General features: G+C 41.0%; 2 protein-coding genes and 1 pseudogene across 4 annotated transcripts; all 3 read right to left on the bottom strand.

Annotated features, from left to right (window-relative positions):
* Positions 1-15925: 15925 nt before the first annotated feature.
* Positions 15926-16526, bottom strand: LOC149024185 (NDR1/HIN1-like protein 6 pseudogene; annotated as a pseudogene).
* LOC149024184 (uncharacterized) lies at positions 16428-19449 on the bottom strand. 3 transcript variants are annotated; one of them, XM_089144502.1, is made up of 5 exons: positions 18722-19449; positions 18183-18337; positions 17945-18002; positions 16955-17068; positions 16428-16841 (listed from the first exon to the last, which is right to left on the bottom strand). In XM_089144502.1, the coding sequence occupies exons 2-5, from the start codon at positions 18291-18293 to the stop codon at positions 16681-16683; spliced, it is 444 nt and encodes a 147-aa protein (XP_089000628.1). In that variant the 5' UTR covers positions 18294-18337; positions 18722-19449; the 3' UTR covers positions 16428-16680. The 3 variants fall into 3 exon arrangements, with proteins under 3 accessions (XP_089000628.1, XP_089000627.1, XP_089000629.1); XM_089144501.1 differs by having other exon boundaries at positions 18183-18268; XM_089144503.1 differs by having other exon boundaries at positions 18183-18263.
* A 5110-nt stretch (positions 19450-24559) lies between these two features.
* LOC149024183 (serine/threonine-protein kinase D6PK-like) lies at positions 24560-46887 on the bottom strand. Its single transcript, XM_089144500.1, has 3 exons — positions 46598-46887; positions 43917-45800; positions 24560-25566 (listed from the first exon to the last, which is right to left on the bottom strand). Exons 2-3 carry the CDS (start codon positions 45701-45703, stop codon positions 24720-24722), a joined length of 2634 nt encoding a protein of 877 aa, XP_089000626.1. The 5' UTR covers positions 45704-45800; positions 46598-46887; the 3' UTR covers positions 24560-24719.
* Positions 46888-72089: the final 25202 nt, after the last annotated feature.

Below are 72089 nucleotides of genomic sequence, written 5' to 3'. Positions count from 1 at the left end.
CAACCGCCCCCTAGTACATTGCTACACTTGGGTGCTTTGCTCAAGGGGTTGACTCCCAACCTCAACCTAACCCTAAACCACACATGGGGGTGGTCTTACCTTCATTCCGGACATCTCCAAACACCTCTTGCCTTCTACCAGAGATCCAACTTCCCAGCAAGGCAGGTTCTTCTTCAAGAGAATCCAGATCCATAGGTTCAGGGTATCAATCATGGACTTCTATCCGGACACTCCACAACTTAATCCGACTTGACCTTCAAGTTATCGGACCTGCAATACGGATTCCGGGTTTAGAATTACGGGGTTGTTACAGGAAGTCTCAATAACTCTCCGTCAACAATCTCTATCTATTGGGTTCTCCGCGGAAATTGGGTCAAGGCATCCTTCTCAGACTTTCCATGATTAGGGTTTAGGTCATACCATAGGATGGAATCAAACAACTTTGCAGGTTTAGTCATCCTGTTTCTCTAGGTGTGTACTTTAATGCCAACTGACCTTTGCAAGAATTTGCAATATCGTAAGAGAATGATTTGCAATATCATAAGATAATGGGGAACCTTTCCATCTCCCTACATCAAAACAAGTTGTTATGATAGATTGAATAATTAAGAAACCAGGTAAAAGTAAATACCTGACAAGTTTCGATTGACAAGTTGCTTAAAGAAGCTGTAGCTTGAATTGAGTTACTAAATCCACTTGGCATCTTCCCAGTTTCCTAGTTTTCAACCACCACCATTATTTTATTTTATTTTCTTTGTAATAGTTGACTTTCATAAATTAGAAAAAAAAATTAAAAGGCTATAAGGGCATTTTGATTATAAAAATTATCGTATTAAAAGAAACTGTTGGACTATTAAGTATTAACGATGTGTCTTTAGCTGGTTTTTTTTACACACAGGGGAGGCAATTTTCTCTACAAGAATATGTTGATATAACAAGAAACATCAATCATTTTCAAAGCAAGTTTTGTAAAAATACAAATATTTTTTCCCTCCATTTGTTGTATTAACTTATTATATATCTTTGTTCATTTGGAATTGCTGGTGATTCATGTACTTCATAGGTCAACTGTAACAACTTTTCATTGTACCTGATATGGAGAGATTATGATCAGACCGGGTTCATACCTGGTCCGACCCTCGACCCCAGTCGAGACGGAGAGATCCGACTAGCTCCCGAGCGAACCGGATCTGGAAGATGGCTTGCTGAAGAAGAAAGCTTATTCGGCTGCAAGCATGCCCTAATCCTACTTATGGATTAGGGTAATCACCCTAATGATGGCAGACTCGAATTGACGGCTGCGGATAATCATTATCGAAGGGATAATCATCGCATAACCTAAAGGTTATCTCAGGAGTCCTCTACTAGCCCAAACTAGTAGAAGTCTATTGCTCAACGGATCTAACTGATAAGATCCAACGACTACCCGAAGAAGGCTCAAGTGCATCCAACGAAGGAGATTCGAAGGTACACTCTATATAAACCTCACTACCATACAAGGTGAGGAGAGGAAAAAGAATACTATCTGAGACTCAGGTTCAGATACATACTGATAGACCTAAACTATCAGCGATCTGCTATCTAGACCACCTTTCCCGCTTCTTCATTCCTTAGCTCGCGCTTCTAGCAAAGCCGTTTGTGATTAAGTTCATCAATTGACTTAGCCTTCAGAGGTGGACTCCCGACCCCAGCGGTCGGGCCACATCTGACGCTTTCGTTTTGTAGGACATCACGAGGAGATCTAAGGGCTGAGCAGATTTTGGACGCATCAATTGGCGCCGTCTGTGGGAAACAACTTGAAAAGCCATGGTGACTAGATCAGCAGCCACTGCACAACGCAATTCCGGTGTTCAGATCCTTGGAGTGAATAATCCAGATATTCCCCAGGAAAGCCAAAATCCTATCGAGGTAGATGGAGGCCAGGGAGGACGTAATCCTCCTCCTGATACAATCCAAGATCAATTGGATCAGGTAAAGATTCAACTCTTGGAGGTGAGCCAAGCACTCCGCATGCTCACTCGCACGAGTGGTTTTACCACAAGAGCCCGATCGGCGCGATTCAAGGAGACGTGCATTGCCACGTGACCAGAGACTGGCTGAAGACCGGAATATCGATCAGAATTTCCGTGAAGGAGACCGAGGACTTAGGAGGATCGATGATCAACCAAGGCGAGACGATCGGTTCAACAGACCACAAGAGAGTACAACTGATTCAAACACAAGGTTGGATACAAGAACTCACTCACCCACTGTCAGAAGAACCGTTCGTGATGATCGAGCAGTTCGTGACGAGAGGAATGCTCGGGAAGGACGGGCTGTTCGTGATGATCAAGTAGCACGGGATGATCATGTTAATCGAGGTCGTGATCATATTGCTGAAGATCACCCGACCCAGATTGGTCAGGAATTGGCCAACATCAATGAGAAATTAGGGCAGTTGGCTAAGGGAAGAATAACTGAGGATATTTACTCAGTCATTCGGAAGACTCCCTTTGCCGAGCCAATTGCGGGATATCGGTTTCCCCATAACTTCCGTTTGCCTACCTTCTCAAGATTCGATGGCTTCGGAGATCCAACAGCTCACATCGGCTATTACCAACAGACCATGGCAGTTTCAGGTAATTCTGATGAAATTTTATGCAGGGTTTTTGGTTCATCACTTACTGGAGCAGCACAAAAGTGGTTTTCGAACCTCCCCTCTAGGAGAATCGTAAACTTTGACGAATTGGCGCGCCAATTCATAGGGGGATTCCAGAGTGGAACACAGGTCAAGAAAACGGAAGAAACCTTGTTTACTGTCAAACAAGGAAAGAACGAATCAATCAGAGAGTTTCTGAAAAGATTCAACAAAGTGACGATGGAGATAGAAAATTTGGATGAACAAGTAGCCGGAATCGCTCTATTCATGGGACTCACTAATTGGAAACTCCTGGAGTTATTACTACAGGATATGCCTGCGACTTATGCTGAGTTGGTACAGAGATGCCAGAAGCAGGCTGAAGTCATGGAGATTCTAGATGCACGCCAAGGAGATAATTAAGTCTCAAATAAGGAATGGAAGGCTCTGAGCGACGAGCAAGCCAAAGAAAAATGTTCGTGAACGGGTTGGAAAATCTCAGCCTTGGCGCCAAAGGTTCCCCGGTAAAAGTGAGTACACTCCATTGAATGCTCCTCGGGCTGATATTTTGAATATCCTCAAAAGAAAAAATATTTTAAAGTGGCCGCCTAAAATTCTTTTGAAACCCGGAGAGCAGCAGGATCGGGAAAAGTATTGCCGATTCCACAAGGACTATGGTCATTATACTAATGATCGTCGTCATCTCAAGGCAGATATTGAGAGATTGATATCTCGGGACATCTGTCCAGGCCAAGTTAGCGTAAGAAGGGAGGAGCCACGTGAGCCACGTGCGGCTGCTCCGAAAAGGGATCGTTCGGTTAGTTCGGAACGATCAAGGGAGGCCCCGAAATCTAAGAAAGGCAAGGAGGTGATTGAAGCTACTCGGTCATCGATCCTTAACATCTTCAGGGGACCAGAGCCCGAATCACTCCAGAGTCTGAAAACAAAATCCAAATTTGTTGGAACCGGAGAGACGCAGAAGTGGAAGAAGCTGAATGGTGAAGATTCTATCACCTTTAGCGAGGAAGACGAAAGAGATGTTTGTTTACCTCATGATGATGCTATAGTCATCAAGGTAGAGATTGCACAACGGGAAGTGCATAGAGTTTTGATTGATACAAGGTCTCAGAATGACCTAATTTCCTACGAAGTGTATCAAAAATTGAAGGTGGATCAGGACTTGATGAAACCTTCATCCACACATCTATATGGCTTTGCAGGGTCATCTGCAGTGGCGGAAGGATCGGTCCAGTTGGATTTATCCATTGGAAGTTTTCCTAAGGAAACAACTGTCCGAATCAATTTTTTGGTGGTTCGGGGACTGCCAGCTTATAATATGATCCTCGGGCGACCATCTTTATCCAAGATAGGTGCTATTGTTTCGACAAAGCACCTGAAGATAAAATTCCCGATCGATATGGGAATTGGTCAAGTCTCCTCCGACCGGAAGATCTCTCGGCAGTGTTATGTTGCCTATTTAAAGGACAAGGAGGGCCCGAGGAAGGTAACTGCCCTGCCTATAGAAGTTCGAGATGATCGGGAAGAGACAGAGATGCAAAGACCCGAACCAATGGAGAAGCTGGAGCAAATCCAGCTGTGTACCGAGGATGAGAAAAAGATTACTTATATCGGGTCCGAACAACTGGAAGAGTTTAAAGATGAGTTGAAGTTATTTCTTCAACGGAATAAAGATGTATTCGCATGGTCCGCTGAGGACATGCCCGGAATCGATCGGGCCATTGCAGAGCACAAACTCTAGATAGACCCTAAGGCGAAACCAAAGGATACGTAAAAGAAGAAATTTCTCCATTGAAAAGTATGAAGCCGTTCGAAGCGAAGTTGAAAAACTTAAGAATTCTGGTTTCATAGAACCAATTGAGTGCCCAACTTGGTTGGCCAACGTGGTAATGGTAAAAAAGGCGAATGGGAAGTGGAGGATGTGTACAGACTACACAGATCTTAACAAAGCTTGCCCAAAAGATTGCTACCCGTTGCCTCGGATCGACCTCTTGATAGATGCGATCGCAGGATATGAAACTTTAAGTTTCATGGATGCCTACTCAGTGGTATAATCAGATCCTTATGAATAAGGAGGATGAGAAGTATACGGCTTTCATGACTGATCGTGAAAGCTATTATTACAAGGTCATGCCTTTTGGCCTGAAGAATGCAGGAGCAACATATCAGAGGGCCGTCAACAAGATTTTCAAAGAGCTGATAGGAAAGAATGTTGAAGCTTATGTTGATGACATGCTAGTGAAAAGCTTTACAAAAGCAAATCATATTGCAGATTTGACTGAGGTTTTCTCAGTACTTCGGAAACATCAAATGAAGCTAAACCCAAAAAAATGTGCCTTTGGAGTCTCCTCGGGCAAATTTTTGGGCTTCATGGTATCACAGAGGGGAATTGAGGCTAATCCTGCCAAAATACAAGCTCTGATTGATATGGAGGCTCCCAAAACCGTTCGGGATGTACAGTGTTTAACAGGGAGAGTTGCTGCTTTAAATCGATTTATCTCCAAGTCTGGAGAAAAATGTTTGCCTTTCTTCAAGGCACTTAAGGACCTGAAGGGCAGTAAGGAAGCAAAGTGGACTGAAGAGTGCCAAATAGTAAACGGGAAGCTCTCACGTCCTCTCACGGATTGGTTACCGGTCTTGAGCACCCGTGAGCCCAAGTCTAGCTATTTGCAACCCTACCAATAAATGGCCGGGTATCCGTAGCATGGTTTATGTCCCCTACCGGGTTGGTTACCGGTCTTGAGCGCCCATCAAACCATACACTACCACGAGTTGTTCAGTCTAAATGCCCTTCCGAATCGGGTCTGACACGACAAGGACAATCCTAGCCACACAACTAGACAATCCTATGTATGTCATCCAATAACTCGGGAAAGTGTCGATAGGCACCTTCGGAGAACATCCCATACTATTCCCTTTGATGCCCAAGGACAGAAGTGTCAATAGGACACTCCCCAATCCCAAGTTATACGTAAGCAATCACATATTCAAGTTCATCATTTCTCTTGCATTCAATACATATTCATGATAAAAGTTAAATCATAATATTGAAATGATTCATCATAGACACAAGTAATCAAGAATAATAAATTAATATGACAAGAGTATATGAATCGCAATACTACTGTCCTAACTCATGTATAATAGTCTTATAATAATTAAAAGCAATCAAGAGATTATATTCCTGAAGTATGAGCACGAATCACAAGTTTATGGCCTATATGTTTATCGAGATAACCATCCTTACCTTAGGTTGAGTTATTGAGAATTACCAAGAAATGTTCCAAAAGAAATGTTAAGACCCTAAACAAACATCAATAATAAATTAGAAAAGAAATCAGGAAGATCGGATGTTAAACGGGTCAAAACTGGCTAAGGTTGCTGTCAGCAACAACTTTGGTCGATGGTCTTTGGTCGATGGCATCGACCAAAGAGGATCGACCAAAACTTCTTCGGGACAAAATAGTGGATTTTGATCCGAAATTGGTTTTCCAGGGTTCGGATCAATCCGGAACTTGGAGGAATGCTTAAGAACAGTATGAGGACACTACAAATCAAGGAATTAACATAATCCAATGGTCTAAATAGAAAGCCCCAAATTGAGCTACCAAGTTCAAGAGACAAGCATCATAGCATGAATTGAAATTGATTGCATTGACATTGAAAAGGCATGCATTAGCTAAGGGAACTTATAGAAATTTGATTAGAATCATATGCTAGTGATAAACATGTACATAGCATACTATACAACTCAGTTTTGTACAAAATGGCATGATATTAAGAAGAAAATCAAAGAACGTGTATGCTAGGCTTGAAATGGGGGCATAGCATCAATAGATAGCTAAGAGGATCATAGGTTAAGCAAGAGTGGACACTTGGAGTGATGGTTGCAAGGTTGCAGCACCATCTCCAAGGTCTCAACAGCAAAAGAGGGATAGAAAAGAATAGAAAAAGATAGAATAGAGAGTGGAATGATGAATCATACCTTGTAGTTGTAGATGGAGACAAGAAACAATGATTAACAATGAGTTTTGGTGGAGTATCCTTCACAAATGCCTAGGAGTTGTTTTGTGAAGCTCCCCCCACGTTCTCAGGAGTGAAAATGATTGAAATAGGGCTCAAAACATGAGGCTAATATAAATAGAGTAGGGAATACCAAAGAATCATTAACTTGGCTGACTGGGAAACTTTGGTCGATGGTCCTTGGTCGATGGCATCGACCAAAGAGGATCGACCAAAATATATATCAACAGAAAAGTCAGGTTTAGTTCAGCAACTTCACACAGGGTTTTGAAGGGCTATACAAGGTCAAATTGAGTGGGGTTTTCTTCTACAATTCAATCAAGAAGTCTAGTTTCGGGGAATACTTCAGATTGTGTACGGGAGGTCATTAGGTACTTCAACTAAATCATTCTTCTCCGATGCGCAGACTTTCATTAAACACCGACAATGTACTCAAGCAAGGGGCATCATTATCAATGTCCATGGGCTCGGTCTCCGACTCGTAATTATCAATCACCATAAGTCTCTTCTACCACCGCTTCGGGTCTTTGGACCTAAATACAACAGTGGATCCGGGTTAGGGTCAGGGTTAGAATAGGGCTGGATATTACATGAGTAGCAGTCTTTCAGGCAAGCTTTGTTGAGGTCTGTGTAATCGATGCACATCCTCCACTTCCATTTGCCTTCTTGACCATTACCACGTTAGCTAGCCAAGTCGGGCACTCAATCGGCTCAATGAAACCCGATCGCTCTAGTTTATCCACTTCTACTCTGATTGCTTCGTGTTTTTCCAATGAAAAGTTCCATCATTTTTGGATGACCGGGATTGCATCTTTCTAAATCCATAGATTGTGTTCAGCTACCCTCCTATCAATCTTGGGCATGTCTCTGCCAACCAAGTGAAGACGTCTAATTTGTCCTATAAGAATTTAGTCAACTCTTTCTTGAAGGGTTCGGGTTGTTCCGACCCAATCATTGTCCCGTGCTCCAGGTGGTCCAAGTGTTGTTGGATTCTCTCGAGCTTCTCCACCAGTTCAGCCCTTTGCATGTTTTCCTCGTCCCAATTGTCTCGGATTTCGACGATGAGTGCACTTCCCGATCTTTCGAACCTTCGTTTTTGTTTCAAGTAATTTATGTAACATTTTCAGGACATGGACTGGTTGGATTTATTCTCCCCTACTCCTGCCTCGATCAAGAATTTGAGCTTCATGTGTCTAAGCGAGACCACTGCTTCCAACATGTTGAGGGTTGGTCGCTCGAGTATCACGTTGTATGCCAATAAGTCCCGAACCACCTTGAAGTTTGCCTAAACAAGCATGTCCCTGGGCGAGGTCCCGAGCTGGATTGTTCCTTCGGCTATGGCTGAAGACCCTGCGAAACCGTATAAGGGGTTGCGCACAGGGTCATCATATCATCTTCCAGCTTCAATCTTTTGAAGGCTTTATACTATAGTAGATCAACTGAGGAACCGGGGTCGACTAGGACCCGATGAACCTCCCAATTGGCTAGATTCACTTTTATGACGATTGCGTCATCATGAGGAGTGGTTGTCCCATCTAAGTCTTCATCGGTGAAGGTGATTGGCTCGAGACAGGATTGGTTTCTCCTTTTCCTTGGCATGTGTATGACTCCTATGAATTGGGCCTTTTGCTTTGCTTTCCTAATCGACTCAATGGCCAGTCCTCCTAATCTGACATATATGGGAGTTTCTCTCGTTCTTTACCTTTTTCCATCCTCTTCACAGCTTCTCCCAGGCTAGTTGATCGGGGCTTCTTTCGATTGTCAAGCGATTTGTCCCATTCACGTCTCGATCCTCTCACTAATTGACCTAGTTTGCCTTGTATTAATTTTTCAATTTTTGACTTGAGGCTGCAACAGTCATCCGTGTTGTGACCGTAGTCTTTGTGGAAATTATAGTACTTATTCATGTCTCGATTTTCCGGCTGAGAGTGCATCTTCCCGAGCCACTTTAGGGATTTCTTATCCCTGATTTGCATGAGGATTTTCGAAGGTTTGGCATTGAGAGGGGTGTTGCCTTCCCGGACAAATCTCGAGTCTCTTCTCCACCTTCCTTTGGTTCCTTTTTCCAGGGCATGGGATTGCCCGTCTCTCTCCCCGTCCGACTTGCTTTCCTTATCATCCTTTACTCAGGCGTCTATCACTTCGTACACACTGGCTTGTTTCTGGCACTTACGTAGAAGGGCTCCGTAAGTCTTTGGTTTGTCTGATAGTAGGACCTCCAAGAGCCTTTTGTGGGTGATGCCATTCCACAAAGCGTTGTATGCCACCTGATCGTGTAGCTCTTCGATTTCGATGGCCACTTCATCAAAATGCTTCAAGTAGTCTCAAATGGACTCATTCCTTCCTTGCATGATGGCGAACAGGCTATCAGAGGTCTTCTTGCTCCTGATCGCACTCCTGAACCATGCTATGAACTTCCTAGCCAGTTCTCTAAAGTTGTTGATGTAGCCCGGCTTCAGGCTGTTGAACCATTTATTGCGGTCACTTTAGAGATGCTGGGAAAGTGTGGTAGAGCAGCTCGTCCTCCTGACCCAAGACAGCCATTACAGATTTGAAGTAACTAATATGTTCCTTTGGGTTCGTCTTCCCTTCGAATAGGGTGAAGGTCAGCACGATGAAGTTGACCGAGAGGGGCATGTTAATTATTTCGTTCGAGAAGGGTTCCCGATCCGCCACATCGAAGTCTTCATCATGATCCCGATCGTCCAGCTTCTCCTCAACCTTTGCTACCCTCCTTTGTAGTTGATTTTGTCTTGATTGATTCCTCCCTAAAGACATGGTGCTTGTTCGGACCGATCATGACCGGGAGGTTGATATTCTTGATCGGGATATGTTCAAACGTCCTTGAGGATGACTTTCTCCTTCTTGGTCATTCTCGCCAGGTCGACTTCTTTGGGGGAGATCTCGGGTTTGTCTATGTCACATCCACCTAGCCGGTACCCTACCTGGCATACCCGAGTGTGTGATCCACAGCCTCGAAGACCAAGTACCGAGTAATCAACCTCCCATATAGACAATAACATAATCATGAACAATAATAATCAATGTACAGAAGATAAACCAAAGATCCAAATAAGGAAAGAATAAACCATATATAATCAGAGTATGAAAGACAATCAAAATGTCAAATCAATAACGTAAAGTGAGGCGAAATCCCACTCTACAACCAGCGGAAATGTAGTACTAAAAGAAAAGGAAAGGAATGAAAACTAATCCCAATAGCAGGTACAATAGGTAACTAAATTGTTCTCAATCTTATAGACAACATCTCTATAAGTATAAATCTCAAAAATGGCACAAGGGCGCTTCCACTCTATGGTCGGACTAAGCATCGTACGCAACATAACCACCCGCGGAATCTTCAGTGTAATTGTCGTAACCGCAATCACCTTCCTGGAGATATGCCTCTTCTCCTTGCGCTTCATCATACGAGCAGTCATGATACTCAGAACCTGTAGAGTAGTCTAACAAAACATTGTACAAAAGGAATGAGTTTCAAAGAAACTCAGTTAGGCAGTTAATCCATAACAACATAAATGGCAGGATTTCAAAGCAAAGTAAAAGGCTATATGATATGAAACATATGATGCAATATGATTCTAACTCTATGTATGCTGGTCTCTATTGGCAGACATACTTTAAGTCATAGCACCGTACTTCTTTAGGAAGGTCTCATCACTCAATGCCTTTTGGTAGTGGGTCCGGCATCCCTCGGGACATTCCATGGCTGGGGGTATAGGTCACCACTCTCTCACATCACCATTGGTCTAAGTACCGGCCCATGTCAGGGTCAAAGCCTAGCCAAATGCAAGTCTCCTACTCAGTTACATCAAGTCAGATTCAGATACGTCCATTTCTCGCTCCTGGCGATCCTTTCCAGCATCCTTCACACTAGAGTCCTCATAGTCCCTGACTACAGACTCATCAACCCTATAGGTCATCCACATATGGTAAACGGGAAGCTCTCACGTCCCCTCACGGGTTGGTACCGGTCTTGAGCACCCGTGAGCCCAAGTCTATCCATATGCAACTCTATCGATAAATGGCCTCTTTCGAGTATCCACAATGTGATTCCTGTCCTCTCACGGATTGGTTACCGGTCTTGAGAGCCCATGAATCCCCATTGCTACCATGGGTCGTTCGGTCTCAATACCCCTCCGATTAGGGTCTGACATAACGGGACATCCTAGCCAAACACTACTAGACAATCCTAAATATGTCATCCAACAGTTTAGGAAGGTGTCCAAAGGGCATCTCCGGAAACATCCCATAATATTCCCGTAGTAGTCCTGGGACAGAAGTGTCAAAAGGGCACCTCTCCTTTCCAAACCATACTTAAGCATACACAAGCATCAATCCATAACATCACATATATGGTAACTTCATATATGGAAAGAAATCAATAATAACACCCAACTTGTATACATTTGGTAAGTAAATAATACATGAGCCAATTTAATATAAACAAGTAATGCTACTGATATCAAGATAGTACAACAGTAGTATAACATTGTAAGAATCTAATTAAAGAAATAAACTAACAAGATTCAAATATAGAAACTAAGATATGAAATCTACGTAGTTAAGGAAGTAACCATCCTTACCTTTTATAACTTGCAAAGGAATCTTAAGAAATCATGTAAGATCTTGACAAAACTTGAGAAGAAGGTCCTAAACAAGTGTATACAACATATTAGGAAAGATATCAAAACATCCAAAACAGACCAAATATGTAGTTGCTATACTCATTGGTCGATTAGATTGGTCTACTGTCTCAGTCGATCAATGAGTCGACCAACCGAGACAGTGGCCTTCAAAAATCAGAATTTTGAGAATAAAGAACCGAATTTGGTGGTTCAAAAGGGTACTAAACAAGGGGTAAACTACAATGGCAACATCCTAGTATATAGAGGACTTCAAAACACTAATCGAATCAAGTTTTCAAGTTACAAATTAGGAAACGAAAGTTACCGTAATTAGATCAATCATGGTTCTTGAAGAATTCATAGTAAAAATCATGGACAAGAACAATAGGATGATGGATCATTGATTGTGATAAGAAATCATGAAAGGCAAGCATAGATCTTCAAGAAAATAGATCTAAGACTGAAGAACATGAATCTAAATAAGGAAACAAAACTTACCATAGATGTATCAGTCATGATTCTTGAAGAAAACATGGTATGATAAAGGAAAAATAACTAGAGATTGATAGGTTATAGATCTTGTAAAGAAAACACAGCAATTGACTACTAATATGATCAATAAAATAGATCTAAGAATATCATAACTTAAATCAAAGATGAACGAAGACAAGATCATGATTTAGATCATGATTCCTTCAAAAGCTTGCAATGATCATGATTAAGATCATTGCTTTAGCCATTAATCCTTAGGAAATCATGAGGGATAAGTAAAGAGATGTTTGCAACAACGAATGCAGCATCTTCTCTACTGTCTCTGTGAGATCCCACCTATTCCTAACCTTGCTGTTGTACCAAATACATATATACCATATGCATTGTTCGATTTATTCCCTGCTGTACGAATTGCCTAGTTTCGTTTGGTAGAAGTTTATCCCAAAGCTGATCTATTCTCTCCAGGATTTCTTCTTGTGCCTTACATTCCCTGTGATAGGAGGATGATCTTAAATCATTCCCTTGACTGATCCTTCTATCCCTGCTGTTCTAGAGTGGATCTCCATACACTCTATAACCTTGTGAATTCTCCACATGATGATTTCGAAGAGAAATCAAGTGTGATCTTCATGATTTGTTATTCCTTCTAATTGTTCAAGACTTCAAGCTTTTCATCTTCTATTCTTCAATCAAAGATTTGTAATCTCTCTTGTGTTGTATTGATCTACTCTTGCTATGATTTATTCTTTGAGATTGAGATTATGAAGTAGATGTTGCATCCTTGTAACATATTGATCCTTGCAACCATCTCCTCTACAATCTCGTTTCATTCTTAAAGTTTTATGATCTTCATATTAATCTTCACCATGATCCTTGTGAAATCTTCATGAAGCCATGATTATACTTTCGATTTGATTTCAAAGCATGTCAGATTTACTCCTTGTTTTATTATAAAAGACTTATTGTTATTTGTTTTCCGTGGACTTTGGGAGAAGGAAGCCAAGATAATAGGAAAGTACCCATGCCTTTTTGAAACCAAGTTCTCTCCCAATTTCGAGGACGAAATTATTTTAAGGGGGGGAGAATGTGAAATCCAGCCCAAACCTAGCCAGGGCACCCTATCTATTTTGGGTAAAGAAGGGTTAGTTTAAATGTTGACTTTAAAGTTGGACCGTGATTTCAGTTTTGTTTAATGTTAACTTTGAAGTTTGACCGTGATTTCAGTTTTACTATCTTTGAACATCTTAGGAAGCCATGTCAGACCTTTCTCTTAGGGTTGATCCAATGTCCCAAAATGAGGGATGATGTCTTTGTGGGCCATCTCAGTAGAAGATATGGTGTTTGACCCAAAACCCATGGATATTGATGATGGTGTTTCCTTATGGAAACTTTAATTGATTTGGTGTTGGACTACTCATTGGTGAAGAACTTGGTTGACGGACCTAAAGCTTAATTGGACCTGGTTTGAAGACATCTCTCCATACTAGGTAAGTAGTATGATGTGTTGAAAGAAGCCCATCCAAAAATATTGAAGTTTGGCCCATTAAATCCCTATTTTTGAACAAGCTGTCTAGGCAGTGGCATTTTGGTAATTTTCTATTTTGAAGGTTTTTAAAAGCTTTATTTCTTTTAATTTCGTGGTAAACAATCCCACTAGGTTTCTAACTCTCTAGAGAACGTGGAAAGGACCTTAGAACTTCCTCTTTTGCAACCAATCAATCAACAGGGTCAGTTTGGTCAGTTTGGTGAAATCCTAGTAATTCTTGGACTCTGTGTGCTATTTAAAGAGGGGGAACTCCATGTTTTTCAATCCCAATCTGTTCTAAACCTTTGGAGAAGGTGGGAAGAGCCCTAGATCCTCTCCTTCGAAGCCAAGAAAGACCCTCAAACATCTGTTCAGATTTCTTCATCGGTTTCTCTTCTAAAAGGTTAGTATTCAATTCGTTTCTTCTTTAATTCATTCTTTCTTCTCTACTTCTGATATTCTGATTATGAGAAGGGTATTACACTGCTGTAATGACCTCTTCTCTAATTCTTTTAGCCCTAGAGTGAATTCCCCAATTCACTCTATGTTCTTGAAGCCATATGGCGATGATTCTTGAATTTGATTCCACCAACAATCTTGATGATACTTTCCCTGAATTTTATACCTACCTTTATGATTGTGGGGAAGGTCTTATACTATTACCATGACCTTCCCTTGTGTCCTCATGATTGAGGAGTTGATCCTTGTTTTTCCTTGGACCAATTGGCAACCTTTCTATTTTCTATTAATTCATTGGATCCTCCCCAAGACTTTCTTTATTATGATTTCTTTATCTTTATTCCCTAGGGTGAATCTTTATTCTCCCTAGTCTTCCCATGGGATATTAGGATTTCTTTCCTTTGAATTTATTTACATTCTTTTCTCTCATTAGTACATACTTCCTATTTCCATTCTTGATTTTGAAATATTAATGAGATGTTCCTTTATCTATCTTGGGTTGTTTTTTTTGAGAGTTTATTATGGGTAACTCTCATGGGATGTAACCAACTCTTATGAGAGGTAACCATATCTGAGACCCTAATGTTCTTTTATCTGTTGGAAACTTCCCAACACCTTTTCAGATTGTGCATTCTTTGTTTCTCTTTTCCTAGGGTGAATCTTGATTACCCCTAGCCTTTCCATGAGAGCCATCAGCTTTGTTCTGAATCTGCGCACCGAAGAGAGGTGAATTAGTTGAAATACCTAATGAACTCCTGTGCTCAATTCGAATATATTTCCCAAAACTAGACTTCTTAATGGACTTCCAGGAGAAAACCCCACTCAATTTGACCCCATATAACCTTTCAAATCCCTGTCCGAAGTTGCTGAACTATGTCTGTCGAATCATGCTTGCGCATCAAGAAGATGAGCTTAGTTGGTGGACCTAATGAACTTTAATTCTTGATCTGAAAGTATTTCTAGAAACTAGACTTCTTGATTGAATCGTAGAAGAAAACCTCACTCAATTTGACCCTGTATAGCCCTCCGAATCCCTGTTTGAACCTTGCTGTCCTGATTGGTCGATTCATTGGTCGATTGGACCAACAGACCAATCAATCGACCAATGGTGTCTGAATTTACCAATTTGGTCCTGTCTCTTCTATTTAAGTCTAATCTCGGGAATACTCCGCCTCCTATGCCTCCTAAGCCTCTGGAATGAGTTAGAACCCTAAGGTGGCGTTTGGTTCCGCAATTCTGTTGAATCGGGTTCAGAATCATGTTTCTAGGGAATCATGAGTCTGTGGAAGTAGGTTCTGTAGAGTCAAATTCCTAAAAAAAATCATGTTTGGTTACCCTGATTCTGAAAGTGAATCTGTCAGAATTAGCATTTGGTTACCCTGATTCTGAAATTGAATCTGTCAGAATTAGCATTTGGTTACCTGATTCTGAAAGTGAATCTGTCTGAATTAGCATTTGGTTACCCTGATTCTGAAAGTAAATCTGTTTGTTATTTTATTTGATTAACCAAATACCATAACAATAATTTGTCAAAATTCAATACATCAACCATGAAATTATTGAGCCACATTTATAAAATCCCTCTCTCTTATCTCCATTTGTATCTGAGCATGGTTGACTCCATTGAATGCAATTAGTATTTAAAAAGTTATCTCAGTCTGAACGAAAACTACAATAAACTGGAAAGCCTCAATTACCACCAGTCAAATAAAAAGTTGTGAATGGTGAGGTCATTTACATTGAATTGTTCATCAATACATTTAGTACTTATCATCCCTTCCCACTGAATTCTTGGTATATGAAAATTTAACCACCAGAAGGGTGAAACAGAGGGCACTGTTGGAGTTTCTTGCAAGTGTGGTAGATATTTATTGTCCTTGTGGGATATGGATCTCATATAATGCAGCATAGAAAAATTGTTCTTGTGTGAGTCCAAAATTGACTTTAAATTTTTTTCTTAGGCCTGGCACAACACAGAGGTCACTCAATTGCAAGATGGGTTTGGATCTGAAAGCATTTGTATATATTATTCACTAAAAAGATACAAATGAAGTAGAAAGATACTTAATTCCTACATTGGGAAAATATGAGTCCCTCTAATATGAAAGGCCACAAAGTGACAACATAAGATGAAAAAAATAACAATAATAATAAACTAAAAATTAACAATAAGAGAAAAGAATATATCTTAAGCTTATTTCATCCCAAAAAAGGAGAAATAATCTAAAGCTTAAGCTTCAATTTACAGTCACTAGTTTTAATGCTAATCAAATTATTTTGACTCAAGCTATCCACCATCAAATTGCACCTGACATTGGGCTTCACCTTTATAAGTTTCAGTCTTCCAAGCTTCAAACTCACTGGTACTTTAGCATTAAGAATCAATGGAATATTTCCTGTCTGTTGTTGTTGAGATAATGCTTGAAGAACAACATTTCCATTGGGAATCTGACCTGTTAATTGAACATCAAGAACAGTTGTGTTCTGGTGACCCTGATAGAATTGTGGTAAAGACCCTTCACATAACTTAGTGTTTGTGTACCAAGCACTAATGTTGCTTCCATCTTCATAGTAAATTCCTATTTTCTTGTTTGGGTTTGTTGCTGTAAGCCTGACTACAAATGCAGCAGAAAGGGTCATTTCTGTGTTGATCATGAACTGATTGATTCTCAGACGATCTATGGAGTATGAAGGGACCTTTGAAGGGTTATGGTTGTGAAGTTGAGGAATGATACACCTCTCCATCAACCACCAGAAATGTCAGCAAGAGAGAGAGAGGAAACAAAGCTCCCTTGTAGACAAACCAGTGGAACACCAGTCTCTCTTAATGTGTAAGGGAAGAAGAGGAGTTAGTTACTTGTCATCTTACTCCATGCACCACCATCCATCCAAAGTAGAACTCAAGGAGTACCTAATTCCCATCCCTCATCTTGCTCTTTCCTCTCCAAGACAAGCACTGCCACTCTACTGCTGTGATAATCTGGATGCCACTGTTTCTGATCCACTCGCCCAACAATAAACTCCTCCATTGCAGCATCCAAAAAATATTGAAGAACAACATCTGCCAGAGAAAATTCATTTAGATGAAGAAAAAAATCCCCACCTGTTGGGGGGGGGGGGGAAAGAATAAAAATGCTCTCAAGCCTAAAAAAACAGAGAAAGATTCTAACAGACCATTTCGTAGTTCACCAGCCAATATGATTGTTGTCTGAGTTCCACATAATTTCTTTAGTGTTGCCAACAGATCTGTTACTGCCCCTTCACTGTAGATGACATCAGATCCGAGTACTGAAACATAGAAATACTAACAGAATTATACTCCAACAGCAATCACTTTCAATTTAAACCTGGAGCAGAAAGCAAGAATCACAAATCATTTGAACTTTCAAATAAGCTTTCCTAAACTTTGAAAATTTTCTCTTCCTAACTGCATAGTCAAGTTTAACAATCTCAATGGTTTTGAAGTTGAGCAATAATGAAGATGCTCACCGTACTCCCAATGCAACAAACATCATAGTGGCGAGATCACCCCCAGCCCTTTTTTTCTTCTTTCTTGGTCCAGCAAGGGGATCAACCAATCCAGGAACTAACCTGATTTGGAAGTCTCATTTTATTACAATCTTTTCAATTACCAGATAAGGCACCGCACTGCAGTTGTGAACCATAGTGACAGGAAAACTTTGAAGTAGGATGTAACAATTTGTAGGTTCCTATAGTGAGAACCTAGCTAATTCCAATTAATTCCTCTGGCTTTGAGCATCCCTAATTCATGTTTTAAATCTTTGTAGAACTCTACTATGAAACAAAATTTCCTTTTGAATAAAAGAATGATAATGGTATTTTTTAGGGCGAAATGAATGTTCAAAAAATTATTGCATTAAAAATAAGAAATATCAGAAAACAGAAAAACCTACAAGACTTGATATTGAAATTTCCTATTTTCCCATTAGAGTTTTCAAATAATCATAACTCTTCAGGATTTCAATAGTTATAATGTCAAAAAGCATTACATGAAATCCCAGTCCTATTGCAGCCACCAAGAGCAAACAGAATATGTTATTGTAACCATCCAACATTTGATATCAAAATCACTACCCTTTGTGAAAATTTGATACTAGAATAATTAATATATACAGTTTGCAATATAAGTAGGACAAGGATTACCATAATCAGGAAGAGGATCAGTTAAATCTGAGTCAAGATCATCGCCCCATATGAGCTCCTTCACAGTTGCAGAGAAGAACCATTAGTCTTTAAAACTAGACAAGAAGACATCGGTTAAGCGAGATAGAAAGAGAAATTAGAAAACTAATATCCTTCTTGAACAGAGGAATACTCTGATACAGATTGCTCATTATTATTAGACATTAAAAGTTGAAGAAATTAGATTATAATACCCTACTAGTCCACAGCCGGCACCCAATTCAATAACCTTCTTGCCTTGAAGAACAAGCTTCCCTGAGTCCACAGCTTGCTCCAAGAACTTCCCTACAACAATGCCACTGTCCCACATCACTGCTCCAGTTACCCCTGGTGTGCTCTACAAGTTCATAACCACTAAAAAGAAGAGAAACTTAAGAAATTTCAAATTTTGTAAATAGATTCAATGAAGACTTTATTACATCAATCACATACAGGTAAAATATCCCAAAAAATACCACCAACAACAGCAACACTAGAGACGCACAGAACTACCCATTAAAAGACTATTATCATCTTCATCAGAGTTAAGCTAATTATCTGAATTTGGCCCAATGAATCCATCTGGTATTATTGGGTTTTTACAATGGTTCACGGGTATATAACCTCCTTCAATAGTAATCATTTTCAGGTTCCTAAACTCAGAAAGCTGTCAGGGTTACATCACAAGAAAGTAGTAGAGCCAAGGTAGCAAAAATATTGGAAAAAAAAAGGACTAAAGTGTTCGATTTCAAAGCATACCATGGACGAAGGCGACTGAGAAATAGTGAGACGATGCCCACAAGCCACCAATGATGCCCACAAGCCTCCAATTCAAGTTTAAGAGAAGATTGGCATACAAAGGCATTTTGCTTAGATAGGGTTGGTTGCTGAATCGCCCACAACACAAAGATCTCCTCTGACGAGTCCTGAACGAGTCGAACTGGGTCTCCATAGGAACCTATCTTGACCAGAGTCTCAATTTCTTCTTCTCCATCGGAGACCACCATCACTGAATCCATTATGCTGCGAACTTCTCAGTCCAGGGTCTCAACCAGGTGCCGTGACACCGATTTGGCTTCGGTAAGAACAAATTACGCAGAACCAAACGGATGAAAAACCTTCACGGAACTGCAAGCAAGAGAGGAACGCGAACCAGATGGAAGAGATGAGCGAGTTCAGTAGCTGCGAGAGCGAGTTCAGTAGTTGCGATGGAAGAGAGGAACCTAGCTGCGACGGAACAAACTTCGCGAACGAGAACGAGAAAATGATTCACGATGGTTTCCAACCCCTATTTATACGTGGGTTCCAAAAGGTGAGTCTATTTGGAAACCACCTCAGGAGGTGGTTTCCAAGTGATCCTAAATTTGTGTGTTAAAAGTGGATCCTAGCTGAAGCTAGGTTCCGACACAACTTTCAACCAAACACAATTTTTTCTCAAATTTCATGATTCCCTGGAATCTAATTCCAGGGAAACGCAGAACCAAACGCCACCTAATCTAATCAATTCCCTTGCATTCCTTGGTGATCTCTCACAAGACTTGAAGTAATCTTCTTCCTCTCGCATCAAAGGTATGTCTACTCTCTTTTCTTTCTTCTCCATCTCTGATTTTCTTTCTTTAATCTGTTCTTGGCTGAGATCAGGAAGAAGATGATGCACTCTTGCAACCATCCACTCCATGATCTCATCTTGTTCCTTGAGATCTATGATCATCATCATGATCTCAACCCCAGCCAGTTGAATTCTTGAAACCCTAATCTTGAAACCCTAACCTTTGAAACCCTAACCTTGTGTGGTCATCCAGAGAACCTTTGGTAACCTCCCATGTGAGGGTAACCTCTTGGGTAAAAGTTATGTGAACCTAAACTTTATCATTGAATGATTCTTCTTGTTATTTTTGACTAACAATTTACTTCCCTTCATCCGGTGCTCTCAACCTTTTCATGGGAGCCAAAAAAAGGGTGAAACCCTAACCTCTTGGATCAAACCAAGAACCCTTTGTTTGATCTTGTTAACATCCAATTAATGTGTTTTCCTTACTAGAATTGTAACCTATCATTCTCTAATTCTTTATCCTTGATCACACTATATTTTCTTCATGATCCATGTTTAACCTAATTAGGATTTCCAATTATTCTTTCTTCGTTCTTGTTTTTGATTGAGATCAGGAAAAAGATGATGCATCTTTGCAACCATCTATTCCATGATCTAATTCTATTCTTTGAGATCTATGATCATCATCATGATCTTAACCCTAGCCAATAGATTCTTGAAACCTTAACCCTAACCCTTGTATGATCTTTCTGGAAACCTTTTGTAACCTCCCATGTGAGGGAAACCTCATGGGCAATGTTTCTATTAACCTAAACTAGATTTCCTATGATTTCTTGCTATTATCTTGATAACAATCATTCCCTCTCATTCCGTGATCATAACCTTATTATGGGAACCATAAGGTTGAAACCCCAGTTTCTTGGGTCAAATCAAGAACCCATATTTTGACCATGACTTGATGATTTTATCTTCCCATATGATTCTAATACATCCTAGGAAGTTCCCCTTCGAATTTCGGATCAATCCGACTTCAAACGAAGAAGTTATGGCCAAAACAGTTTTCACTGTCCCATACTGACTCGATTGGTCGACTGATTGGTCGACTGGGTCAGTAGACCAATCAATCGACCAATGAAAACAGTAGCTTCAATTTTTGCTCAGTTTGATTCGTTTGCTCTTCAATCTTTTAGGCATCTTTCCTAATGTTATATCTATGATTGTTAGGGGTTTATTTGCTAAGTTTGGAGCCTCTCTCTTTGATCTTTGGATTATCTTCGGCGATAATCAAGGTAAGGACAGTTAATTCCTTAACTGCATAGATTACTTGTTCTCTGGTTTCTACTTTATGAAACTATGAGATTACCTACTGTTATTGTATTTTAATTCTGATCTCCTACTGTGGGAACAGTAGCACTTGTTTATATCATCTTTTTCATTATTTATGTTATATGAAATACCTATTACTGCTTAATCTGATGTTGCTTTTACAGTCTCTTTTATATGATGAACTACTGGTTGTGTATGTCATGACTGATCTGAGAATGTGTTTGATTAAGTTTGGTTTGGGATTGGGAGGTGTCCTTTTGACACTTCTGTCCTTGGACATTATCGGAAATAGTATGGGATGTTTCCGGGGCTGCCCATCGACACTTTCCCGGATGAATGGTTGTTATACCTAGGGATGTCTAGTAGTGTTTGGCTAGGATACACCCCTGTTATATCAGACCCGATTTGGAAGGGTATTGAGACTAAACGACCCGTGGTAGCAATGGGGATTCACAGGCGCTCAAGACCAGTGAAATGATCCGTGAGAGGACGGGAATCACATTGTGGGGGCCATTTATTGGAGGGTTGCATATGGCTAGACTTGGGCTCATGGGCGCTCAAGACCGGTGAAATGATCTGTGAGGGGACATGAGAGCTTCCCGTTTACCATATGTGGATAACCAATAGGGTTGATGAGTCCGGTGAGTAATATCCGTGACTCTAGTGGAAAGGAAACCAGAAAGGATCGCCCGGGGCGAGGAATGGAAGTATCTGGATCTAAGTTGATGTAACTGAGTAGATGACTTGCATTGGGCTAGGCTTTTCCCTGACATGTGCCGGTACTTATGCCAAATGGTTGTGAGAGAGTGTGTTGACTTAACCCCTTGCCATGGTTTGTCCTGAGGGATGCAGGACCCATTACCAACCGGCTGCCCGAGATACCTTAAATGGTTGAGGGAACCCAAGATATCTTATATGGTTGAGGGTGTGAGCGGACCTTCCCAAAGAAGTACGGTGCTATGACTTAAAGCATGTCTGCCATAGAGACCAACATACATAGAGTTTAGATGCATACATACATTACTTGTTTCATATTGCATTGCATCTTGTTATGGTTTGCTTCCATGTTATTTATGTTGTTATGAATTAACTTGCCTTACTGAGTTTCTTTCGAAACTCATTCCTTTTTTTGTACAATTTGTTGTTAGACTTCTCTACAGGTTCGGATTTCTTTGACGATCCGTACGAGGAGGCGCAAGGTGAAGAAGATAAGACTGAAGAGCAAGAAGAGCTGACTGAAGATGTGGATTAGATTTCTTTTGTTTCTTCTAGACTTATCTTTTACTTTACTTGTATTAGCTTAGAACTTTACTTAGATTTCGATCTACCTTCTGCATGTGTTTGTAGGGTATATTTCCGCTATACTCTACAGTTGTCTTTTGATTTGGTATCTTGTTATTCCGCACTCTAATAATCTATAGTGATCCTTTTGAGATCCTTTCTTGACTTTTATTATAAATTACTTAAACATTATGATTTGTTCTTGCTTTTGATTATGTTATTGTGCGAAATGGATATGATCGTTCCTAAACTTGATCTTTAGGGCTGTGGATCACACTCTCGGGTATGCCAGTTAGGGTATCGGCTGGGAGGATGTGACAGTCTCAACCCAAAAAGGAAAGAAAACAAAGATGATGTAGAAGAAGAGAGTGTAGACATACCTTTTTGTGTAAGAACACGAGTTTTGACGAAGATCCGTCAAGATAAACACCAAGGACGCAAGGGAGATGTCTTGCAAAGGTCTCTAGTACGTTCCAAAGAGTTTAGAGGCAGCAAATATGAAGTAGACTCGAGATTGAACTTAAATAGAGCAAGCAAGACCTAATTAGCAAAAACAGAACCCATTGGTCGACCAATGAGTCGACCAATCAGAACTGCAAGACCAAAACAGGGAAATGAAGGCTCAGATCAATTCCAAACATCAAGGGGTTTTGCACACACACCAAGTGACTTACCTAATAGGTAGAAATGCCTTCGAACCATGATAGAGAGCACTCCAAGTTCATCAACAAATCCGATCTTCATCAGGATACAGTTTCCATAAATGGAACACTGTCATCAACATTCATGGATTCAAAGCCAGTCACCAAGTCTTCCACTGGGATGGCCCATAGCTGACTTCTTGCTTTACTTCGGGTTGTCGGACCTACAAATAACAGGGTTTCCGGGTCGAGGTTAGGGCTGGGTTTCACAGTCTAGGTCTCGAGAGTCGATTGAAGGCACTGACCCTAGTACCGTCCCGGGGCCTTTTCTCTGTTTGGGTCCTGAGCCGCACCTCCCATCGGTCGTTGGCCTGGTTTACGCTTGGTGGCCAAGTACCCCTTGCCGTTCAGGTAGCTTGCTGTAATCTTCCCACTTGAGTGTTGCGTGGAGGTCCCTGTTGAATTCCTACCTGGTGAACCAGTCCCCGTAACACTCCCTGCAGCTCGAGCATTCCTTTCTAAATCTCGTCCAGATCTACAGCGGTAATAGGTCCCTAGGGTCCTGCCGATGTACCTTCCCCGAGAGGGTTTTGGGCAACTCGAGTTTCATCCCAATCGCCCTCCTAGTTTGAATGTTTGCCTCCCTCTTTCCAAAGGTTTTGATCGTCTGGGTTTTGGTCCCCAGTTATAGTATTTTGTCGGGTAGTTCGTCCAGTATTGTTCATTTGTCTTGTCATGACTTGTTATCGTTCCCAGAGACAGCGCTTGTTTCTTAGATCTAACCCTAGTCCCCACATAAGTGAATTGACTCCCGATTGAGTTCCCATCTATGACAAAGATAAGACTTGCAAAAGAAGTTAGACGCGGGCCAGCTTGGATGCCAAGCAACCACCTCCGATGGCTAAGTTAGTCGAGGATCATATTAGAATCTCGAGCGAGTGCTGCTCAAGGATTAACCAAAAAATGTTCGTCTCCTTACCTAAGGATTGAGACCTTGTTAAATAGTGTGTAGGTTACCTTTCTTAAAACCGACAGGGTCCCGAGCACTTGCCCACCTAGCAGTTTCTAGGGTGGACATTTTGTTTATGTTGGTATTTCCTTCTGTCTTAGCGTGAATGGGGCATTTCATATTGGCTACATTTGACCGAGGTATGTCCCAACCACATAATTAAATGGAAACCCAAGTATCAAGATGATCTTACACATGTGCATGTCTACACGTGTGCATCTTTTCTGTAACTCTCATTTGCTCTATGAATTCTCCAAAGAGAGAAGCTCATTCTGAACCTCCATCACTTTGGTTCGTCGATTTGAAAGCGTAGAAATAATCTAAAGAGTACGCAAGGCAAATCAAGTGAAAGTGAACGCAAATAGACACCTCATATGTCTAGATCCATTGTAGTTAAGATCACTAAAGTGTAACCTTCTACAACTCATCCTCTTATGATTTTAATTTACCAAAATTTAAGTTTTTTTCTGCAAAATTTTAAAGAACAACCAAAACTGAACTTCTTTGTACCCCAAGAGATGATTCGCCATAATCCATCTAGTATCTTTGGTGGGGACAAATTACGTCTTGAGGACGGCAAAACCATAGCTACCCTGGAAGTGCCAACTTTCACACACTGCTTTCTTCTTAGACAATTTTCTTTGACAAAAGCAACCTGAAACATTGCTAGCTATGTACTTATTCGCTGTCACTGCAAACTAATTCAAAATGCTAATCAAACCATCCTAAAAGAAGCTCCATAGAACACCAGCCATGAATCATGATTTTCAGAAAAAGGATCACCCTTTCTTTTTCATTTCATACCCATACACAACTTCTCGCCAATTTTTACCATCTATATTTACAATATTAGCTCAACATTATCATTTTTGTGGGAAGCCACCTAATGGAGATTCTGCTTTGTAATTACATCAAACAACTTGACTGTAGACAAACCTTGCTATAAGCCTAGAACAAATTGAATTCCAAATGCGCTTCCGTAACCCCAATTTCTACACTCTTACTGTTGTTATATGACTCCGTTTCTGGAGCCACAAGATCTGGGAACCTGGGAATCTCCGGAGGGACTTCACATCGTATAAGTGCCCAGTTCAAGCCCTCAAAGAATGGGTGCAGCTTGATTTCAGTGGCCCCCTTTAATGAACCCAACCGGTTCTCTGGCTCCTTTACCAACAGTCCTCTGATCAGATCTTTTGCCTGGAAACTGACGACAGGACCTTCAGGAAAATTGAGGCCCTGTGATACCACATTAGCTAAGGTGTCCTCATCTCCCCTACCCTTGAAAGGTGTTTTGCCAAACAGAAGTTCATACATAAAGATTCCAAATGTCCACCAATCAACAGCACTCCCATGACCCTCTGCCTTGATGATCTCAGGAGCCAAGTATTCATGGGTCCCAACAAAAGAATTGGATCGTGCATTGGTTGGTTCTGCCACAAGCTGTGGCAATGGACTGACCTGGGTAAGCACGTCTGATTTTAACTTCCTGTTTTTGGCTGTGGCAGAAATAAGCTTCGGAGAAAAGCAGGATACTTGGACCCAAGACGGGTGTAGGCAGAAAGGGTCAATGCAACTGGAATCTGCACAGGGTCCCTGTACCTTCTCCGGCTCCATCTTGTAGGAAGAAGATCTAAGAATTGTGGGGCTCACAGTGCACCTGAGCGATAGATCAAAATCTGAGAGCATAATGTGGCCGTCCTCTCGTACCAGAATGTTTTCTGGTTTGAGGTCTCGGTAGACAACCCCAAGCATATGCAGATACTCCAAGGCTAGAAGGACCTCTGCGACATAAAACCTGCAGACATGGTGGAATAAAATTTTTTAAAGAAAACCAACATAAAAAGTGAAAAGCAAGGGCAGAGGTAATGATGGATGGTCAATCATAATAGAAGTAACGTTTGAAGAAGCCAGCATGAGGATTTGATTGTCAACATCCAGGCAGACGTAACAATCCACTTGAATAAGATACTTCTTCATCCCTGAATTAGAGATACCCAGGTAACTCATACTCTCTCAACTTTTAGATTTCTTTTTTCAGTGGTAGTGTTTGAGAGCTAATTTGATTAAATCGTTATGTCTAGGAATTTCTTGAATTTACAATACTCTTTCTAAAGTTTGACTTCATGAGTCATGACTTACCATGACTTGAGTCCATCTAGTATCAATCATCTTGTTTGCGCTAGTTTTGTTCTATGCCACTCACTCAATTGCTCTAAATCTCATCATGATATATTCATCAGACTGAACTCATGTCTGGTTTTAACCATGATATCAGATCCTGTGGAAAGCACTGTGGCCCATCAAACAATCAAATTTCTTATATTTTCCACTGTTAGTTCTCCAACTCGCATCTTATCATAGTTGTCAAAGCGGCAAGATGACCAAAGCGATTAGGGCTCAAGCCTAGGCAATTACGTGACAAAGTGGCGCCTAGGCGGCAATAAGGCGACCAAAGCGGTTGGGTCAAAATTTTTCAATATAACTACTTTTAAACTACTTTTCAATACAAATACTTTCTATAATAAGCTAAACAAATATTCAATAGTCACATTCATCAAAAAAAAAAAAATTCAAGAATCATAATTATGAAAAATTATTCAAAAAAAGCATGAGGATTTGATTGTCAACATCCAGGCAGACGTAACAATCCACTTGAATAAGATACTTCTTCATCCCTGAATTAGAGATACCCAGGTAACTCATACTCTCTTAACTCTTAGATTTCTTTTTTCAGTGGTAGTGTTTGAGAGCTAATTTGATTAAATCGTTATGTCTAGGGATTTCTTGAATTCACACTACTCTTTCTAAAGTTTGACTTCATGAGTCATGACTCACCATGACTTGAGTGCATCTAGTATCAATCATCTTGTTTGCACTAGTTTTGTTCTATGCCACTCACTCAATTGCTCTAAATCTCATCATGATATATTCATCAGACTGAACTCATGTCTGGTTTTAAACCATGATATCAGATCCTATGGAAAGCACTATGGCCCATCAAACAATCAAATTTCTTATATTTTCCAATGTTAGTTCTCCAACTCGCATCTTATCATAGTTGTCAAAGCGGCAAGACGACCAAAGCGATTAGGGCTCAAGCCTAGGCAAATAGGTGACAAAGTGGCGTGTAGGCGGCAATAAGGCGACCAAAGCGATTGGGTCAAATTTTTTCAATATAACTACTTTTCAATACAAATATTTTCTATAATAAGCTAAACAAATATTCAATAGTCACATTCATCCAAAAAAAAAAAACATTCAAGAATCATAATTATTCAAAATTATTCAAAAAAAGAACACAAACATAAGTTCATCTCATCAAACCATGGTTGTCAAAGCATTCGCCTAGGCATTTACTGATTCATTGATTCTTGATGTTGAAAGTGGCTTATGCTTCACATTCTGTTGCCGACCGGCACAAGGGTCCCGCTCCTCACTTTGGGCCTTAGAGTTCCTTAGCAAATTGGGCGTCAATTAAGCGGTTCAAAACAATGTGGTTGAAAAACCATTTTTACCGTTGATCCAGTTTGCAGTTCCTTAACAACTCTTGTAATTTCCAAGAGACAATGTTACCATTGATTCAGTTTGCAGTTCCTACTCGGTTCAGGTTGTAATAGACCCATACTGAAACCAATTTGATTATTAATCTCTTCCAATAAGAAGACCAAAAGTAGTGATTTACCATTTTCCTTTTCTGTTTGGAAGATAACTCTCGTGACCTCTAAACAATTATTTCAATGTGAAAAGGTACTAATGGTTTGAGGTAAAACCATGATTTAACTTTATTTTTCAAAATGCAGTTCAATAATGGTTCTACAAGATCAAGGAAGTTCTTGTAAAAACCATAGGAAGACTATGATTCAAAAACCAGCTTCCAAAGTGGTTGCACAAACCATCTCCTATCCAAATGCCAGATAACATAATGATGCAGATCCAAGGTTAAGAGCCCAAATGATGTGGTTCTACACTGGTAAGAGATCAACTGGAAGCCATTCTCTATAATTTGGTTTGTGCTTGGGTAGGTCAACTTAGGGCTTAGGGTCAAAACTAGAGCTATGGGTGTACAAGTTCTACAATGGCAGGAAATCGACTGACAAGAAAGTTGTGGATGTTATTCGGTGGGACCTCCGGCCCTCTCGGGACAGAAATGAAAAACCTTAAAAGAAAAGGCAGCCTTTTCATCTCAGACAAAACCCCAGAGGGAGAAAAGACGAAATTGAAATTATGTCTAAGGAAACATAAAGAGGAAAGTTGAAAACTAGAGCTATGATTGGTAAGACGTAAGGTTTGATGATAGGGTTATATCAGGTGAGTGTGGGGAGGCTAGCTGGGGATTGATTCAACTTGTTAATGTTAGAAGAGCAGCAACTTGAATTTTTTTTTTTTTTTCTTTTTTCAGATCCTTGAATTTGAAGACAATTCCAGCAACTATATATCAGTATCTGTCTTATGGAAAATAATTGTGAGACGGTGAAATGTGAGAGACCCATCTGAAGTGGAACCAGGGGTAAGAAAGAAAAGAAAGAGACAACAAGGGCAAAGTGAAATTGTGGACAATAAAAAGTAAGCTACCACCCCTCTACTACAAAGTTCCATGATTTTGAAAGTGAGACCCTCTGATGCAGCCTTACTCGAAAAAGGCTGTGGTTCCCAAGATCTCTATGGCTAGATCTGTATTCCAGGTCCAAACCTAGGTTTTCATTAGAGCATACGGGTTCTCCAATTGGTTCCTAATAAATGTCTTCTAATTCCTGGGTTGGGTTTGGTTTGTTTAATGGGATAGTAGTGCTTAACTTTTGGTGTGCTGGGTCGGTTGAGATGGGATAGATTTGAGACATGGAATAAAATCTCAAAGGAATTAGATAAAAGTTGAAAGCAATTTAGACTTCACTCAGTAGAATAATCTCTTCAGGTGTCATTGATTTTGGATGGGAGAATTGGGATATATTTTAGGTTTCTTGATTTTGAAGGGAAAATAGGGTGATAAAAGCAAGAATGGACAGATCTAGGCCTTGGTTGATCAAAGGTGAGAGAGATGATAGTGTATTGTTGGTTAAAACTTAAAATATAGTGCTAAATAGGGTACTGGTTCAGGAGTCGTAATCAGAATTGGGTTTAGATGGGAAAGAGGGAGTTCAACCCATATCTCTAGGGTTCAGAACCGAAAATTAAAGCTGTAGGGGTGGGCCCAGTGGGTTTAAGGAGGGCTACTAGTAATATACCTGCTTGGGACCCTGAATGGAGCCTTTATGGAGCTGGAATGCTGTTGAAGACACAGAGGTTCAAGGCTGTCTCCTACAGACACTGTCAAGGATCTGAACTGGACTTCACTTAGAATCTTCCTAGGGTTTGGATATTCAAACTTATTGACAGCCAAAACTTCTACTACTTGGATCCTCAAACTAATTGACAGAACAAATACTAAAACACACACAAAGTGCTTGAATGGGAAGCCTTATCATTAAATATTCAGGACTGCCTCACCCCATGAGTGGAGGGTTTATTTATACAACCTAGGGGCTGGGTTTCCTAATTGGACTTGTATTCCCAGCCCTATACTACTAAACTATACAACTACTAGGTCCAATAATTCAGCCTATACAAGGACTGACTAAAAACTCCGAATTATACAGACGGTTTTGTAGTGTACCTACTTTGAAGTCATCTTCTGCGACTTCAATTATGTCTCCATCCATCACCGTCTCGCTTGGTGGCTCAAGCTCAGGTCTTTGAAGGAATGGCTACAGGGTTCACCAATTGCTGCTTGTAATGTTGTTTTGGTTATGGCTTCATTTGTTAATCCTTCCTTCAGACGCTTATTTTTTGTGAAGAAGAAGAAAGAGTGGATATGAAACCTAGTGTCTGTGGCAGTGGCTCTATGCAGCGAGAACCCTAGGGATTAGGAATCCTATGAGACTGGTTAAGCATATTCTAGTAGAGGCAGTAACCTAAGAAAAGCCACTAAAACAGGGTACGCAGCAGCACATAAATTGATAACCATGCAGATTAAACACAATATAAACTATAGTAATACACAGGTTTTGGAATAGTTCAACCAAATCAGTTTCAGTATTGTTAGGAACCCATAACAAACCAGTACTGAAACCCGATTTTTTGGTTTAAAAACTTGGAACCAATTGATTTAGCTTGAACCAATTATGCCTAGACCAATTAGGAAACTGATGCGTCCAAAAATTGTTCCACCTAAGGATTCCTTGAAGCTTGCCTGCAAAACATGGTTAGATGTGGGCCGACCACGCGGTTGGGAAGCCACCTCCTAAGGTTAAATCAATAATGGATCAACACAGAGCTCTGGCTAGTTGCAGAGCTTTATTTGAAAACGATAATGGAGGGAAACGATTCAAATACCTCAGTTGTTCATGAACCTTTAGTTTATATAGGGTTCACCTCTTATTCTTGACCATTGGATTCGTTCTAGATCTTTTCTTCGCAGCCGTTCCATATTAGGGTTTTTACCCTTCTTTCGGAGTGGTTGGTAGTTTCCTTTCTTGGCCCAATCATGAATCCCGAATTTCATGGGATCACGTTTCTTATAACTGCTAAGGTTCCTTTGCCCTCACATCACTGATTCGAGCTTTGGACCGGTCCCAACCGGGTTTCTTGACCCGACCATGGTTGAGCCCGTCTCCAACCGAATTCTATGACCCGACCAAGTTTGAACCCAGTTCGACATTGTTTTATCTTTTCATTACCGAACGCTAATTCCTTCTTCTCTTTACAAGGTGATTGCCGATAGCTTCCACAGGCAAATGGAAGCTATTCTTCGTATTGGGTGTCTCAGCGTCCGAGCTAAGCGTCAGGAAGGTGAGGTGAAGGAGAACGGGACCGAAATCTCTCAACTGAAAGAGGAGAATCTGAAGTTGGAGAAGACTACCAAGGACTTGGAAGTTGCGGTCGAGAGAATTGGAGATCTTGATCAAGAGGTCAAGAAACTCCAAGGTATGGCGAGAGAATCTGAGGCTAAGGTTGAGAGCCTCGTGAAAGAGAAGTATGAGCTTCAAGCTCGGGCAGCACCATCCGGTCCCCAACACATCTCTATGGAGGCAAGAAAGGCTTGCATTCAGAAATATCTCAACAGCAAGCCCTTCAATGATCTTCTGGTTCCCTTCAATACTCATGCATACAGGGACGGGCAGAATGATGTGTGGAAGTCAATTCTGAAAGTTGATCCTTCATTTGACACCAGCCGTTATCAAAAGGTATCACTTGGAGGTGTTTGAGGCTCTCAAGTTGCCCATTCCTGATTGGGCCAAGGGAAAAGAAAACCCTCCAGCTGCAGACCCAAACTTGGAGTTCTACCTAAGTGATTCTCCTCCCCTGTCTCCGAAGGTGAAGTAGTTCAAGACAACGCTGATCCTGAACTACAACTTCCGAACCAGAACCAATTACCTGATCATGATCTCCCTTCGTTCCAGCAAGCTCCTGTAACAGAAAATCCTCCACAATTTCAATGATTTTTCCTGCTTTTCCTCTTTTTCTTTTTCTTTTTGTAAGGGTTGGCCCCCCTCGACCATTGATATTTTAATGAAAACTTCTTGAGATCCATTGTTCTTGTTCGTACTTTAATAAATCTCCTGCAATCTCTACTTTGAATACTTCAAAGATTTTGTAAACATCGTTCGGGCGTGCATGAAACCTGTACATAGATAATTTTTGGGATTCTTCCATGTGTGGGAGGTCTTATTCGGGTAAAATCGAAGCCTCTACTTAGATAATTCCTGAGAATTCTTCTAAGTGTTAGGAGGTCTTATTCGGGTTAAGCCGAAGCCTTACTTAAAGAATTCCTGAGAATTCTTTTAAGTGTTAGGAGGTCTCATCCAGGTTAAACTGAAGCCTCTACTTAGAGAATACCTGAGAATTCTTCTAAGTCTTGAAAGGTGTCATTCGGGTTAAACCGAAGCCTCTACTTAGCGAATTCCTGAGAATTCTTTCAAGTGTTAGGAGGTCTCATTCGGGTTAAATAGAAGCCTCTACTTAGAGAATTCCTGAATTCTTCTAAGTGTTAAGAGGTCTTATTCGGGTTAAACCGAAGCCTCTACTTAAAGAATTCCTGAGAATTCTTCTAAGTGTTAGGAGGTCTCATTCGAGTTAAACCGAAGCCTCTACTTCGAAGGACTCAATTGGTTAACACCGAAGCCTTTTGAATTAACTGCACTAAAATAACTACTATTATAGCCTTCTATGCCCCCATTCAAAAGAGGGTTTGGTGTCTGAAACATAAATTGCACTAAGAATTTGAAAATCTGAGTCGGACTACATCTCAAAAATAAAATAACAGCTAAAGATAAAACTTTTTAAGATGCCTCGCATTCCATGATCGGTCAATCTTACGATCAGCTGTTAGGTTCTTTAATTTATAAGCCCCCGAACCTATTGGTTTCACGATCATGTACAGTCCTTCTCACGAACGGTCCAATTTTCTTTGATGACGCGAATCATATGCTAAAGTGTTTCTGAGGACTAAGTCTCCCGAACGAAATTGTCGGTGCTTTACTCGGGTATTGTAGTGGGATGCTATGCTCCTTTGGTAATGTTGAGTTCGGGCGATGGCTCTCGTTCGGACTTCGTCTAATAAATCTAGGTTGTCTAATAATCCTTGATCATTTGTTTTTTCTTCGAACTCTCGTTCTCTGAGGGTCCCTGCCATTATCTCTACTAGAGCCAAAGCCTCTAATTCGTAAGCCAATTTGAATGGAGTTTCTCCTGTGGGTGTTCGAATTGTAGTTCGGTAAGCCCAAAGAACGTTCAGGAGTTCCTCAACCCATAAAGCTTTATTAGATTCTAATCTCTTCTTCATTCCATCAAGCAGGGTTCAGTTTGTTACCTCTACTTGGCCGTTGCTTTGAGGGTATGCCACCGAAGACATCTGGTGCTCGATTATATAGGTCCCGCAGCACTGTGTGAATTGAGGGTTGTCAAATTGTGTTCCATGATCAGTGACCAGAATCTTCGGGATGCCGAATCTATGGATGATTGACTCCAACCCGAACTTCTCCACCTTTTCAATTATTGTTGCCAGTGGGATTGCTTCAACCCATTTAGTGAAGTAATCAATTGCTACGATCAAATATTCCCACCGCCGTTTGCCTTGGTGAATTCCCCATGATATCAATCCCCCACATTGCGAATGGAATTGGGTCAAGGATTGACGTCAGGGTTGTTGCTGGTTTCTTCGACACTATCAAATGGATTTGACAATTCTTACAGTAACATACATACTCCAAAGCATCTTCTTGCACCTTCGGCTAGTATATCCCGAGCCTTAGAATTTTATGTGCTAGTGCCCGACCACCCATGTGAGCTCCACAGATTCCTTCATATACTTCTACCAATGCACTCTTCAATCCCTCAGGTCCCAAACACCTGAGCAGTGGTCCGGCGTAGGATCTTCGGTATAACCTGCCATTTTGTATTGTGAACCTTGCTGCTCGAACACGAATAACTCTAGCTTCCTTTGAATCTCCTAGCAATTTGTTGTCCCGAATGTATTCAACGATTGGGTCCATCCAGCATTGTCCGTCCTCAATATAAGATACTTCCTTTCCTTTGGTGCTTGGGAAACTTAATTCCTCAATGTATACCGAAGGCTCAAGAGTCTTCTCCTTCGCATTTGCTAGCCTTGAGAGCTCGTCTGCCATAGCATTTTCCTTCCTCCGGATCTGACAGACTTGGACTTCTCTAAAGTAACTCTTTTCTCAAAGTTTGTATCATTTCTTGATATTTTTGTAGTCTAAGCTCCTTCGTCCCCAACTCTCCCTGTACTTGATTTATGATGAGCTGAGAATCACTATAAACAGTTATCTAAGATATAGCCAAAGCTTTTGCTAACCGAAGGCCAGCTAAGAAAGCTTCATATTCGGCCTCATTGTTGCTTGCTTCGAACATAGATCTCAATGCATATGCGATGATAAAGCCCCCGGGACTCTTTAATAAGACTCCTCCTCATGCCCTTTGCTTGTTGCTCGAACCAACAACATGAATATCCCACATGGTCGAGATAATATGTTCAGTTATTTCTTCCGCAGGAGTTGTAGTCTCCACCATAAAGTCAGCCAAGGCCTGAGCCTTTATAGTTGTTCGAGGTCTGAAATCCACATGAAATTCTCCAAGTTCTATCGACCATGCCACCATTTTTCACGACAAATCTTGGCTTATACAGTACTTTTTTCAAAAAGGAAAAGTGGTTAATACCTCGATCAGGTATGCCTGAGAATAGGGTCTCAATTTCCTTGCTGCCATCATCAGGGCCAACGTTTGCTTCTCGATCTCTGAGAACCTCATTTCAGCACATGACTTACATAATAGATTGGCCACTGCTTTTTGCCTTTTCCCTTAACAAGAACAGCACTTATAGCCGAGGACGAAGTTACCAAGTAAATTTGCAAAGTCTCACCTTTCTCTGGTCAAGATAACAAAGGTAGTTTGTCAAGCATCATCTTCAAGTTTTCGAACGCTTTCTGACACTCTTCGGTCCATCGTGCCTCCTTGCTTCCTTTTAGATCTTTTAAAGCTTTGAAGAAGGGCAAACATTTTTCTCCCGATTGTGCTATAAATCGGTTCAAAGCTGCAACTCTACCCGTTAAGCATTGCACATCCCGAACAGTCTTTGGAGGTTCCATGTCAATCATGGCTTGTATTTTTATTGGTGCTTGGGTTTCACGTTGGAAAACCATTAATCCCAAGAACTTACTAGAACATACCCCGAAGGCGCACTTCTCGGGATTGAGCCTCATCTAGTACATCCTTGAAACAAAAAAAACAAAAAACTTATGTCAAGTCTGTTATGTGTCTCAAACGCTGAAGGCTCTTCACAAGCATGTCGTCAACAAAAGCTTCCATGTTCTTCCCGATCAAATCTTTGAAAATTTTGTTCACTGGCCTTTGATAAGTGGCTCCCGCATTCTTTAACCCGAACGGCATGACCCTGTAATAGAAACTTTCACGATTGTTCATGAATGCAGTAAACTTTTCATCCTCAACCTTCATTAGGATCTGATAGTATCCCGAATATGCTTCTATAAAACTCAAAGTTTCATATCCAGCCGTTGCATCGATTAGAAGATCTATTCGAGGTGAAGGATAGTAGTCCTTCGGGCACGCTTTGTTGAGGTCTATGTAATTGGTACCATGGTAGAAGATCTCACTCTTGAGCGAGATCTCGCCTCCTAAAAAAACCGAGATCTCGACCATCTCGGCGAGATCTCGATCAAGATATACAATTTTTTGGCATCAACTCGGTAGCCCATCACGGAGGATTTTGGGTCCCAGTTGGGTTGAAACACGGTATTTAAACTATTTAAGGCATTTTGAACACATTGGTGGCCTTGGATTTGTTAGAAAACAACCCTATGTATGATTTATAAGTCTACCCATAGTGTGAAACTGAAATGTTGTAGGATTAGGGAATGCAAGGTTATACAATATGTAATATAGAACCTTTAAGGCATATAAATGAAAAGTAAGTGTATCAAATGCATCAAGCAACCTTAATGTTATCAAAATTCCATCCATATGAGTATCACAATCTCAATTTTCAAGAATAGAATAATAAAATTATACAACCATTAGAAGTTCTATATAAGTCATTAAATTATAAGTTTATAAGACAAGTCGAGAATGATTGATCTTCCTTCGATGTTGTAGATGTGCTAAGAGTAGTTGCAAATGAAAATTCAGTCAAATCCACACAAAAAAAGGCAAAAATTAAGAGTTCCAGCGAGATCCAGGGCAAGATATGGCGAGATATGACAAGATATAGCGAGATATGGCGAGATCTCGAGCGAGATATCCCAATTCTCTGCTCTCAACCTCCATCTAGTCTCGCCTATCTCAAAAAACAAGATATCTTGCGAGATCTCAAGAGATCTCCCACCATGATTGGTACACATCCACCATTTCCCGTTCGACTTCTTGACCATCACAACATTGGCTAACCAAGTCGAACATTCGATTGGTTTGATGAATCCCGAACCCTTTAATTTCTCCACTTCGCACCTGATAGCCTCGTGCTTTTCAATTGAAAAATTCCTTCTTCTCTGAATTACTGGTTTGGCCTTCGGGTCTATCCACAACCTGTGTTTTGCCACCATTCAGTCTATGCCAGGCATATCAACCGCCGACCATGTGAACACATCATTGTTCTCCTGAAGAAAGCCCTTCAATTCTTCTTTGAAGTCCTTTGTTTGCTTTGATCTGATGAAGGTCATTCTTCCTTCATCATTGGAATCCAATTGGATTCGTTCTAACTTTTCAACGGGTTCGAGTCTTTGTATTACATCTTCGTCCCGATCATCCCGAACTTCAATCAATAGAGCTAAAGCTTTTCTGGGCCCAACTTTACTTTCAAATATGAAACATAACATTGCCTAGAAGTTTTTTGATCATTAGTTACCTCTCCTACTCCTTTTTCGGTTGGGAATTTGATCTCCATATGTTCGGTTGATACAACCACTCCCAACTTCGTACGAGATGGCCTCCTGAATATGACATTATATGTTGGGAGTTCCCCAACGACTAAGAAGTTTACCAGAATAGTAGTCTCTTTTGGGAAATTTCCAACTGTCAGGTCTAGTTGTACTGACCCCTCTGCTATCGCTGAAGATCCAGCAAAGCCATACAAGTGGGTGGAAGATGGCTTCAGTAAATCCTCCTCCATCTTTAACTTCTGATATGCAACATACAACAGAAGATCTGATGATGATCATGTGTCCGCTAATACCCTATGTACCTCCCGACGGCTGATCTCGACCTTGATCAGGATCGCATCGTCATGAGGTGTGCAAACGCCTCTCTTGTCCTCTTCATTGAAAACAATACTCATCCTCTACATTCGGTCTCTTTCTTTTTAGTGCTTCTCCCGAACCCATGAACTTAGACTTAGCTTTCAATTTTCTGAGGGATTCGGACTCTAGGCCCCCGAATATAGTGAGGATCGGGGATCTGCTGGCCCTTACGATCTCTTTCCCTTTTTTGGACTGAGGAGCCTCAACTCGGCAGTCTCTGCTTCCTGAGCACTCCCTTTTATTTTCACTGACTCTTCTATCTTGATCATCGCCTCGGCCTTTCACAAAGCTGGATAAATGTCCCTGGGGTATCAGTCTTTCAATATCTACCTTCAAGTGTCTACACTCATTTGTGTAATGTCAATAGTCCTTATGGAAACGGCAGTACTTTTCCATATTTCTTTCTCCAGGTTTGGCAATCATTTTGGGTAGCCAACTTAGGATGTCCTGATCTTTAATTTGCATTAAGATCTCCGACCATAAAGTATTTAATGGTGTATACTCTGCATGATCGGGTGAGCGTTGTCTCCATCCCGAACATGCTTTTCTTCCTCGATCATTGTTCGGCACCTTCGAACCTTTTTCTGGAAGCCTTCTGATCTTTAGTGGCTGCCTTTCCCTCTCCTTGCCAAATGTCAAGGATTTCAGGTACTTCTGCTTGCTTCTGGCATCTTTGGACAAGTTCGGGATAAGTGGTTGGCATCTCGTGCAACAGTAACTCTAGAAGTCGTCTATTAGAGAGGCTTGTGAAAAGGGCTGTTTTGGCCACTTGTTCGTCCAGATTCTCAAATTCCATAGTAGCTTTATTAAATCTTTGCAAGAAATCCCGAATGGACTCGTTCCTCCCCTGTTTTACATGTTTTACAATGAACAAAGTTTCTTCGGTCTTCTTAGTCTGTATCCCACTTTGGAACCGACCAATAAACTTACAAGCCAATTCATCAAAATCGGCTATCCTTCCCAAGGGCAAGTTTGAGAACCACTTATAAGCTGCTCTCGTGAGTGATGACCCAAACACACTACATAATTTCGTTAGAGTTACCAGCAACAGCCATTGTTTGTTAGTAGTAACTCATGGGATATTTGGTCTCTCAACCCATCAAACGGAGAGAATGTTAGGAGCCTGAAGTTAAGGGAGAATTCATACTTGGCAATGGAATCCATGAACGAGGTTTTTCTGATGATTGAATAAATGCCATCGGTCCTTCTACCCCTCGTGAGTTGTCTTAACTTTTGGTTAATGTCTGCCAGTTCTCGATCGATTTGTACTGCCCAAGTACCAGTCATTCGAACGTTGTCACAACCCGAACGTTGAGATGTTGTCGTATGTGTGTGTACTCCACGTTTGAGTCTAGTAAGAGTTCCAATTCGAGTCCCTTACCCACAGTCTTGAACGTTTTGTTCATCTCTTTTGGGCAATTCCCACTTCTCACTCCCAATTGCTCTTCTCGAACTCCCAGTGGACCTTGATTTCTTTCCTGCCTGAAGTTCTAGCCTTCGGCCTATTGTCTATTTCTCTGAGGAGAACACCCCCTGACTGGAGAGTTTCTTACCTCAGCCCTTCACGCTCATCCTTGGGCTTCTTCCTGATCATGGAGATTAGGGTGTCTTGGAGCTCCTAAGCATATGGCCACCATTTGAAGCATTTGCTATATTTCCAAAAATTGGATTTGTATATGGTTCATCTGCTCCTGAATGACTGGAAACATACGAACTTCATCATTCGGGTCATTCAGGTCAACTCCTCTGGCAACTTCTTATTCTTCGCAGATTTCTCCATCACGAACATGATTTCCCTTAAGAGGGTTCCCTCCAGGAGGGGGGATTTTGATTCTGATTCCTCAAAATTGCAGATCTGGTATCCACCATGGCTTTTTGAAGCGTTTCCCATAGGCGGCGCCAAATGATGCATCCAAAAATTGTTCTGCCTAAGGATTCTTTGAAGCTTGTTTGCAAAACAAGGATAGATGTGGGCCGACCACGCGGTCGAGAAGCCAACTACGAAGGTTAAATCAATAATGGACCACCACGAGCTCCGGCTAAACTGCAGAGCTTTAATTGAAAACAATAATGGAGGGAAATGATTCAGATACCTCAGTTGTGCATGAACCTTTAGTTTATATAGAGTTTACCTCTTATTCTTGACCATTGGATTCGTTCTAGATCTTTTCTTCGCAGCCGTTCAATACTAGGGTTTTTACCCTTCTTTCGGAGTGGTTGGTAGTTTCCTTTTGTGGCCCGATCATGAATCCCGAATTTCATGGGATAATGTTTCTTATAACCGCTAAGGTTCCTTTGCCCTCACGTTACTGATCCGAGCTCTGACCGGTCCCGACTGATTTTCTTGACCCAACTGTGGTTGAGCCCGTCTCCAACTAGAGTCCATGACCGGACCAAGGTTGAACCCAGTTCGATGTTATTTCATCCTCATCAGAAACAAAAGTGAACCAATTTACTTATCTCAACTCAACAAATGAAGCTACAAGGGCCAAGTCTAAGAAACTCTGCAAAAGGGGACAAAAGACCTCGCTGAACAGCTAAGAACATGAAAATTCTGAACAACCCCAGCCACAAACTCATAAAAATGAACGATCAAATGAAAAGAATACGTAAGGACTGGTAGATTTGCCTTTCCATCTCTCTTTCTCAATTTCAACCACAATCTCCTACTCTGAAAGCTCACAATTCTAAGACTCTCAAAAGCAAATGGAGTCTCAAAACATCACGTTTTAACGTAAAAACACTGTTTCTTGACCTAGGAATGACTGAGTTTAAAAAGTTTATGCAGTTCAGTATCAGGTAATTGATTCATCAGTTTTACCGGTCTTATCAGTCTGAAATGCATGGTTTATTAGTTCAGAAATCAGAACCAAACCAATTAAAAGTTTACCACATTATCCGAGCCCAAAACTGAACTATTTTGACTAATGATGATTAGACTGGCTCCACTGCCGGTTCAAGTTTCAAGTTTGGTCACAATTGACATCCTTATAAATGGGTGTAAAGAGGAGGCGTGCAGTCAAACTATGCCTTGGATGGTCCCAACCAAGAATACCTCAGACTCTACAGAGAATTTTGAAAGGGTAAATTTAAGTTGATGATTGACTTAAAAGCAGAATATCTGGGAGCAATGTGAAGAACTGAAAACACATACCTAAATCACAAGTATGTGTTAAAACGAACACCAAGAAATAGCGAATCAAAATAGAAACAAAACAAAAACACACAGAGAATTAATGTGGTTCACACACCAATGTGGTGTCTACGTCCCAAGCGAAGAGGGAGAACTTTTCACTATATGGAAGAAGAACAAACAGAGATCTCACAACCAATCAACAAGAATGGGTTGATCCATAAGGTACATATATATAAGGTGCATATCCCTAAAGCGAAAATTCCAAATCTCTCAACAATCTCGTGGGCAAACATAAGATACATATATATACCCCAATGAGGTAAACAAGTTAATCCAGTCGGGTTGTACCGTACCGTACCGCGGGTGCTGTGCCCCTGCACCCCCTACATAACCCAAGATCAGTGATGGGCATAGGCCTTCCACTTTCATCACAGATCTCCAAGAACGGGCCATTCGGGTCGCCCACCAAAATATGTTGGTATTGGTCCATCTTTGAAGTCAAGAACAAGAACTCAGGTCACAACAAAACAATATAGTCATAGCGTAAGAACTCGTGAGACATCTTGCTTCTGTGGTTTAGCAAGATAGGATGCGAAGTGAATCAAAAAAAAGAGAATAAGTCGGTTGAGTCAACATCTTCACCTAAGATCTTGATCCAACTCAAGCCAACCTCTTATATAGAAAGTTTCCAACTCAATTGAGTCGAGATGTCTTAATGAGTGATGTAGCCCTAGATTGAAGAGGTTTAGTCTTCAAGGGTCTCAACTCAAAAGGTTATGAGTAGAAGAAGAAGAATTTGGTTAGAAGATTAAAAGGAGCTTTTGGGAGAGAAAAGAGAAGATATCAGAATTGGGATAGCAATACTGTATGCAATGCCAAAAACACCAAAACTCTTATAGAAAAAAGTCATATTCATTAATTAAATCATCATCTATAATTGATGGGGATGCATTATCAGTCTTAGGCACCACTTTCCAGTCAACCAGCTATGTTGGTGAAGAGATCAGCCCCATGGCAGCACTTACATGGGTTGATGACAAGTTTTGGGCCAAATCCTTTGGTTCGACGAGAAGCACTGCCCATAGGCACTTTATGGGTTTAATTGGATTTAGAACAAATTGCTACGATACCCCAAAACAGATGCCTTAATGTGTTGACACGCATTTTTATGTTTGATAAGCATAGACACCCCAAGGTTGGACTTATAATGGACACATCAGTCCAGTCTGTTAGTGCTTTCTGTTAAATCACCATTTTAATTATTTTGATTCCAAAATCATCCCAGATTATATATGAGATAAACATATTACCCTTACCCTGCCTGAAATTCTTAAAGTCCATCATTTATCAGGAAAAGCTGAAAATTTTCCAGTGACCAGGGGAACAATGGAAGAATATCATCTTTTTGTTATTCTTTTGTGCATCAAGTATACACAAAGAGAGAAAAGGAAAACCAATGACAAGCTATATTGGCCGCCCTCCTCTGTTCCTTTCTTTTTTCTTTTCTTTTCTTTTTGTTTCTTAAATTCAATCTGTTGTGCGTAAAGTGGGGGGGCAATGAGAAGGAGAATCTATTTTCGCAGCCATCCTCTGTTTTTTTCTTTTTTCCTTCCCTGTTTGTTCTTCTTAATTTCAATCAGTTGTGCATGAAGTAGAGAGAGAGGGAAAAATGAGGAGACAATCAGGAATGTTCGCCGCATTCCTCCATTTCTTCTTTTTTCCCCCCTTTTTTCCCTCCCTTGGTTTCAGTTTTTTTGGGGGATGAAATAGAGAGAGAAAGATGAAGATTCCTGAGGTTGGAAGCCTAGAGGAGGTTGATTGTAGGTTAAAAGTACTGTTTGGGTTCGCTTGTCCAAATGCAAGGAAACTCCAATCAGGCTTCTTGGAAGAGAAGATACTGATGGGTATGATGGTCTTTTCATTTTAGTTCTGATCCTTTTGTGGAATGGTACTTTAGTCTCTAATACTAACCATTTAACAGAAAAGGGGATGGATGCTTTTGAAACCTAAAAATGAAGGCATTAAGGCCTCTGTTTGGGGTGCCAACGCAATTTGCTCTTAGATTTAATTTGATAATTCTGAATCTTTTGTGGGTTAGTTTGGTCTGATTTGAATAAATTTTCAGTTATTTCAATTTAATTGGGTTTCGGGTTGGTCCATGGGTTAATTTTACTTAAGATACTTTGGGGCTTCGAGCTTTGCCCCTGACATTGCCCCTAGCATTGGATATGGGTAGTGAGTCACCAAGGTTTTCTCTGGGAATTTCATTTGTTGGCTTAGGGTGAAATTTTTTAATAAAAGGCATTGTAATTGAGAACCAAGTTATTATAGAACAAAATTATAATTGTTTTCCACACAGTCTGATATCTTCTCTCTCCTGGCGTCATTGACGTCTTCTCTTCCTTATGCTAGCCGTTCCCCTGTTCCTCTGTTCTCTTGCTTGATTCTGGTCCCCACCCTTCTTCTCTCTTCAATCCAGCACTTCTTTCCACCCATCTCCTTCTTTCTTCTTCTTTCTTCTTCTACCCTGTACTTCCCTATGGCAGTCCTGCCAATATCTTTTCCCGTTCCTTATCCTCTTCTTTCTCCTCTCTTCGACAGCCTGCTGTCCCAACCTCCAGCTGAGTTCTTTTCTTTTCTCATAAATTTTCTATCTATCTTTAATTTTCCTGTTTGACCTCGTCTGGGTGCAATCAGTTTCTTTCCGTAATCTTGTTTACCTTCTAATTCTTAGTTCCATTGTTCTCACAGCTTAACCCTTACCCCTATTTCTTTTATTCTAACTACTGTTTTGCAGCCTAGTCCAGAACCAGCAGGTATTATTATTTCCTTTGTTCTCTTTTGTTAATTAATCCATATCCCTGTTTTCCTATTTCTGCAGTAGGTAAATTCACATTAACTTTGGGGTTCTTTACATTGTTATTTTCTACATTTTACTGTTGGATGTAGGCTATTGGGCTAGGACAGCAAGCATTCTTTAGGTACTTGTCATAAGCATGCACTCAACTTAGGGTTGCAATACCATGATCCCAATCCCCCCATGTTTTCCTATTTGATTCTTATTTCACGTTTATTATTTAGGGCTGATTTTAATATTATTGTTATTTTCTTTTCTTTTTACTTTTGCTATATTGTCTACTTTGCTTGTTTATCAGATTAGTGGCTGCTGCAATTCCCTCTTTAATTATTACTTTCCATTAATAATTGCGTACCCAAAAAGACTTGTAACCAGCCCTTGAAGGTCCGCTAGTTTCTAGTTGTCAACCTGCATCAATTACATAAAAATGGAGCTTCTATAAGTCCTAATTTGACTCATTAATGGACTCCTATCACTCTATAAGACTAAAAAAGGCGACAGAACCAAAACAGAATTCAATCTAATAAGTAGTATTCTAATCTAACTGAAACACAGACTTAGATTGCTGAAAATAACTACTAATCCTGTGTACTAGCACCACCTCACTTTGGCCCATTAAATCAATATACCCAAAACCAAGAACCTCAATGTCTATAGAACCCACCCATGGGCCAAATTAAGTAATTCAAAGCTCAATTGACCCTCCTAAACATTCCTGACTGCATCACAGAGACAGTAGAGTTTTGCCTAGGTTCTTCAGAGCCTGCTACCAGCTCAAATCTACCATTTCTGTTACATCTCTCACTGGATTCCTAGTTGGAGAACATAAATGAACAAGTTTAGGCCTTTGTATGAGTAACGGTTCCACTTTTGCATGACTATTTCCAACTTGGGGTCTAAAATAAGACTAATTTTCTGCTTTTTTTCATGAACTCTGAGGTCACCTCACCAATGTGTTCTAAAGGCCTAATATTGGCTGGCCAGTAAGTTTCAGCCCTGAATGATACCTAAAAAAAAAAAAAAGAAGAAAAGAAAAGGAAAAAAAAAAACCACATTCAGTGAGATCTAGGCCCAAGTTGCTATTTCTGAAGGGTGAGATTGCCCTCCAGTTTGAGCTCTTGATTCATGGTTATAATTTCTTTCAATGAAGCACATGTAACTAAATCCACGTGAGAAGGAAAATCTAGGAACACCATATCATTCATAATCCACAAACCACATAAAAGTGTATGAGACAAGGAGAATGCATGCTAAAATGCATCATAACTTTGCACATTAGTTCTTAATGTGTCCTAAGCAGTAATCATGCAGAAGTAAACTTATGTTGAGCTTCAGTTAACATTTGCTACCTTGCTGCTTCTTCAGGGAAACTCCTGCCTGGTTGCTTCTGCCGGAGGACGTGCAGATCTCCACCAGGACAATATTCCATAACCAAGCAAGAAAGTTTCTCAGTTGTAAAATGAGCATAGAGTGTAGGCAGAAAAGGATGATCTAGCACTTGCAATATTTCTCTCTCAGTTTGGGCCCTTGGCATCTTCTTTCTGCTCACCAAAAGTTCATTATCCATAACTTTCAAAGCAAATACACAGTTAGTGCCGCTTAGTTCAGCAAGATAAACTGTTCCAATGTCCCCACAACCAAGACGCTTAAGCAGTTTGAAGTGTCTGAACCCTAAGCTTCCATGCTGAATCTGAACATGGTGGATGGCTTCCCATCTCAAGTCTTTTGACATGTGTGGTCTACTGCCACAACAACTAGACCCACTTAAATTGCTCTCCTCGCTAACACTAGTGCTACTGCTGTACTCACCAATGCTACTTTTAGAGCTTTGTGAGCATTCCCCCTTTTCTCTTGGTCTCAATGTTGCATTAGCTTTTCCACCAACACATCTATTACTGCTGCATTTATTCAACGTGCAACTCAGACTACTCTCAATGGTATCCGCATTGTTCAAACTGACTTCAACACTTAGATTTGTACTGGTGGATGCTGGAGAAGCAGGTTCCTTCCTCAAATTACTTCCAGTGTAGTTGTCTATTTGGCTAAGTGATTTACTTGTACTTGCACCCAGGTCATTATCGATTTTACAGCACGTACCGGAAGTGCTGGTGGCAGAAGATGAATCCAGCTTCACTTTCTTCCTTATAAGGTTTTTGTTCCTGAAGACTGGTCTGGCTAGGCGCTGATTAGTGCTAGCAGATTTGGTTACTTTACTGCCAGAACTAGAGCTAGAGGTAGCCGAAGAAAGTACTGGTTGAAACTTATCTCTCCGCCCCAGACCTGGCATTGATGTTATGCTTCCAACTTTTGTTGAGGCAGGAACTGATTCATCTGCTTCTATTACTTTACAGCCGGTACTAGAGCCAGATGATGAAGGTGCAGGCTTCGGCTTTACTACAGAACCAGGACACCTATTCGATTTTTCAGACCCAGTTTCTGTTGATTCTGGAATAATCTCATCTTTTGGTGGCACTTGAACTTTGGTTGTTGGTGTAATTGAATATCGAGGGGAAGACTGAGCAATTTGGTTCAATTCTTTTGCCTTGTGAACTTGCAGGATTTCTGGCATTTTCTTAGAGCAATTAAATGAGTCATCTTCTGGTACAAGAGAGATTTCTACCATACTCCCTTTAACTCCGTTTGATGAAAGATCACCTTCACTGGCATCAACTACCACTGCTCTGTACAACCGTTTTATGGTTCCAGCTTCTGAAAGTCCAGATGATGGTCTTGATAACCGCTTCATTGCAGCCGTCTCTAGTTTCTGAGAAATGCACAATCCCCTCAGTGCCTGCTTCAAGGTCACAGTCTCTGAAATTCCAATTCCTGATGCTTGAGGTGCCCCAATTTTAATTGGCTTTTTCAAAGCATTCTTCTGTGATAGTTCCCTATCTTTTTGATGTGATAAACGCAATGCTCTCCCAGAGGCTCTGAGATCAATCCCCTGGAATAGCTGATTGAGGTCATCCTCCAGGGAAGAATTATGCAGATACTTTGGCATATGATGTTTTCCAGCTCTGTCATTGACTCTCAGGTCGCCACTCTGTATGTCAGTTCCTTTAGATCGTTGATCTGAATCTAGGTCCTCTTCCTTCGACTCAACAATCTCACAGGTGCCAGTTACTGTGGCCATCATTCTGGCAGCCGTACCCTACCAAATCCAGTCTGATAAAGTGATGAAAGAAAGGTGGAATACAGCATCACAACTTTACACTAACCCAATTCTGAAGAAGCTGTCAGGAGAGAAAGAAGTCGAAATATCAGGAAGTACAACACAATTGCTTTCTTATTTTCTTCTATCATACTGAGTCCCAGGAACGAAGAAAAATTTAATTCAACATGCTATACTCAGTGGAAGATCAACGATCAAAATCCTGGAATGATCAACAATATTCAGGAACAAACTAAATTACGTAGCTAGACTTCGGCCCAAAGCACTTGACATTTGAGTTCCCCATCCTACCCCATTTAATAAGCCACTTGCAGTGAACCGACTCAAAAATTGAATTTGTATAAAAATAACAAGGCAGAGTGTGAAGCAAATTGAAATTTGATAGTAATAAAAAACAATATATCTACTCATTTGTAGTTTCGACTCCAAAAATATTTTCCTTAGCTCAATAAAATATATAATCTCAAACGAGAGATTATCAAGCTCCATCTCCTTCATTGATCCGTTGAGAGTGCCCAAAATTATAAGTTCCAAAAAGCATAAAAAAAATTATATAGGCATGGCCATAGCCCTTATAACCATACCATAAACTGCATGAACCAGGATCAAAACAATTTAGTTCAAACAAGAACTGAAAAGGCACTAGGGAAAGGGAGCAAAACAGTATACTTTAAAAAAAGAAAAATAATAAAAAAAAGAAAAAGAAATAAGTCAGAGAAACATACTAATAAATAAAAGAAAAGATTTCAAGCAGTTCAAGAAGCCGACTATGTATGAGTAAGTAACAAATTGATCGATAACCAAAACCTCAGAAACAGTGAACTGCATAAATAAAAGAAGAGAAAGCAAGAAGCTTACCTAAGAGGACTGACAGTGCAACCGCCACACCGATTTCGAATTGAGAAAAGAGAAACCTCAAAAACAAATTCTTGAGGCTCTAAAGCGAGGAACTGCAGCCGAAATTGATTTGGTGGGTAGAGAAAGAAATGGAGAAGACAACGGAAATTAAGATCAGACGATTAGGGCACGAGAGAAAGGTTGAAAGTGAACGAGGTATCACGAGAAATCTCACCGTTCTACTGTTTCTTTGTCTGAAATGGCGGAAAATTTTAGAAAAGAAAGGAGAGAATAGTGAGAGAGTGTTAACATCAGTGAGTGAGAGAGAAAAACATCATCATGGTCAGAGGCTCGTCAAATGTGAGGGTGATGGGGCCCACATGTCGTGTTCTGTTCACCGTGGCCTCATTAATCCTATGGATCATGAGCTTACAGCGTACCCTTTCCGAATAATTAGCAAAAAGAAAATCCTGGTTGGGCCGTTTGGTTGGACCACCACCAACTTAAAGACCAAACTATATTACAATTTCATTCTCAAATTCCATATGGACCGAATGAACTTTCGACTCGGTTCTCTACCTCAGTCTGCGGCAGGGCTGCAACTGGGCCGGGCTTTTGCAATCCCAAGCCCAGCCCTATATGGTATAATTTGAGCCCATTCCCGCCCTGGCCCTAGTTCAGGGCCAATAATTATTATCCCTGGCCCTAAGCCCTACAGGGCCAAGCCAAGCCCATTCCCGCCCTAATTGGCCCTAATTGGGCCGGGTCAGGATGGGTTGGCCCTGATTGGCCCTGATTGGCCCTGTCCCTAGCCCTAATTGGCCATGTCCCTCTCCCTGGCCCTGATTGGCCCTATCCCTGGCCCTGATTGGCCATGTCCCTGGCCCTAATTGCCCCTGTCCCTGGCCCTAGCCCTGATTGGCCCTGATTGGCCCAGGCCCTAATTGGCTTGTCCCTAGCTTTAATTGGCCATATCTTTGGTCGTAAATATCAAATGTAAGACAGGTAGTAATTAAAATACATATTAAAGTAATTAAATACTTAAATTCCAAACTCAATTATGGAAAATAAAATATTAAAGATGTCAACAAATAATCCAAAACTTAGATTCAATATGTATTTAACTATTTATACCCATTTAGATTTTAGAGAAATAGAGAAATCCAAATTTCTAGGGTTTTTTAATTTGCTCTCTCTCTCTCTCTCTCTCTCTCTCTCTCTCTCTCTCTCTCTCTCTCTCTCTCTCTCTCTCTCTCTCTCTCCTCCTCTCTCTCTTTATTCTTTTTTTCCTTTGGTTTTTCTCCAGCAGCAAAGAGTTAAAATTATTCATGAGATAGAATAAGTAGAGAGAAGAATTATAATTAAATTTAGGCATATTTGAAAGTCAAGTCAATTATAGAGAATGTCACACAAACTCTTTTTGTAAACTTAGAAACATTAGAGATTCATAATTCAAAAGGAATCTGATAAATTAAAATTTTATCTTCAAAGTCAAGAATTTAAGTCGTAGGTAGGTATGTTTTCATTCACAATTGTTTAATAAATTGATATCTTTATTCAATACAAAAAAAAAATATATATCATATTCAAAACCTTGTTAACAAGTAAATCGACAATAATTTAGTATTTAACAAAAAAAAAGTATTTTTTTCATAGTTAAAGAAAATGATGTTTTAGTTACAAACATAGCTATATGTTTTTAATAATTTTTTTTGAAATATCACAGTAGATTTGTTAGATATTCATGATGAGAAGTTAGGGTATAGATTTGTTAGATATTAATTCTTTATGTAATAGTTTTTATTATTTATAATATATTATCTCGCCTTAGTCAAAAAACAAAATCCATATTTTATTGAACTAAAAATGACTTTGTTGGAAAAAAAATTACCTTAAAAATAATATAAAAAGTGAATTTATAGTCTAATATGATCAATGTGACTAAATATCAAAATCAAGACTCATATCAATGTTAGTATGAAGATCAGGGTAAAAATCTAGTACTGTAGTACATGATAATCGTCAAATTAATATTAAGATTAGAGCCAAAATTAGGGTGAGGATCAAGGCCAAAATCAAATAGATGCTTATTACATTGGTAATAAGGTTATAATTTATTTTTATTAATTTTCTACAAAACATGATCATGTTTTTAAAATTTGACACGTGTCAAGTATCCACCTATATGTATTACAATTAATTCCTCTCCATGTGGGTGGAGGGTCTAGAGTCTTTAGACTCAAATCAGGGCTAATATCAGGGCCAAGATCAGGGCCAAGATCAAGGCCAGGATCAGGGCCAGAATCAGGCCCAAGATCAGGGCCAAAATCGGGGCTCGGGGTCGTGGCCATAATCGTGGCCGGGGTCGGGGGTCAAGATCGGGGGCCAAAATCGGGGCTTGGGTCGGGGCTAAAAAAATCGAGGGACGGGCCGGGATGGGGTGAGCGGGCCGAGAGTAATCCCAGGCCCGCCCTTGGCCCTAGTTCAGGGCCAGAATATTTTGGCCCTAACCCGCCCTTAGGGCCAAAATCTTTAGCCCAAGCCCTATTCGGGCTCAGGGCAGGCTTAGGGCGGGTCAGGGCCGCCAGGGCCAAACTTGCACCCCTAAGTCTGCCCTTATCCAAGGACAATTATGCATTGGAGTTCGGATGTTTACGCCATGATCTACTTAGGTTTTTTTATTTATTGAAAATGCTAGCATTCTTTTGAGTCCATCTCTCTTCTCCACGTACATAAAAGAAATCCCTATTTCTTTTTTTTTTTTGGGGTAGTGTAAAGAAATCCCTATTCAAACTCCGCTAGTGTTTTTGTTGCCGGTTTCAAGCTCGAGTAAAGGAAAAGGGTTGGTATGTCAGGTCTACAGCTAACAGCGGAAAAATCTAGTCAAACCATTTTTCATGGGTTTGACCTTATATGATAAACATTATGCTAGGGTGTTCCCCGACCAAGAAGCGACGCGATATACTATGGCTCGAGTGTAATGATAAGTGGGCAAGGGTTAGCTAAGGCATCCCTCTGTAAGTGATGTATACCATCAGAGCCCAGATGTAGTGATAAGTAGGCAAGGGTTCCCGCGTCGTGGATGAGTGAGGGTAAAGAAACTCGTCCAAAAACTTAGGATTAGACTGGCATCTTGGAACATAAGATCTTTAACAAGTAAGAGCTTAGAATTGATAGATGTTATAAGGAAAAAAAATGATTAATATAGCTTGCATTCAAGAGACTAGATGGAAGGGTGATGCGTCCAAAATCTGCTCAGCCTTTAGATCTACTGCATATGACCTACAAAAACGAACGTCAGATGTGGCCCGACCGCTGGGATCGGGAGTCCACCTCCGAAGGCTAAGTCAGTTGATGAACTTAATCACAAATGGCTCGCTTGAGCACAGAGCTAAGGAATGAATGATGAGAATACGATTCAAATTGTATGTGTCCTCTACCTTGTGGGTAGGTGATGTCTTATATAGTGTGTACCTTCGAATCTCCTTCGTTGGATGTATTTGAGCCTTCTTCGGATAGCTGTCAGATCTTAATGAATAGATCCGTTAAGTGAGAGATCTGTACTAGGTTGGGCTATTAGATAACTCCTTTGATAATACGATCGTTATATGGTAGTTATCCATATAATAGCGATAAGCATCAGCCGCAAAGGCTGCTACTCGTCTCTTTGACGATGAGTCCATTCCGATCATAACGGATTAGGGCGTGCTTCTGACTGAGTTAGTTTACTTCCTCAGCAAGCTACCTTTTGAGCCTGGCCCGCTCGGAAGCGAGTCGATTCCTTCCATACCGACCGGGGTCGAGGGTCGAACCAAGGATGAACCCGGTTCAATTATATTTTCTCTATATCACGAGCTCCCCAGACCAAGCGTTCGGGCAATTCCGAAGGCTTGGTTTTGAACTGGGTAATCTGTCGAACAAGGGTCTTGCATAATCCTCAGCTCATTAAATGTTGTATCACATTTAATGCGGCTGTATTGCTTTTTCCTCGAGCATCGTGAATATTTTCACTTTTTGTGGGGGTGACGCCACGTGTCCCCTGCAGCCAAAACCATCATCGCTCACAAAATCAAAACGACGGTTTCTGAACGCCTGTTTTTGATTCGTGAGTTCAAACTTTCGAACCATCTTTAAATCTCAATCATTGATGTTGAATCTATCTCGATCGTACACGTCCTCGATCACTCGTGCGATTGCTTAAAAGTGGTTCGTTGTCTTCGTAGGTTTCATTCTCTTTGTTTGGAATTTTGAAACTTCGTCGTCTTCTTCATGCTCTATCAATCTTCTCACTTTGAAGCGTTCTACTTCGGTGATTCAGTAAGTCTACTGACTCCTTTGTAACCTTTACTTTCATCTCCATTTTCTCTTTTGCCAAAAACCACAACCAAACCTCTATAATAATGGAAGGTGGTAGGGTTTCTTCATAAATTCCTCCTAAACTTAGCGTCGGTAAGGGCGACTCTGGTGATGAGGCCTTTGCCTCTGTCCCTCCTGAGCAATCGGATAGTGACAAGAAAACCTTAACTGCTCTTTGGCTTGACTTCAAAGAAGTTAGCCAATAGAAAAGAGCAGAAGAAAGTGCTAAGGGTCCTTATGCGCTTCCTGAGTCTGGACCATCCAGAACTCCAAAGGCGACTGCCGAATCCTCTGGGCAGTCCAAACAACCTACCAAGTCCACTGATGGACCTGGTTCTTTTCCCTCTTCGTTTACCGAGGAGAACCTTCCTTCGGCCATCGAACGTTTCGACTTTCCTTCTTTGTACCATCTTAGAGCCCCCACTCCTGATGAGAGGGTTAATTCGATCCTTCCTAGCGAATTTTCCCTATATATAGATACTTTGGAAAGCGGAGTTCGCTTTCCTTTCCTCAATACCTTGTTTTCTACTGTTCTAAATCACTGGGAGATTTGTCCTGGCATGCTCCTTCCCAATAGCTGGCGTCTCATCGTCGGCTTTCTGGGTTTATGTTTCGAACTTGGCATCACACCTTCTCTTCCTCTTTTGTACATTTTCATGTCCTGTCTCTTTCCCACCCTCCTGGCTGGGTTGTTCTTTCCAAGCACAACAAAGTTGAGCTTGACTGGTCGGGCAACATTCTTGCCAGGGGAACCTGCCCTTCCAACCACAAGGGGTGGCGCAAGCGGTATTTCTTCTGCCAAGTGCCTCAATCAGACCTTAACTTCTTGACCACCTAGAAACTATACACTTCATATTCTTAGGGCAACCGGGTCCCTCAACTGTCCAAGGAAGATAGAGCTGGCTGTCAGAAGATCAAGTCAATTCCATGGTATCAAGAGATACATGGTTATGAATTGGAATACACCTCTATTCTTCAATACTAGGGTCTGGCTCAACGTGAGCTTTCTAACCATCATGTTTCGTTTTCCTGAATGTACTGCAAACTTATTCAATTTTCTGACCTTTGTCCTTCTTTGCAGTGCCTCCAAGAATTAATCCAAACAACCTTCGGGTAAAGGCTGCCAAGGCCGTTGTGACTGCAGAGCATTGGTCTCCTCGAGCATTGACTGCAGAACAGGTGGCCTCTATGCCTCCTCCAGACCCTTCTTATAAGGGTATAAGAAACTTGAAGCCAGTGGTTGAGACTTCAGGGAGAGGAAAGAGACCGATGGTGGAAGAGGTCGTAGTCCTTTCCCTCGCTTGAACCAAAAGGAAGCATGACTGGGTCGATGCTTCCGCCCCAAAGAAATCCAAAAAGAATAAGGATTCTAAGGAGGTCTTCGTTCCTTAGTGGTCATTGGTGGTGACAGACCAAGTGACGCAGGACCATGAGAAGGCTGCCGAGTGGGCTCTCTTGGCCTTATGCATGCCGATCGCCAGGCCTTTGAAACCCTGCAAAACGATTCTCTAGTTCGTCTTTCCACAAGGTATCGTCTCTCTCGTTCTTTTGCTACTTGTTTTGTAATCTCTTCTTGGATTTTTGATAATTTGTCTGCTTTCCCAGGAATGTCGTGTTGAGCTTCTACCAACACATGGAGGCCTTAAGCCGAGTTGGTCGTAGCGGCTCCTTACTGCAGACTTGTGAAGAGAATTTGGCAAAGGCCAATTCTGAGGTTGACCGGCTAAAGAAAGCAGCCAAAGAGTCAAAGGAAGAGAATGACAAGGTCATCAACTCTTTGAAAAAAGAGCTTGACTTGTCAATCAGTCGTGCTGCTGCTGCTGAACGCGAGGCTAAGAAGCAGAAAATGCTTGCTATCGAGAGTACTGACAGACTTGAGCTTCAAGCCATGGAGAACAGGCGTCTGAAGGAGATGGCAGTTCCCAGAAAACCCAAACATCTTTCAGAAGATCTTCGGAGAGACTGCATTCGAAAATATCTGAACAGTAGCGATCTGATGACTCCATTCAACCTTCAAGCTTACCGAGCGGGGCAGAATGATGTCTAGAAAGCTATTCTGGAAGCTGACCCTTCCTTTGATACAACTCCCTTTTGGAGTGTATGTCACAAGGAAATCTTTGAGAAGCTTAAGCTGCCTTTTCTAGAGTGGATTTGGGAGGAAGTGGACCCTATTCTAGCGGATCCAGATACGAGAAGTATCTTGATGATTCACCGCCTCTTCCTGAAGATCCTCCAAAGCCTGCCTCAGACAAGGATCCTTTGGCCAAAACTGTTAAAAAAAAAAGAAGCTATCTTCTTCTTTTTTTTTGTAAGGTGTTGGGGTAATCTGGTATTTGTACTATTCTTGGTCTTGAATCGAACCGGCTGGGTTCATTTGGTTCACAGCCTATTATGTAAAGGAGGCTGGGTTGGTTCAGGGGTATTATGCAACTCGTGTTTTTCATTTTTCTGAGATTTCTCTCTCTGTTCTACGGGTTCTTCTTGGAGCTCTCTTGAAGCTTCGTTCATGGCGCTGTGTTCGAAAGCTTGTATCTATGGTTATCCCTGGTGATTGAAGGAGGAACAATAGGGCTTTTGATCGCTGGAGTGAGGTGAACACTCGATGGTCTTTTGGAGATCAGAGGTTGCTTATATCAGGTGTTTCGTATTCCTTTCTTTCTTCTTCTAGGTCTGTAATCTCCCAAATCATATAGTGGATTGGATTCATACCTGAATCCCGGAGAGTAGGCTATGCCGAACTCCGTAATCATGTTCTTGTCTTCTCTATTGTCTTGAAATACCCTTGTATGTTCGGTCCACAAGTAATTAGGGCATGAGGTTTTAGATTACACGATCACAGATTGGTATCAGAGCCATCTCAGTCATGTTCCCTGCTTCGTTTAGGTTATGTTAATACAATTAAATCCTAAATTTGAAGGTTGCTTATACGGTTAAGGTTGTCTCAGGTTATTTCTTAAATTCTTTATTTTCTTTCGCTGCTAATATCTCTGTTATATGAATGATAATTCTGTTTTTATAGTTTCCATTCAATTTATGTCATAATTGTTAATCGTATGAAATTGTTTTCATCTCATATGATATGTATGTGTTATGACTATGATTTGGTCCTATAAAATCTCTGTTAAAATTATGTCATATAACTGTGGTATGCTCTGTTAAGTTGATTATAACCTGTTGGGTGACAATCTGAGTATAGGTAGATAATTCTGATATGATTAGGGTTTAATTAATCTCATTTAATTTTGTATCTCTCCTTATACTATCTGCTGTCTAACTTTCTTTGTTAATATTGATCTAATACTTGGTATGTATTGATCTGTGGTGTTAACATCTGATTATTAGGCTGTCAGAACTTGTATAAACTGAGATTATGTTTTTTGTGATTAATTAATATTGATTATTTAACACTTTGTTAGAATAATCTTTTATTTTTCAGAATTGATTAATTAGTATTGTGAATTGGATTCTTATATACTGATTAGTGTCTTGTACCGGGTTCAAAGTGGAGCCAAGTAAGGGTTTCAGTCTACCAGGGGAGGATACACCTCCCAGTGTGGTTAGTATTATAACCACAGGCTCTAGTAGAGCTGTAGGACTAGGGAGGGACCCTAGCTACCTAAGTTTAGATACTCCTATGGGGGGTTCCAGGGTAGATATTGAGAAGTTCGATGGCACTGGGGACTTTGGGATTTGGAAGAGGAAGGTTCGAGCCTTAATGGCTCAGCAGAAGCTCCTAAGATCAATAGATGACCCAGATGCTTTCTTTGAAAGTATTGATCCAGTTTTGAGGACTGAAGTGATGGAGAATGCAATTGGTTGCATGCTCTGGAACATCACTAATGGGGTCATCAGGTGTCTTGATGATGAAGACAACACTCCTATAAAAGTTTGGAATAAGCTTGAGCAGATATACCAGAAAAAGAATCTAGGTAACAAAATTTATTTGAAGGAGAGGTTGTATGGGTTTAAGATGGACCCTACAACTACCCTTGACAAGAACCTAGATATATTTAAGAAGCTGATTCAAGACTTAGCCAATACAGGGGAAAAGACTAAATTGGAAAATCAGGACTTGTCTATTATCCTATTGAATTCATTACATAATGATTACCTTGTTGTTAAGAACTCAATCAAATATGCATGTCAAAACATTTCCCTAGAACAATTGATTGATGCCTTAAAGAATAGGGAGTCTGAACTATTGGCTTCTGGTAAGACTAAGGGCAGTGGGGAAAACCTGTTTGTAAAGGGCAAGGGCTCTTACAAACAAGGGAGACCAAAAGGAAAGGGAAAAGTAATTGAAAGCCATGAGTCTAACAATAAGAATAATAATGGGAACAAGTCTGATACAAACCTCAAGAGATGCTTCTTTTGCAAGAAAGTAGGACACTTTAAGAAAAACTGTTTTGCATATAAGAGAAAAATGAAGGAATTGGAGACTACCCATTCTGATATGCCTGGACCCAAGAATGGTCAAGCCAATGTCTATGAAGACATCAGTGAGGTGCTTACCATTTCTGAGGTTAGTAGGCAAGAAGGATGGATTTTAGATTCAGGTTGTACATATCACATGTGTCCACACATACACTGGTTTACACACTTGTCTGAGTTGAATAATGCCAAAGTTATGATGGGTAATGATGATTTATGTGATGTAGTTGGTATTGGTTCTGTTGAATTGTTAAATCATAATAAATCTGTTTTTACCTTACATGATGTTAGATACATACCTGACTTAAAGAGAAACTTGATTTCAATTAGTAGCTTTGACAGTGCTGGGTTTGTAACTTGTATCTCTAGGGGTAGTCTTTCTGTATCTAAGGGATCTCATGTATGTTTAAAGGGCATTTCTCAGTCTGGTTTGTATGTTTTTTATGGTAGTACATTCCTAAATAATATCTCCAATACTTGTTATCTGTCAAGTGAGTCAAATATCACTAGTGTGTGGCATGCTAGGCTAGGACACATAAGCATAAAGGAATGCAAGCTCTAAGTAAACAAGGCCTGTTTGGCAAGGATGTCATTGATAACTTAGAGTTTTGTGAGTCATGTGTCTTAGGTAAGCAACACCGGTTAAGCTTTGGAGCCGGGTCTCACTTATCCGGGGATATATTAGAATATGTACATGCTGATTTGTGGGGACTGCGCTTCAGTCTTGTCTTATGGTAGAAACTCTTATTTCTTATCCCTTGTTGATGACTACTCTAGGAAAGTGTGGATCTTCTTATTGAAGACCAAGGATGAAACTTTTGAAAAGTTCAAGTATTGGGTTGCTTTGGTAGAAAACTTGAGTGAAAGGAAAGTCAAAACATTAAGGACTGACAATGGATTAGAATTTGTTAATGAAATGTTTAATGGATTTTGTAATGACAAAGGGATTCAAAGGCATAGGACTGTTAAATACACCCCTCAGCAAAATGGCATTGCTGAAAGAATGAATAGGACAATTTTAAACAAGACTAGATGTATGCTCATCAGTTCAGGGGTACCTAAGGGTTTCTGGGGTGAAGTCATACAACAAATGCTTCACCTAATCAATAGGAGTCCCTCTATTACCTTAGGGTTTAAAACCCCTGAGGAAATGTGGTGGGGTAAACCTCCCAGTCTTAGTTACCTCAGGGTATTTGGGTGTGAATCCTTTGCTCATCAAAGCATTGGAAAATTAGAACCCAGGAGTAAAAAGAGCATCTTTCTAGGGTATCCTGAGGGGGTGAAAGGATATAAGCTATGGGATAGGTCTGTGCCTGGTGTGAAGACCTTTGTTAGTAGGGATGTTCTCTTTAGGGAGAGTGTGTTCCCTTGTCTTTCCATTGACAATACCAATTTGAATCCACAGGATCAAAGAATGACAGACTTCACTCAATTTGATTTAGGGCAGGCTGATGTTTTCTTAAGTCCTGCTCAGACTCTTGATTCTAGTATACCAAAAGTACCCTTGACTTCCCCTCAACCTAGCTCTGGTAATAAAGAGTCTGAGGTTGTAGTTTCTGAGATTGAGAGTGGGCCATTGCCCTCTCTTGAGACTTCCCCTGGAGAGGTGGAAGAAGTTCCTGATCTGAGTAGTTACCAATTGGCCAGGGATAGAGTTAGGAGAGTGGTTAGGCCACCTAGAAGGTATGTAGCCAACTTTGCACATGAGACTGACATTTCTGTCTCTGATATTGGGTTAGAAGAACCTAGTTCCTATGAAGAAGCTTTGGGTTCCAAAGATAAAGATTTATGGGTTCAAGCCATTAATGATGAATTAGATTCATTAAATAAGAACCAGGTTTGGGAACTAGTTCAGAAGCCCAAGGATCAAAGGTTATTACCTTGTAAGTGGATATTTAAAATCAAAGATGATGGAATTGATAATTCCAAAAGATATAAGGCCAGACTTGTTGCAAAAGGTTTTGTTCAAAGAGAAGGGGTGGATTATGATGAAATTTTCTCTCCGGTTGCCAAGTATAAGACTATAAGGTTGTTGTTGTCCCTTGTTGCTCAGAACAAAATGACTATAGAGCAATTGGACGTGAAAACTGCCTTTCTTCATGGCAATTTAGAAGAAAGGATATATATGCAACTACCTTTAGGCATCTCGGCAGCTGGAGATGAATCACAAGCTTGCTTGTTGAAGAAATCTCTCTATGGACTTAAACAGGCTCCTAGGCAATGGAATAAACGTTTTGATTCATTTGTGTTGAGTGTAGGGTTTAAGAAAAGTATTTATGACAGTTGCCTATATTTTCTCATTTCAGATTCTGTTGTGTTATATCTTATACTTTATGTTGATGATATATTGATTGCTTGTGTTGATTCTAGTCTTATTCAAGATGTTAAGAACAAGCTGAAATCTGAATTTGAGATGAAGGAACTTGGGACAGCCAAGAAAATTTTAGGGATTGAGATTCATAGGGATAAGGGGGAGGATACTATGTTCATTGGCCAAAGATTATATTTATTGAAAGTGCTTGAGAAGTTTAACATGCTTGATTGTAAACATGTAAATGTTCCTTTAGCTGCACATTTTAAACTCTCAAATGATCATTGTCCTAAGAATAACTTTGAAAAAGGTGAAATGTCAAGGATCCCTTATTCTAGTCTTTTAGGTTCTCTTATGTATCTCATGATATGTACTAGACCTGATATTGCTCATGCTGTTAGTGTATTGAGTAGGTTTATGTCTAACCCTGGTAAAGAACATTGGCTTGCTCTCAAGTGGCTTTTAAGGTATTTGAAAGGTACTGTTCATAAAGGTTTAGTGTTCAAGTCCACACCTGGTGATCTTATTCTTAAAGGATATACTGACTCAGATTATGCTAGTAATGTAGATAACAGGAAATCATTATCTTCTTATTTCTTTCTGTTATCTGGTAATTGCATCAGTTGGAAGGTGCAACAACAGCCTATAGTTGCTTTGTCCACTACAGAGGCTGAGCTTGTTGCTGCATCCAAATGTGTTAAAGAAAGTATATGGTTGAATGGTTTGTTATGTGAACTTGGTATTTTGAAGATTAAACCTGTTGTCTTTATTGATAATCAGAGTGCTATCTTCTTATGTAAGAATCCTATTTATCATGATAGAACCAAACATATAGACATTAAATACTTCTTTCTCAGGGATAATATAACTGATGGTTCAATTTTAGTTGAAAAGGTAAGTACTGAGCATAATCCTGCAGACTGTGGTACTAAGTCATTGCCTCTTTCTAAATTTCTACATTGTCTTGATTTGTTGGGAATTGGTGATGTTGCTTTTTAGTACATATGTTTTGTAAGTTTTGAGTTGTATATTACTTGTTTTTAGATTGTGGTGTGTGTCTTGTGGTTATTTGTTTGTTTATCAGGTTTTGCATTTGTTGCAGTTTTAGGGGAGATGCTGCCCAAATTTTTATAACTCTTATTCTATTTATCTCAGTTTTGAGATATATGCCTGGTGTGTGCATGTGTGCTCTTCATTGTTGTATGAGAGTGAGTTATGAGTTATGAGTTATGTTTAGGGTTTTCTCTACTTGGTGCAGTCTGTTGCATGGTATATCTGCATGGAGTCATTAGTGTTGCATGGTTAGTGTGTCTAGGTATTTTGCATATTTTATTTGCTTTGTACTATGTTTTTCTTTTGTCTTGTGTGTGCAGGTATACGTGGATGATGACGGTCGCATCCAATTCACTATAGTTAGTTTTTTGGGGAATACAGATTAAGGAGGAGAATGTTGGGGTAATCTGGTATTTGTACTATTCTTGGTCTTGAACCGAACCGGCTGGGTTCATTTGGTTCACAGCCTATTATGTAAAGGAGGCTGGGTTGGTTCAGGGGTATTATGCAACTCGTGTTTTTTATTTTTCTGAGATTTCCCTCTCTGTTCTACGGGTTCTTCTTGGAGCTCTCTTGAAGCTTCGTTCATGGCGCTGTGTTCGAAAGCTTGTATCTATGGTTATCCCTGGTGATTGAAGGAGGAACAATAGGGCTTTTGATTGCTGGAGTGATGTGAACACTCGATGGTCTTTTGGAGATCAGAGGTTGCTTATATCAGGTGTTTCGTATTCCTTTCTTTCTTCTTCTAGGTCTGTAATCTCCCAAATCATATAGTGGATTGGATTCATACCTGAATCCCGGAGAGTAGGCTATGCCGAACTCCGTAATCATGTTCTTGTCTTCTCTATTGTCTTGAAATACCCTTGTATGTTCGGTCCACAAGTAATTAGGGCATGAGGTTTTAGATTACACGCCCCCCCCCCCCCCCCCCCCCCCCCCCCCCCCCCCTACCCACTTCTCCCTCCCCCCCCCCCCCCCCCCCCCCCCCCCCCCCCCCCCCCCCCCCCCCCCCCCCCCCCCCTTTCTTCCCCCCCCTCCCCCACACCTTAAATAAAAAATAAATATATTTTAAAATATATACTCCCTCCTCCCTTAAAAATGCCCCCCCCCCCCCCCCCCGGGGCCCACCCCCCGCGCCCCGTTTTTTCCCTCCCCCCCCCCTTTACCCCCCCCAACCCCTCCCCCCCCACCCCTCCTTCTTTATGACGAAGCCCTAATGTTTCCTCATATTTGAGTACAAATTGTTCTTCCCAAGGAATTGGGAATACTCTCTTATTTAATACTGGTGTGACGGTTGGTATTTGGCAGTATCCTCATATTAGGTGCACGTTATTCCATGTGGAAACTTAGGACAGCCTTTAAGTTTCGAATTTGAAGCGTCGTTATCTCCTGACCGCTGATCCTGCATTTTTCGAAATTCGAAACGTCCCTTCCATCCTAACCCTTGATTAACTTGGGTTTTCAACTATCGCGTCACTCCCTGAGGCTATTTAAGTTCCTCAAGGGTGCTTCATCTTTGTCCTAGCTATCTGCAAGTCGTTCTTGTCTGCTAAATTTGCAAAGTAGTGTTTTGCCTTTGCTGCCTCTGTACTCTTGTCTTCTGACGATATCTTGATCAGAACCTGAACAAGTGAGTTTTCTCCTCTGTCATTTGGTTTTATCTTGAACTTCTTCTTCTTCTTCTTCTCCCTGAGTAATCTCCACAATAGTTATACTTGGGGTTTACTCATTATGGAAGTTCCTTGCTGGATATTCCCTGCTTCATATGTTCTTCAGAAATCTAGGGTTTTCCCTTTTCTGCTGTATTTTTGGTTGATTTCTCGTCCTGACGATGCTTTATTTTCCTTTGTAGTGCCTCCAAGATTCAACTTGGATAATATTAGGGCAAAATCTTCCAAGAAGACTGCTCTAGTTCTGACAAAGGTTGTTCCCTCGGAGGTGATTGCTGTTGGTGAATCTTCTAAACGTGGGTAGATTGCTGTTGGTGAATCTTCTAAACGCGGGTAGATTGCTGTTGGTGAATCTTCTAAAGTTCAGATTCCCACAGTTTCCGCTTATGTTTCTCTCGTGTCTCCTTCGCTGAGGGAGACCGTTCGGTCTTTCAAGGAGGATGTGGCTCCCTCCGTCACTGCTCGCACTGCTAAAACCCCTGCTGGTGCTACGCTGGAGTCTTCTTCCATAATGAAGACCTTCGGGCTTCTAAGGAAGATGTGGTCCCTGCAGTCGCCGTTCGGGTTCCCGAACCTAACTCTAGTGCTTGTTTGGCATCCTCCTCCAATCCTCCAACTGTGGAGGTTTTTGAGGAGGCCGAGGGTACTGTTTCTAGGAAGCGCCCTCGGTTAAATGATGATGTGTTCCAACCTTCCTGGTCGCTGAAGAGGTCTGACTTGGTGACAGGTGATTTTGACAAGGCACTAGAATGGTGCACCTCTGTCCAGATGCCTGCCAAGAGCAGAGCCTTCTCCACGGTCCCAGATAGGGAATTTATAAAGTCATTGGTGATGTAAGTTTCTCTTCATTACCTTTTGTTTTGAAGATTTTTTTCTCTTTGACTAACTCTTGAGTTGTTGCAGGAGCCTTGCAGGGAATTTCCACAATCAGGTGGAAGCAGCTTTAGACTTAGTAGACTGAGTGATGAGCTTTCCAGGCTTCGGGAAGAATCCAGAGCCAAGGATGCTGAAATTGCTCGTCTTGGAAATAATGCTTGGGAGGTTACCAGAGTGAAGAATTCTGAAAACGAGCGTCTTTGTTCAGATCTGGATGGTGCCAGGGAGAAAATCCGAAAGCTAGAGTGGGAAGTTGAAAAGCTTTCAGCAAGGCTTGCATCTTCAAATATTTGCAGAGTAAGCCTTTTGTTGACATGCTGAATGCTTATAACTTGCAGGCATATTGGGACAGTGAGAACGAGGTATGGGAATCGATACTAAGGAGAAATCCTTATTTCAACATGACTTCCCATCGCGCCAATTGTCATCCCGAAGTGTTTGCAAAGCTGGGACTTCCTCTTCCTGCCTGGGCCAAGAACGTGGTGGACTTTCCTCCTCCAGATCCAGACATAATGCATCATCTTGATGACTCTCCTCCTTTGTCTCCTCTTAAAGGATTCAGCTATGAAGAGCTTGCCTTGAATGTAGGTCTAATCAAAGGCCAGGTCTCTTTAGAAAAAGCTGGATAAAGAGTATGGAATTCCGGAGGATTTTGTAGGTTGAGTTTACATAATGTTTCGCAATCCCCGAGGAAGAGAACCAAATGATGAGAGGACCTATGTCTCCACGGCCAATCATACGTCTTCCCGACTCTGTTCTTCTTGACTCTATGTTGCTTCTGACAAAGTTGTTTCGATCCTGTTTTGGAGTTCTTCACGATCACCGATGATGATTTTCCTTCTTGACTGAATGAAGATTGTATCCCAACACTTGTTATCTTATATGTATATTTGACGTAAAGGTTGGCCCCTTTTGGTCATTTAAAGGAATAAAGAATTAACTTCATCTTTGAACTTTGTCAGTCACTTGAGTCTCTGCTGCAATAGGTCTTAGTTGTTGTAGAACAATGCCTTTACTTAGAGATTTCCGTATAAATTCAATAAGTTTGAGAAGGACTCACTCGGGTTTTAAACCGACGCTTTGTAGAAGGTCCCACATGGGTTTTAAACCGATGCCTTTACTTAAGGATTTCCGGAGAAATTCAATAAGTTTGAGAAGGACTCACTCAGGTTTTAAACCGATGCATTGTAGAAGGTCCCACATGGGTTTTAAACCGATGCCTTTACTTAAGGATTTCCGGAGAAATTCAATAAGTTTGAGAAGGACTCATTCGGGTTTTAAACAGACGCCTTGTAGAAGGTCCCACATGGGTTTTAAACCGATGCCTTTACTTAAGGATTTCCGGAGAAATTCAATAAGTTTGTGAAGGACTCACTCGGGTTTTAAACCGACGCCTTGTAGAAGGTCCCACACGGGTTTTAAACCGATGCCTTTTGATTTTGTCGTTGGTTCTAATCTTGAGTGTTGTGTGTTGCCCCCAATCAAAAGATAGTATGTTGAAAACTGAGAATTGTATTGATTGAGTTGAATGCTGTTACATCATGAATGAAAATGATAATCTCCTCAAGGATAATATTTCTTCAAGTGTCTAGCATTCCACGAACGATCCAGTTCTTTGTTTGTTGTCATGTTCTTCAACTTATAAGCTCCCGAACCGACTGGTTTAATAACCATATATGGGCCTTCCCATGAAGGGTCCAATTTCCTCTGATGGCGTGGGTCTGAAGCTAAGGTATTCCTTAAAACCAAGTCTCCCACTATGTATCGACGACTATTCACTCGGAAATTATAATGTGACGCTATCCTTCGCTGATAATGTTGAGTTCGTGCTATTGCTTTTGCATGAACTTCATCTAATAAGTCAAGGCTATCTAGCAATCCTTGTTCGTTTGCTTTTTCTTTGAACTCTCTTTCCCGTAGTGTTCCAGCCATTACCTCAACAAGTGCCAATGCTTCAGATCCATAAGCCAGTTTAAAAGGAGTTTCTCCTGTGGGTGTTCGAACCGTAGTTCGATAGGCCCACAGAACGTTGTGCAATTCTTCAACCCATAAAGCTTTATCAGCTTCGAGTCTCTTCTTTATCTCCTCAAGTAATGTTTGGTTTGTAACCTCTACTTGGTCGTTGCTTTGGGGGTATGCCACTGATGACATACGATGCTCGATCAGATATGTACTGCAAAATTGTTCAAATTGTGGATTATCGAATTGAGTGCCATGATCGGTCACGAGTATTTTTGGCATCCCGAACCGATAAATGATAGACTTGAGCACGAACTTCTCCACATTTCTTTCAGTGATGGTTGCCAAAGCACTAGCCTCGACCCTGGTGAAGTAATCAATCGCTACTATTAGATATTCTCTTCCGCCGGATGCCTTGGTGAATTTTCCCATGATATCGATTCCCCACATCGCGAAAGGATGGGGTCTAGAATCAAAGTCAAGGTTTCAGCTGGTCTTTTAGATACCGTAGCATGGATTTGACAATTGCTACACCGACGAACATATTCCATAGCGGCTTGCTGAAGCTTAGGCTAATACAGACCGAGCCTTAAAATTTTGTGTGCCAAGGCCCAACCTCCCATATGAGCCCCACAAATTCCTTCATGAACCTCGGCCAGAGCTAATTCCGATCCTTCGGGACCCAAGCATCTTAAGAGGGGTCCAGCATAGGATCTTCTGTATAGCCTTCCATTCTGCATTATGAATCGTGCTGCTCGTACCTTGATTAATCTCGCCTCTTTCGGATCTTCTGGCAACTTATCATCTCTCAGATATTCCACGATCGGATCCATCCAGCATCGTTCAACCTCAATATAGGATACCTCCTTCTCCTGGTAACTTGGGAATGTTACTTCCTCTATATAGACCGAAGGGTCTAAATTCTTTTCCTTGGCATTAGCTAGTCTTGATAGCTCATCTGCCATTGTATTTTCTTTTCTTGGAATCTGACATACTTTCAGATTTCTGAATTCTTTTTGTAATGCTTGCACAATCTCTTGATATTTTGGCAATCGGGGCTCTTTGACACCATACTCCCCTTGTACTTGATTGACAATAAGCTGTGAGTCACTAAAAATAGTTTCCTCTGCTATCGCCAATGCTTTTGACAAGCGAAGTCCAGCTATTAGAGCCTCGTACTCTGCTTCATTGTTTATTGCGTCGAATGCGAATCTTAATGCATACCGAATAATAAAACCTGCCGGGCTTTTCAAAAGAATTCCTGCCCCTGCGCCTTGTTTATTGCTCGAGCCATCCACATACACCTCCCACATGGTTGGAATACTAGGCTCGACAATCTCTTCTATTAGTGCAGTTGTTTCTACTACGAAATCGGCCAATGCTTGGGCTTTAATTGTCGTTCGAGGCTTAAAGCTTACTTGGAATTCGCTGAGCTCAACCGACCAAGCTACCATTCTTCTAGACAAATCAGGTTTACGAAGAATTTTACTAAGAGGAAAAGTTGTAAATACCTCGATTGGATGAGCCTGAAAGTATGGCCGTAGCTTTCTGGTTGCTATCATAAGAGCCAAGGCCTACTTTTCGATCTGAGAATACCGTGTTTCCGTGTTGAGTAATATGTGGCTGACATAATAAATTGGCCACTGCTTTTTATCTTTTTCTCTAACAAGCACCGCGCTTACTGCCGAGGGGGATGTTGCTAAGTATAGCTGCAAAATTTCTCCCTTTTCTGGTCGGGACAGTAGCAGTGGTCTTCCCAATGTTTCCTTCAGATCTTCGAATGCCTTTTGACACTCTTCAGTCCATTTCGCCTCCTTACTGCCCCTCAAATCTTTGAGTGCTTTGAAAAAAGGTACACTTTTCTCCCGATTATGAGATGAACCGGTTCAATGTGGCTACTCTTCCCGTTAAGCATGCACATCTCGAACAGTCTTGGGCGCTTCCATATCAATCAAAGCTTGTATGCCGGATTAGCCCCAATACCTCTTTGTGATACCATAAAGCCTAGGAACTTGCCTGACGAGACTTCGAAGGCGCACTTTTTTGGCCAGCTTCATTTGGTATTTCCGCAGCTCTGAAAATACAACAACAACAACAACAATAAGCCTTGTCCCAACTAAATGGGGTCGGCTACATGGATTCTTGCCCTCCAATCAGTTCTGTTCGAGGCCATGCTAGATACAAGGCCTAAGCTATACATATCCTTTCTCACCACTTCTCCTAAGGTTATCTTAGGTCTACCCCTAGCTCTTCTAGTTCCTTCAATATGGATTATATTCCGCAATACTGAAAATACCTCCGCTAAATCATCAATTTGTGTTTTGTCCTAGCAGTGTTCTTTACCAGCATATCATACATATGCTTCCATGTTTTTCCCGATCAAGTCTTTAAAAATTTTGTTGACAGCCCTTTGATAAGTAGCCCCTACATTTTTCAGGCTGAACGACATGACTTTGTAGTAGAAGCTTTCACGATCGGTCATGAAGGCAGTAAACTTTTCATTCTCTTTATTCATGAGGATTTGGTTGTATCCCGAGTCCGCATCCATGAAACTCAATGTTTCATATCTTGCGGTGGCATCTATCAACAAATCTATCCTGGGCAACGGATAACAATCTTTTGGGCAAGCCTTATTGAGATCTGTGTAATCTGTACACATTCTCCACTTTCCATTTGCCTTCTTGACCATCACCACGTTGGCCAACCAAACTGGGCATTCTATAGGTTCAATGAAACCAGAGTTCTTCAATTTTTCAACCTCACCCCGAACGGCTTCATGCTTTTCAATGGAGAAATTTTTCCTCTTTTGAATTACCGGTTTTACCTTCGGATCTATCCAAAGTTTATGTTCTGCAACTTGCCGATCAATTCCGGGCATATCCTTTACAGACCATGCGAACACATCGCTGTTTTGCTAAAGAAAAGACTTCAGCTCCTTGAATTCTTCCAACTGCTCAGACCCGATATAAGTAATTCTTTTTTTGTTATCAGGATACAGTTGAATTTGTTCCAACTTCTCGACTGGCTTGGGCCTTTGCATCTCTGCCTCGTACTTCTATTGGTAATGTAGTTACCTTCCTTGGGCCCTCCTTATCCTTCAAATATGCTACATAGCACTGTCGAGAGATTCTTTGGTCAAAAGAAATCTGACCAATTGCCATTTCGTCGGGAATTTTATTTTTTAGGTGCTTTGTTGAAACTATAGCACCTAACTTTGATAAGGATGCCCTTCCGAGAATGATGTTATGAGCTGGAAGTTCTCGACCACCAAGAAATTTACCCGAATAGTAGCCTCTTTCGGGAAGCTTCCAATTGACAGATCAAGCCGGACTGATCCTTTTGCTATTGCGGACGATCCTGCAAAGCCATATAAGTGTGCGGATGACGGCTCCATCAAGTCTTCATCCACTTTAAGCTTTTGATAAGCTACATAAGATAAAAGGTCTGCAGCAGACCCGGTGTCAACTAACACCCTATGCACTTCTCGGTGTGCGATCTCTACCTTGATGACTATGGCATCATCATGAGGTAAACAGACGCCTCTTTCATCTTCCTCACCGAAGGTGATCGAACCTTCACCATTCGGCCTTTTCCGCTTCTATGTTTCTCCGGTTCCAACATACTTGGATTTGGCTTTCAGCTTTCAGAGCGACTCAGGTTCGGGACCTCCAAATATCGTTAGTATGGGTGACCGAGTGGCATCGCACTTCCTTACCTTTCTTAGATTTAGGAGCCTCCGTCGGTTGTTCTGAACTAACTGAACGTTCCCTCTTGTTACCTGTGTCTCGCGGTTTCGCTCGTCTTCCTTTGACGAAATTGGACAAGTGTCCTTGAGATATCAATCTTTCAATATCCGCCTTTAAATGTCTGCAATCATTGGTATAGTGACCGTAATCCTTGTGGAAACGGCAATACCTTTCTCTATCCTACTCCCCAAGCTTCGTGGGAAGCTTTGGAGGCCATTTCAAGATATTCTGTCTCTTAATAATATTTAAAATATTATCACGAGGAGTATTTAATGGAGTATACTCACTTTTGCCGAGAGATCTCTGCCACCATACTTGGCGAGGCTTTCCAACTCGATCACGAACATTCTGCTTCGGCCTTTGCTTGTTCTTAGGGGCCTTCTGTTCTTTCGTAGAGGCTTTATTGTCCCCCTGGCGTGCATCCAGGATTTCTATCACCTCTGCTTGCTTCTGACACCTTTGCACCAGTTTAGCATAAGTGGTAGGCATATCCTGAAGTAGTAACTCCAAGAGTCATCGGTTAGTGAGTCCAGTGAACAAAGTAGTTTTAGCTACATGTTCATCTAGATTCTCTAGCTCCATTGTGACCCTGTTAAATCTTTTCAGGTATTCCTGAATCGATTCACTTTTCCCTTGTCTTATAGTAAACAAGGTCTCCTCGGTCTTTTTGATCTGGATTCCACTCTGGAATCGTCCTATGAATTTTTGCGCCAATTCTTCAAAATCCATGATCCTTCCCGACGGGAGATTCGAAAACCATTTCTGTGCTGCTCCAGTCAAAGACGAACCGAAAACCCTGCAAAGGATTTCATCGGAATTACCCGCAAAAGCCATAGTCTGTTGGTAATAACTAATATGAGTGATGGGGTCTCCCGAGCCATCGAATGTGGAAAAAGTTGGCAAACGGAAATTGTGAGGAAACTGATACCCGGCTATGGCCTCAGCAAACGGAGTTTTTCGAATAACCGAATAAATATCATCAGTTATTCTCCCTCTCGCCAATTGTCCGAGTTTTTGATTAATATTGGCCAATTCTTGACCAATATGCGCTGATCGATCTCCGACGACACGATCATTCTCCCGAACTACACGCCTGATAGTTGGTGAGTGAGTTCGTACTCCTGCAACCAACCTCGTATTTGAATCGGTTGTGCTTCCTTGTGGTCCTTCAAACCGCTCATCTCTCCTAGGGAGTTCTCCAGGTTTCCTAGGTTCTCTTTCTCGTCTCCAATCACTTTCCCAGAAATTTTAACCAACATTCGGGTCATCGATCAGTCTTTGCTCCCCTCGTAATGCACGCCTTCCCGCATCATGTTGATCAGGTGCTTGCGGCACCACCACCTACCTGGTCAACGCACGGAGCATCTGATTCACCTCTAATAACTGGAGTTTCAGTTGATCCAGCTGATACTGGAGTGGATCTGGAGGATTGTTACCTCCCTGACCACCATCTTCCCGCACTTCAAGGGGTCGACTTCCCTCAGGGATATTTGGATTATTTACTCCGGGAATTTGAACACCAGCAACCGCTACTGCTGCCACTATCAATGATCTAGTAACCATGGCTTTCTGAAGTGATTCCCACAGACGGCGCCAAATGATGCATCCAAAATCTGCTCAGCCCTTAGATCTACTGCATATGACCTGCAAAAACGAACATCAGATGTGGCCCGACCGCTGGGATCGAGAGTCCACCTCCGAAGGCTAAGTCAGTTGATGAACTTAATCACAAACGGCTCTGCTTGAGCACAGAGCTAAGGAATGAATGATGAGAATAAGATTAAGATTGTATGTGTCCTCTACCTTGTGGGCAGGTGATGTCTTATATAGTGTGTACCTTCGAATCTCCTTCGTTGGATGTACTTGAGCCTTCTTTGGATAGCCGTCAAATCTTAACGAATAGATCCGTTAAGTGATAGATCCATATTAGGTTGGGCTATTAGATAACTCCTTTGATAATACGATCGTTATATGGTAGTTATCCATATAATAGCGATAAGCATCAGCCGCAAAGGTTGCTACTCGTCTCTTTGACGATGAGTCCATTCCGATCATAACGGATTAGGGCATGCTTGTGACTGAGTTAGTTTACTTCCTCAGCAAGCTACCTTTTGAGCCCGGCCCGCTCGGAAGTGAGTCGATTCCTTCCGTCCCGACGGGGGCCGAGGGTCGAACCAAGGTTGAACCCGGTTCGATTATATTTTCTGCATATCAAAGGGTAAAAAAGCTAAAGAGTTGAATGACTTTAAACTCTGGTATACTGAGGATAAAACTAATAGAAATGGGGTAAGTATAATAGCGGATATAGATTTTAAGAATTATGTGGTGGATGTTAAAATAGTGGGTGATTGGATTATTGCTATCACGGTTGTAATGGAGAAAGAGACTGCAAATATAATTTGTGCATATCCACTTAGGATTGGATAAAAATCTAAAATTATAATTTTGGAAAAATATGGATGGATTGATGCAAGAAATTCTTTAAGAAGAAAATATTATCATAGGAAGTGATCTAAATGGACATATTGGAAAAGATCAAAGAGGCTATGAAAGTATACATGAAGGATATGGTTTTGGAGAGAGGAATGAGGAAGGGATTTCAATTTTAGATTTTGTTGTTGTTTTTTATCTTTCTATTGTAAATACTTACCTCAAAAAGAGAGATGAGCATTTAATTACCTTCAAAAGTGGACATCATAGAAACCAAATAGATTTCTTCCTAACTAGAAGGACTGATAAATTGTTGTGCAAGGATTGCAAGGTGATACCAGGGGAAAGCTTAAAGGCACAACATAGACTTGTTGTCTTGGATATGTGTCTAACCCGAAAAACTCATAAAAGGTGCAAGGTTAACTATCCCCAGATAAGATGATGGAACTTGAAAAGAGAGTGCTTGAAATCCCTCGCTAATGAAGTAGTCAAACAAGGAAAGTGGGATTTTGAGGGGGATACTAATACGATGTGGAATCAATGGCTACGTGTATCAAGAAGGTGGCTAAAGATTTCCTAGGTGAATCAAAAGGAAAATTATATTCTTATAGAGAGACTTGGTGGTGGGATAGTGAGGTTCATGCTGCCATTAGGAATAATGTAATAACCCTCGTAAATCTAACCCTGGATCTGTATTATAGGTCCAAGTACTAGATGTTCCATCAGAAAGAAGCTATGGGCTATCCAGATTTAAGCCTATGATCCATACCCTAAGTCCATGGATCTAGATTCTACCAATGAAGAATCTGCGATACTGGGAACCCTAAGGAGATCCAGTGAAAACCTTGATGGACTGGGAAGGTGGATCTATAGCTTGAGACAAGTCGAGTCTGAAGATGTCGGAGATCAAGGTAAGGACCCCCCCATGTGCTGGTTTAAGTTAGATTGGTGGGGATCAATCAGATGAGCAAAGCACCCAAGTACTGAAAAATACTAGGGGGTAGTTGCTTAAGGCCGTTGATTGACCCAACCAACCGCCCCAAGTGATCGGTCAATCTGTTTGCGGGTTTTAAACCATGTTTTGCCCCCAACCCTCTATAAATAGTTATCCATGACCTAATTTCGTATTATTTTATTTGTGGAGGCTGCTATGGATGGTTGGGAGACAGTGTGTACACGTGGTTGGTGGTGAAGAACTCTCAAATTGCGGAGAAGGTTTGGATCTCGCTTGGACTTTCAGATCTTTTAGAGGTTAGTTAAACACACTCTCTTCTTACTTGATTCTTTTAATTATTATAGTGTTGTTCCTCCCTCTAAGATTCTATAGATGATGAGTTGGAGTGTTTAGAATCCTTCCCATCAATGATCACCACTAGATCATGGCCGAAGATGGATTTTTATATCCGGATCAAGGGTTGATTTTGTCGAATGAGATGAAGTGGATTCTAAATCTTCCTCTTCTGTAATCTAGAATGTGATGATCTCTCTAGAGTTCTAAGGACGAAATTTCGGATTTGAATCATCCTAAAAACAAATCAAGGATGTGCGATCAAAAGTCTAAATTTCGGACTTGGGATTCTGCCAGAGAAGGGGGCAGTCGATTGGCCCAACCAACCGCCCTGAGCAACTGGCTGGGTCACAGTGGCCATGTCAGTTTGGATTTTTTCTCCGTTTTAGTGTCAGACATTAATGAAAATTCTTCACCCTATCTAGGTGATCTCTAAGGTCTGTTGGAGTGGTAACTTGTGAGGTTTAATACTTTTCTTAGTTGTTTTTCCGCTTAGACAGGTAAGGATACAATTACATATCTATGATTTGACATGTGATATGATAAACTGTCCATTACTTTGAATGCGTAAGTAGTCTTATAACTTACTGTAGCAATAGTTTAAATTGATTACTTGATGATATGATGTGGATGATGTTTAGATGTACTTGATTCATTATTTGATATAGAATGATGTGTTGGTGAGACTATGATTGAGGGTTATCTTTGTTGGATATTCCTAGCTTGGGATATCAAAGATTGTGATATGGGACACTGTTCTCTTATGCCCCTAGCACTATCATGGTTGTTGATTTACATACCTAGGAGGTCTAGACTACATGGTTAGATACTCTTGCATGCTATTTCGGCAGGGTATTGAAGCCGAATGACCCTGTGATAACGTTGAAATGAATATGTTCATCTTATAGTAGTAGCCAGTCTATGTGGAGACTCAGTGGTCCACTGTTGATCATGCAATGGTAGGGTTGCATATGTTAGGGTTGGGCTCATGGACGTCCAATAAACGGTTTGGGAGTCATGAGGGGACATGAGAGCATCCGCCCCAATAATATGTGGATGACCATAGGGTTAGGGAATGGAGTCTAACAGAGATAATCAGTCCGTGAGGATTCTCATTCCTAGGTGGGGAAGGATACTGAACTGAGTTGGTTGGTGGCATAGGAGAGGTGTTTGGACCACATGTAGTATGTTATCGTAGGACCTTGCAGTGGACTAGAATCCTTGACATGCGCCAGTACTCATGCCAATGGTTGTGATGAGAGAGTGTGAACCTAAACCCCAACCATGGTTGATTGACAATGACCGTACCCCTTGCTCGGAATCCCAATAGAGGTAGTCAGTCCGTGAGGGATTAGAGTGACAAGACCTACCCAAAGGAGGGCTGGTGTTATAT

This window comes from Hakea prostrata, chromosome 2, assembly GCF_041222555.1.
Source record: "Hakea prostrata isolate BN-2017 chromosome 2, UWA_Hpros_2, whole genome shotgun sequence".
Taxonomy (NCBI): domain Eukaryota; kingdom Viridiplantae; phylum Streptophyta; class Magnoliopsida; order Proteales; family Proteaceae; genus Hakea; species Hakea prostrata.
The sequence above is the reverse complement of the archived record's forward strand: the minus strand, read 5'-3'. Positions and strand labels throughout refer to the sequence as shown.

Excerpts from the sequence above, each read along its gene's own strand:
- LOC149024184 (XM_089144501.1), bottom strand. The coding sequence starts at position 18,914 with ATGGAGACCCAGTTCGACTCGTTCAGGACTCGTCAGAGGAGATCTTTG. Across the intron at positions 18,269-18,721 it reads CTCAGTCGCCTTCGTCCATG|GGAAGTTCTTGGAGCAAGCT; the intron begins GTATGCTTTGAA and ends GCATTGTTGTAG. Across the intron at positions 16,842-16,954 it reads GGCTGGTGAACTACGAAATG|ATGTTGTTCTTCAATATTTT; the intron begins GTCTGTTAGAAT and ends TTTCTCTGGCAG.
- LOC149024183 (XM_089144500.1), bottom strand. The coding sequence starts at position 45,703 with ATGATGGCCACAGTAACTGGCACCTGTGAGATTGTTGAGTCGAAGGAA. Across the intron at positions 25,567-43,916 it reads TTCCCTGAAGAAGCAGCAAG|GTTTTATGTCGCAGAGGTCC; the intron begins GTAGCAAATGTT and ends CCATGTCTGCAG.